Genomic DNA, 60,948 nt, shown 5'->3' on the forward strand with positions numbered 1-60,948 from the left:
AGGCTGAAGGGAAGCAAAATCAAAAGAGAGATGAAATCTATATACTCAGGCATTGTGTTTTGGGGAAGTGCCTGTTGGCAAGGGTCAGGAGGAGGATGCTGGGATGGCTGACTCTGAAATTCTGCTGTGATATCAAATGCTGGAACTCAGTACAATATTTACAGTGATAATTTTGTATTGCAGTTCAGAAATAACTGTGGAATACATAATAAGGGGATTTTGCAGAAGTAAAATTGAACCAGAAGGTAAGGGGGAAAAAAAGGTACTGCCTCTGAAATATCCTTCTTTTGTCCCCATTCATGCCTCAGCTTTCCCACAAAGTGCTCTTTCTTCCACCATCTCCCCCTTCCCAGGTAATGTCACCTGCTTTGGAGTATGATTTCTTCTTGCAGAAGAAAAACCCCATTGTTCCACATCTTCCTCTGCTGAATTATGCCGGTGGCACCTACTTTGACAGAGTCTTCAGAGTTTCCTCATATCTGACTAATAAGAGATGGTGAAAACCACTATTCACTAAAAACCCCACAGATATGACCAAATGCAATGTATATCTGTAAATGTGGCTGAATTTTCTTAAATAACAACTAAACCTCAAACAAATGGTTTAATCTCAAGGCTCCATCTTGTGGCCAAGTAAAGCAAAGTCACTGATTGAGAAATTAATATTTGGTCTTCCTTAATATTTGTTCTTCCTTAATATTTGGTCTTCCTTAATCTCCCCCGGTTCTTCTGTAATAACCTCATCGTTCTGCTCACTCCTGTACAGGATAAGTTTGATTTAACACCCTTGAAAGCTCAGAGGAGCATTCAGAGCTGTGGTAATTGTGAAATAACCTGAGTATCCTGATTTTCTAAGTGTTTGTGTCTGATATTATTGTCCTTTTGTGTGTTTGCAGGAAAATCTCTTGCAAAGATGTAGGATTTGGCATCATTAAGTTTCACTAAGTCCTTCATTTAGAAGTGTATCAATTGTGCAAAGCAGAGAAAAGGTGTTGTTATTGCTGTGAGTGATTTTTGATCTGCAAACAGAAACTGTGATTACAAAGATGGTTTACAAGGGGGAAGGGGTAACCTGATTTTTGATCAGTTAGTAGGAATTCTGATTAAAAATATCACAGAATCATTAAGGTTGAAAAAGCCCTCTGAGGCCATCGAGTCCCCCCTGTGCCCAACGCCCACTATGTCACCCAGCCCAGAGCACTGAGTGCCACGGCCAGGCCTTCCTGGGACACCTCCAGGGCTGGGGACTCCAAACCTCCCTGGGCAGCCCCTGCCAAGGCCCGACCACCCTTTCCAGCAAGAAATTCCTCCTGATGTCCCACCTGACCCTCCCCTGGCACAGCCTGAGGTCGTTCCCTCTCCTCCTGTCCCTTGTTCCCTGGGAGCAGAGCCCGACCCCCCCCGGCTCCCCCCTCCTGTCAGGGGGTTGCAGAGCCAGAAGGTCCCCCCTGAGCCTCCTTTTCTCCAGGCTGAGCCCCCCCAGCTCCCTCAGCCACTCCTGCTGCTCCAGACCCTTTCCCAGCTCCCCTCCCTGGACGTGCTCCAGCCCCTCAATGTCTTTCCCTAAAAGCACCATATCCAGCTCTGTGCCGGTCCCGCAGTGGGACAGGCGGTGCTGCCTCGGCCAGATAAAGCCCCGGCTTTCCCTTGGCTTTCCCTGGGGGCAGAAGGAGAACGGCTGCTCCTTATCTGCTTCCTCCAGCTCCCCCACCAGTGCGTCAGCAGTTTTTTTATTTTTTTTTTTCTAAATATAAAGTAAAGCTGGTTTTCAGCAAGCAGAGGCTGGCAAGCTTCCAGGAGGATGTTCTGGGCGTGAGAGACAGCACCCATGGGTGCTCCCTGCCTGTCACCCACCCCAGCCAGCCAGGGAGCCCTGGGAGCTCCAGGGTGTGTGCCCGGGACAGGAAGGAGCAGCTCTTGCTTTGGGCTGTTCCTGCTGATCCCCGAGTGTAGATTCCTGCTAATTCTCTGTGACTGAATCCCAGAATCATTAAGGTTGGAAAAGCCCTCCGAGATCATCAAATCCACCCTGTGCCCGATGCCCACCTCGTCCCCCAGCCCAGAGCACTGAGTGCCACAGCCAGGCCTTCCTTGGGCATCTCCAGGGGTAGGGACTCCAAACCTCCCTGGGCAGCCCCTTCCAATGCCCCACCACCCTTTCCAGGCTTTGAGCCTTTCAAGAGATCCCTCTGCTATTTGCAACAGAGTTTGCAGTTCAATTTTATTAGATTGTCAGTAAACCTGCAGAGCTTAATTACACCCCAAAATTCTCTAGGTTTGAAGGCCCAGTCACCACTTCATTGTTCTCCACGAGCTGTAACTTAATGCAAACCCCTCTGTCGCTCTTCATTTTCTGGTTGTTTCATTCTCTCCTGCTGAGTACTTAAAAATGGCTTATAAATAAACACGGGGGATGATTTCCGAAATGTTCTGTATTTCCTTGCAAGGCTGATACTTCTGTCATTGGTCCCCTTAAGTGGTTTTGAAAGCTTGTATACAGGTTCCTTTTACAATGTATTTGAAGTTTGTAATCCTGCTTAAATACACAAAAATAGAAAGGATTAACGAACTGCCACGCTGAGGCCAAAAGGAGACAGAACTAAAAGCAATCAAGGAGCAGCCTATCAGATACATGAAATAAATTGGGGGGAAAGTGGGAAACTGTCAACAAAAATAATATGTTACGGATCCTCAAGACTTTGTGTTTATGCTGGAGGGAGCCTAAAATCATCTGTGGTTTCTGATGCTTGATTTAGTTTTCCACAAGCCTAATTAACACCAGATTAAGTTTGCTGCCACTATAGGTTATTGCTGAGATCGACAAATCCTTGCTGTTCATTTGTTTCCTAAAAAAATGACTGGAGGCAATAACAGCATGACACAGTCAATAAGGTTGAAAACAATGCTGTAATATTCATCTTTATAAACTTCATCTTTAGGAGAAACCTCAATGACTTTCCATATTAAATTCTGGCCCCAGAGTCCTTACGAAGGGAAAAATCCCACTGATCGAGTGTCCCATTGATTTAAGGTACAGCCCTGTGAATTTAAGCTAAAAATTACGGGTTTGCTGGACTAGATGGGTTGTTCCAGATGTTTAAAGCAACTCACCTGCTCTGGGGCTTGGCCAGGTGTGGGCCAGCAGCTCAGGGAAAGGAGCTGAGCAGGGCAGTGACTTACAGAGGGAAAATCCATCACGATGGACATCGACCTGTAATATGGATTTTTATGTGGAAAATATCCCGGAGTGGCATCAGCCATTAAATGACTCTGTCAATACAAATGTGGCAACATCAGGAACCTGATTCCCAGAAATAGGGATAGGACAAGGGGGAATGGCTTCAAACTGTCAGAGGGCAGGGTTAGATGGGATATTGGGAAGGGATTCTTGGCTGTGAGGGTGGGGAGGCCCTGGCACAGGTTGCCCAGAGAAGCTGTGGCTGCCCCAGCCCTGGAAGTGTCCAAGGCCAGGTTGGACAGGGCTTGGAGCAACCTGGGATAGCAACCTGATGCTTTTTGTGGGCTCCTGGCAGACCATCACTCTCTGAAAAAATCATCCAGGCTGAGGGAACAGATTCTCTCTGTGTGACTAAAATGTGGGATGGACATGGATGAACAAATATGGATTTTCACTGCAAGGCAGAGCCAACCCAGTCCCCAGGTTTTCATCCTTGAATCTTCATTCCTGAAAGCAAAGGTCAAAGTACTCTTGTCTTCATGCTGACCTAAACTTGGGCTATTTTTGGAAGGGCTGAACAGCTGAAGTGCCTGTTCAGTAACACAGCTGGAGATAAACAGAAAGTCCTAAGCCAGTGCAAATATCGGATGATGAGGGTCCAATGTCAGGATTTAGTGGCTTTCTGCTCCTTTCTGCTCTGTTATAAATCACTGATGGCAGCAGTGTGACACTGGGGGACAGCTCACACCTCTCCCTGGCCATCTGAGGATGCTCAGGGACCACGGTCCTGCACGATACCTGCTCAGTGTATCTTATAGTGTGTCTGAAATTCACCTTTTAAGGGATTTTTTTTGCAGCAAACCCCTCCTCCAAATTTCTCTGCTGAGTTCTGATTCGTGCCAGTGGCAGGGGCAGCCCCAGGCTTGCTCTGAAACCACCATCCTGCCACAGCCACCCGAGCAGAAAAGGACAGGACTTACAGGAATTGCACCAAAATGGAAGACAAATGATGAAGATTTCTCTTTTCTTCTATCATGCAGAAAAATATCTCCCTGAAAAAGCTCCTGCTGTGTTTAAGGAGCACTTGGGGAGCAGCTTTTGCAGTGCTGCACTTTGTCATGCCCCGAAATATCGTGAAGTTTGCTGGTTAGCAAGTCAGACAGGTCTGGGCTGTGGAGCCATTTGGATTCAATAATCCACTTCCAGACCTCCTTAGCCCGGATTTCTCCACCAGCTGTGTGAGGATTTATCATTTTCTGGCTGTAGGTGAGTTGCTACAGGGTGACACAATCCCAGGAATGCCGAGGAGGAACGATGCCTTTCCTATGGCTGGGGACAGCCACGGCTGGGGTCGGGGTTGGGGCTGTGGCTGCAGGTACCTCCTGCTGCGGGGACACCATTTCCTTCAAGATGAGGCAAAAAAGACAAAAAGCCTTTTTTGAATGTTTAAATCATGCAAAATGCAACTGTAACTTGCGTGATTATTTTGGAATGGCTTTCAGAGGGAAAACTCCCAATGTGCTGAACGGATGCCTCGGTGATTTTTCCTTGAATATACCTTCTTAGAGGCCGAGTTCTCCTGCTCTTTGCTCTCCCTCTTGGCTCCTGAGCTGCTGTCTGTGGCTCTCATGTCAGGTCACAGTGATTCCCCTCCTGCCCAGCTGCTGCATCCCGACTGGAACAGGAAAACCACGGTGCCTCCTCCTGCTTCCCCGGGAGGATGTGAGGCTGGGGCAGCTCTGGCACTGCTTGGAGGACAGGAAGGATCCAGCCTCACCAAAGCCCACAGTTTTTTGGAAACCCGTGATCCTACAGCTGCCTCTGCTGAGCAGGAAGTGTTTTGGTTGTGTTTATTCACAGCCTCAGAAACGAGCAGCTGAGCCACAGACCCGAGGCAGAGGGGTTTCCCTGGATGCACACGTGGGTTTTAAATCCCATTCCCATCTGCCACAGGGCTGCTCAGGGCAGGGGTCAGTCCCTTTTTCCCCACTTCCCTTTTCCCACTTTCTTCCCTTTCCCCAGTTCCTTTCCTTTTTCACCACTTCCCTCTCCCCAGGTCCTTTTCCCTTTTCCTTTCTTCCCCCTCCCTCCTTTCCTTTCCCCACTTCCTTTCCTTTTTTTCCACTTCCCTTCCTTTTTCTTCATTTCCCTCTCCCCACTTTCTTTCCTCTCTCCAAACTCCTTTCCCTTTTCCCTGTTTCACTTTCCCCATTTTTCTTCTCCCACTTCCTTTCCCCCCTTTTCCCTTTCCCCATTCCCTTTCTGTTTCCCCCGCTTCCCTCTCTCCACTTTCTTTCCTCTATCTCTACTTTCTTTCCCCTTTCTTCACTTCCTTTCTTTTTCCCCATTTTCCTTTGCCCCCCTTCCCTTTCCAGGGACCCCTTCCTGTTCAAGCAGGGAGGTTGTCCCAGCTGACCCCTGGATGGTCCCTTCCATGATTCCAAGCCTGTCACGCTGTGCCCGAGGTTGGGATGTGCCCCCCAGCTCCTCCCCATCCCCTCAGAGCTCCCCTTGTGCCTGTAACTTGTCCCAGCACTTTGCCACGAGGTGGATTTAAGGTAAAGGAGATTTCAACTAAATCCTAAATCCACGTCAAAGTTCCTTCTTCTGCTAATCCAGATTTATCTCTGGATCACAGCTCCTGAGAGCAGGACTCAGGTGTTTGTGAGCACCACGAGCTCCGTGAGGCCTCAGGTGAAAACAACGTGTCCCAGAGTGACGTATTTTGTGGGACAACATTCCATAGGGACAATTCCTGCAGGCCTTCCAACCCAGTGTGACTTGTTCCCTGCTGCCCATCCCTGTGCTCCATCCCTTCATTAATTGACTTGGAAATTTGATTATTTCATCCAAAAGGAGAGTTGAGGAAAACTCAGGAAGAGCTCGGATTACTGAAAACTGGAAAAAGTTAATCTTGATTAAAGCACTTCCCCAGGAAAATAAGGATCTCCTGAATCCTGATTGCTCAGGAGCAGCTCTTTGGGAAGCACCAAGCTGGGATGAGGCCACTTGGTCCTAAACAGCCTTAGAAAAGGGAGGAAAAAATCCCTTTGGAGGTGTCATTTGGAGGGCTTTTGGCTCCATCCCATTCAGGAGAAGTGCCAGAATAGGGATATTTCCCTCCCATGGCCATGATGGTCCTGTCACTCCCACGGGGTTCCTGGGAGGGAAAATAGGGATGGGGCAGCAAAGGTGAGTTCATTCCTCTTTTTAATTAAATACTGTTCTTATTTCCATGGAGACCCCTTTTGCTGACACTTCACAGAGCACACACAATGTTGACTCTTCCCAGTGACTCCACCACACCCCAGGCAGCCTCTCCCAGGGCTTGACCTTTTGGGGGAGAAATTTTCCCTGATCTCCAATTAAACCTCCCCTGGCACAAAACAGCCTGTTTGCTTTTGTCCTATCACTTGTTACCTGGGAGAAGAGGCCACCACCCAGCTGGTGGTTGTAGAGATCCCAGAATCCCTGAGGTGGGAAAAGCCCTCCCAGACCATGGAGTCCAACCTGTGCCCGATCCCCACCTTGTCCCCCAGCCCAGAGCACTGAGTGCCACCTCCAGATAACAAAGGCCATCCCCTCCTCGTGTCCATGACGTTGCTGATGGTCCACACTTGGTCCTCCTGACGTCCCATCCCACCTTTGCACCCTCATCCCCCCCCACTCCCGTGCATCCCAAAAGGATGTCCCAGGGGGCTCTGCTTCCCCTGGTCCTCATTATCCCATTGACAGCAGCCAATATCTCCCTGCTCAGGACCGTATTTACTCATGGGCACATAAGTAACTCATTTCCTAAACTGAATTCTCTGCCTGTGGAGATTGTGTGTTTTGATTGTGTCTCAGCACTTCTGGAATCGACTCAGGGTTGATAAAAGCCAGATGGGAAGCGGAAACAGCCCATTTCATGACTCTTTAAAACGTTTAAGTTGGTTAACCCTTGTACTGCACCAGGTTTGAAGTTGGGCTGGAGTGTGGAAGCAATTTGTTGGTGAGTTCTCAGGTTGCAAAGTGGGCTGAGAGTGCTCTGCAGGTTCTGTGCCGAGGGGGAAAGGAGTCTCTGCAAGGGCTCCCAGGAGGGATAAGGACTTAGGAAAGAGATGTGTCATTGTGGGAGTTGTTAGAATTCTAAGAGAACGGGGTAAAATCCCAACTGAAGGGTGTTTGGGACCAGGGAAGGTTGCTGAGGGTGTGGGATGAGAAGTAAATCACCCAGTGAGCCCCAGCTGTGGGGACAGCAAAACCCAGCCAGCACATGGACAGGAACTGAGAAGCCCAAGGTCTGTCCCTGCTGTTTGTAACCACAAGGGGAGTCACAGGCTGTGGTTCCATCCGTGCCAGTGACAGCATCAGCACTGCTGAGAATCGTTTTATTTCAATTTAAAACGCACAGGTCTACTTATTAAACCATTTTGCGTATGGAATACTTTCTATATAGGAAAAACAAAACAGAGAGAAAATTATTTTCCTTCACCCTGCTCAAGTTTCAGAAGAAATTCTGCGCTACCACTCAAGAGCATCCACAAGAGAAAACAGGGAGACAAATCCTTTTTTTCGATCCTAAAATTAACCCCAGTGTGGTGTTGCCTCCCCTCGGCTGAGCAGGCTGGGATGCGCTGCACATGCTGCCTTTGGGGTTCACTGGAAAATTGTATTTGCTAGAAGCCAGAAAAGCAGAAGATTTTCTCTTTCCATCTGCCCGATCCCCCCCCCTCCCCGGATCACGTTGAGCTGCTTGAGCAGCAAACATGGAAAGGACGAGGGCAGGGCCGTGGGGTGCTGCAGGGAAATCAGCCGGCTCCTGGCAGGATTTGGAGGCTGAGGAAAAGCAGGATCTTGCCTCAAGATGGCAGGAGGGAGGCTTGGATCAGCGGCCGGGTGGGATGAGACCTCCAGAGGGCCGGCCTGGGAGCGTTGTGTTATTTGTTATTAATGACATCCCCCACGTGCACCCAAACTGTGCCTCATTTCATGTGTCCCACTGCGGGAGCATCATGTGCCACGGCCCCTCTGGGCCTTCTTTGGGAGCCCCCCCGAAGCACAGGGGTCCTTGTGAGACTGATAAAGACCAGTTTGGGGTGGCTGGGAATGGGGGGGCACTGCTCCCCAGGCAAACCCAAGAAGGACACCTTATATATATGTTTTCTAAGTGCTAAACCCAAGGGAAATTACTTCATCAAGCCCCGCTCCAGAGCCCAATAACGAGGCTGTGATGTATCCAGTGTTGGACCATGTTGGCTTTCCAGTGCTGGAATTAATCCCCGTGCATTGCAGCTCGGTGAAATCACTTCCAGCCCGTGGAGGCTCCAGGGCTGACTTCATCCTCCCAGCCCCAGATGCAGAGCCCCGGGAGTGGGGAAATCAGGGAGAGGACCGAGAGCCTGCTCCCTGTGCACCCGATGGCTCTCTGTCCTCACGGGGATGTTGGATGTGTCTCGGGGATGATCCGGACCCCACGGCTCCGCGAGGCTCATTCCACTCATCTGCTCCCGTGGCTGTGCTTCCCACAGGGCTGGAGACAGGGGGATTTGCTGCTTTGCTCTCTCCTGATGAGATTAGTCCCTTTTAACCCCTATAAAAATCCCCAGTAATCTCCCCGTGGCCACGGTATCTTGGGGGGCATGTCCAGGCCGATGCTCTCAGCCGTGTCTTGGGCTTCCTTGGAAAGGGGGGAGCCCGAGAACTTGGGGTCCTGCAGCCAGGCCAGGAGCGGGCACAGGGAGCCTGGGAGTGAGGGATCCTGCAGCAGGGCTTGGGAGCAGAGGGAGCCCAGGAGTGGAGAGTCCTGGGAGCAGAGGGAGCCCAGGAGTGGAGAGTCCTGGGAGCAGAGGGAACCTGGGAGCCAGGGGAGCCTGGGATCAGGGGGAGCCTGGAGCGAGGGGAGCCTGGGGTCAGGAGGAGCCCAGGATCGGGGGAAGCCCAGGATTGGGGGGAGCCCAGGATTGGGGGGAGCCCAGGAGCAGTGCGAGCCCAGGAATGGGGGGGAGCCTGGGTTTGGGGGGGAGCCCAGGAATGGGGGCTCCTGCAGCTGGGGTTTGCTGTCGTGTCCATGGCAGTGCATATCAGCAGTCGCTCCTCAGGTCCAAAGGTCACCTGTGCCAGGTGTGCCAGAGCATCCATCATCCCTGTCTTGAAAACTCCGAAGGAGCAGTGCCAGGCAGGGATTGGGATCCTCCTCGTTAGCAACAGGGGAAAAAAAATCAGCAGAGACTCTTCGATGGCAGAACAAAGAACCTGGAAGAACAGTTTTGTTCCCTTGCATCTTCTCAAGAGGATGATTTTCAAGGAGCAAAATGCGGTTAAAAGGCCGTGTTCAGCATCTAACAATAAACCATGAGCTCTTCGGTGGTGGGGCCCCAGTTCTGGGGCAAGCTGCCGAGGCTGTGCTGCTGGAAGTGTTCCTCGCCAAGGGCCGAGAATGACGCGCCCGTGGCTCCCACGAACTAAAGGACCTGAACACCCCCCCTTGTGGGCAAAATCCAGAGTGTCACCAAAGCCATCGGATCTTCGGCAATCGAGCAGTTCTGGCAGAGGGTAGAAAGCTTCCATCCCCTCGGATACAAATGTGTGCTCAAAGATGCCAAACGTTTCCTGACACGTATTCCTACAGCAACCCAGGCTTAGACCCCAAGAAATAAAAAGAGAGAAAAACCCCAAATATTTATTTGCAATTTCGTCGTTTGAATTGGCTACAATTGCAATTGTAATTTTGGGTCTGTTTCACTGGATAGTTTGCTATTATTTACTAAATAACTGCCATATGAGGGTCTTTATTTTTGCTACCTAAAAGAAACAGAAACTGCTGAAGAAAATACAATCATAGAATCATTAGGGTTGGAAAAGACCTGCAGGGTCACCAAGTCAGACCATCAACCCAACACCACCATCACGTTCACCACTAAACCATATCCTCAAGTGCCATATCCAACTATTTTTTGACCACTTCCAGGGATGGTGAACTTCCCTGGGCAGCCTGTTCCAATGCTTGGCAACCCTTTCCATGAAGAAGTGTGTCAGAGAGCCCTACCAAGTTCAAAAATAGAGAAAGGAAATAGTTTCAAAACTATTTTCAGTCTTGAAAGGAAGATTAGATTTCACAAATAGTTCTTCTAAATGCACCTTCCCCCTCCCAGCAATTGTAATTTGATTTTTCCTGTGACAGCCCCGCTGCAGCTGTGAGAGTACAAGGTGCCCAATGCAATCCTAATTTGCCATCTCGTGGCATGTTTGTGAATTACCACAGTTAAATTTCTTGGAGTCAGTTCAGGATCACATTTGTTTCTTTAGGAGAGGATTCCTGTTTGCCCATTCATCATTCCCACAAGGGGAAAGCTCCTGGGGCAGTGCTGGAGGCTGTTCTGCAGCAGGGAAGAACAACTCCAAGGAGTCACCTATAGCTCTCCTCGCTCCTGCTTGGCTTAGAAGTGCAAATTCAAAGATTTTTTGCAAATATGTGTAGCTCAACAGAATTCTGCTTTCTCCCTAATATTGTGGTTGATATTATTGAGTTGGAGGGGGCTTCTGCTTTGTTTATTTGTTTTAATAACAGTTCTAAAAATTGCTGGTTTCTTCTTTCTGTTCACTAACACATTTGGTTTTGTTTTCCCTGGTGAGAGAGCAGACAACATGCCAAGGGGAGTTCCTAAATGTCTGCTCATCACTGGGCTCTGCTAGACTATGACTTAAATTGTACTTAAAAGGTACAAATTATTTTCAAGCGAATATCCAGCTTTAAACTTTTTCATCAGCATTCAAATGACTTACTGAGCCTGATGAATCAGCTTATATTAATTTTTCACGTGTGCCTTTTCACTTGCTCCTAATAAATATGAAAATATATGGGAACAGAATGCAGAGATATATATTATGTATTATATAGGACATATTACAGATCTAAGAAAGAAATGTTTTACAGTGAGGGTGATGAGGCCCTGGCACAGGTTGATCAGAGAGGTGGTGGATGCCCCATCCCTGAAAGTGTTCAAGGCCAGGTTGGACAGGGCTCTGAGCAACCTGATCTAGTTGAAGAGGTTGCTTCTCATTGCAGGGTGGTTGGACTAGATGACCTTTAAATGTCCCTTCCACCCCAAAATATTCTATGATTCCACATGATTCTATGATTCTATGATTCCCTGAACCCTAACGAGGTAAATAATTAAATGAACATCTGTTTGCTCGGTAGCCCAAGAGCCCAGTAAGGCTTCCTACTTCTGAGAGGTAAGGGCAATGAGACTCTGCCAGTTCTTCCCATTTCCTTCCTTATCACACCTCCTCAGGTCTTAACCGATTCTAGCATTTAGTTTGGAAGCCCGAGAAGAAGAAATCTAAAAGAAAAAAAGAGATGAGAGGAAAACGTTCCAAAACCAAAATGAACAAAGAATGAAACCTGTCTGAACCAAAGAGGGACAACTGGGCAGGTGGCCATCCAAAAGTCGAGTGTTAGAGGCATCAATCAAGAGCTTTATCTGCTCTGAAGGTGTTCATGCGACATATCTTCCCAGTGTTTCAGTTCCCTTGCCTTCACTGTCCCTATCCCTGTGTATCCTGCATAATATCCCTGTGTATCTCCTGAGGCTGGAGACCTCAGTGTTGCAAAGATGAGCCTTAAAATTGCAATGTGAGCAGACTTGTAAAGGAAGTGACAATAAAAAAAGCTCCTAAACTATAAGTAGCCTTAGCTTCAAGACGAACATTAGATATGTGCAGTCACTGAGGCTGTGACAGGAATGATGAAATGCTCTTATTTATGGTACAGCTCTAGCAGAGACTCAGAATACCCTGATCTGAAATGATGGGAAAATGAGGTTTGTTGTATCAGCTAAACAGAAGAGCAGCCAAAATGTGTTCTTCTTCAAGGACACTGTGATCAAATCCTCAAGCAGCAAAATGATTTTGGCAGCAGCATTCCGAGTGATCATTAGCACAAAAAGTTACAGCAGAGCTTCCAGAGGGAATGATTATTTAGAACAGCTTCTTTCCTGTGGAGGAGCCTAAAAACTGGATTCACCAGTCCTGAAAGTAATCTGATTCTTCATTCTTTTATTTCTCGTCTTCCTCCTCTCCCCTTTCCCTTCCAAAACAAAGCACCGACCCTCCCGAGCTTTGTTTGGAGAAACTAACAAGTTCGAACACGGTGTTGATACAAACGGTAAGTAAATAATTAGCCGTGTTTGCCGGTCTGCTGGGGTGAAGTCTGCCCTGTAAATAAATTAACACAATGGAACTGCACTGAGACTGCTGGGATCAGGGGACAGATCCCTGCTGGATTCGCTGCTCTCCGGATGAGCCCCGGGGCACAGGAATCCCACCCCACAGCAGTGACTGCCCCTTCTCCTGCTGCTAATTGTTATTTCTTGCTTAGCTGAAGACTTAATAAGAAGATAAGAAGAGCAACATCATGTTGTGTTGTATCCCTTTTAATTTTTGTTTTGTTTTGTAATTTTTGTGATTTCTGTCTTTTTTCCTTTTTGGAAAAGAAAGACCTGGCTGCTGGCAGTGAGATTTTAATGTCACATTGCTCTGAAGGAGCAAGGCTTGCTGGATAGCTGGGACATTGCACAGTGTAAGAAATCATGTGCTTCTGATGATGGGACAGTTTTAGCAAGAATGAAAAACTGATGTAGTATCAATATATGCTGACAAATAATGCTTTGAAACACTGAACTAGACACTCCATTTATAATTCCTCCAAACCCCCAAAATTTTACTCTGAATGGATCTTTGGCTTGTGGGTTTTTTTGGGGTTTTTTGTTTGTTTTTTTTTTTTTGCTTGTTTGTTGGTTTTTGTATTGAACTGTTTAAGCTAATTTAAACACTCTTACTAAGAATTTATAATTTATGTTCCAGTGTTATGCTGCAGAAATGGTGTTGGGTTTGTCCCTTTGAAGGTTAAGGGGAGTGTTCCAGGGATTTCCTGGCTATCACAGAATATCCTGAGTTGGAAGGGACCCACAGGGAGCATCGAAATCCAGCTCCTGGATAGTCTCAAGAGTTTTCGGTGTAACCATGCAACGGGACCACAAGAGGTCAACAGTGATCCATAATGACTAATATCCTCTTATTTCTAGGCATGAAATACATTATAATAAAAATACCTAGTCAGACTAGATTTTCTGGTTATTTTAGAGAAGATTTTCCATTGCTTATAGAAATAGTGATAACAGGGTTGTTAACAATCTCTTTTTCTAAACGTATTTGAAGGATGATGATCTAATATTCTAGAACATTTATTCAGTGTTTGCTTTTAAACAAAAACCAAGTTGTCAAAAACTAAGTAAATCATCTAGAAATTTGTTTTCCACATGACGTGGATGTCTTCATTCATACAATAATAAAATAGGCCTACATTCATTGTGTGAAATTTGTCACCATATCCATAAATGTGCAAATTTATTTACAAAAAAATATTTCCCTGGCATGTTGAAGTGACAGGTTGGCTTCCTTCTTAAAAAATTGTGTCTGTTGTGTAGGGCTAAGACTTCCCAGCTGATCACCACATGACAGCTTTTATTGCAGCTATTTGTGTTGATACAAAGGCAGCATGAACACATGCCCATCATGCATTTTATTGGCCCCCAAACTTCAGTCCTTCACTCTCTGTGCAGTTGGAAAGTGCAATTTTTCCTCACAACCCCTTTTTTTTTTTTCTCATAATCAGTTTGTCCTTTAAAAACTAGATTAAGACCTCTGAAGTGGCTGTTTTGCAGAGTGTAAAGGCTCAGAGTGGTCATTTGGGATGGAACCTGCAGCTTCTCTGCCTGTCCACCCAAAATGGGCTCCCACAAGCCGGGTTTGCATCAGCAGCCCACCTTTCTCTGAATGAATCATCTCATCCACGGGATCACAGAATGGTTTGGGTTGGAAGGGACCTTAAAGCTCATCCAGTTCCTTCCACTCATCCAGGGACACCTTTCACTATCCCAGGTTGCTCCAACCCAGCCTTGGACACTTCCAGGGTTGAGGCAGCCACAGCTTCTCTGGGCAACATAGCACAACAGAAAATGGAAAATTAATTGCAATACTTTCCACCTCAATGACACAGGTATGATAATAACTAATGTAACGAGGAGATGCTGTTGCATTTTGCTGGTGATACAGAAAGCTCCTCTTAAGTTTTGAAAAGGAAAAAAAAAAAGAAAATCATGCACGTGCTTTCAGAAGCTTTAGAAACAGGGGACACCTCGAATAAAGAGAGTTCAATTAAAGGAAGTAATTTCAAAATACAATTGATAGTTTTTAAGTAAGTGTGGCCTTGCAACAGAATGCAGATGGCAAACCCACCACCCAGCTGACCCGGGGGTGTGATGGAGAAACAAGCAGGAGGTGCAATACATTCTATTAATTATTTTCACTGCTACAGTTGTTTGCTGTACAATACAGGTCAACAGGGGTTAGCCTGAAGCTTCTCCTAATATATTAGTAAATAAATTTGAACAGATATTAATTTGCTAATGGAAAGGTCTGAGCCAGTTGCAAATAAGAGCGGAGCTACTTTGTCTTGCTCATTACCATGCAACGTGGCTGCTCCCGGGCCATTCATACAAAATGTTACATTTCCATAAAGCACAATGTAATTTGTCACACGGAAGAGGGAGGGGGGGGAGGAAAAACAACAACAACAACAAAAAACCCAACCCTGTAAACTACATTAGATCAAAGATAAATGTGTATCACGGAGCAATTACTCTCATGGAGCCCACGGAGTAATGACATATTGAACACCTGCCCTCAAAGGCTTGCCAAAAAATCCAGGGTGGAATCTTTGTGATACTTACATGTTTCAGGGAGAAAAAAATTCAGATATGCTATTTCCAGAGGGTATAAACAAGAGTGAGCTTTTTTTTCACATTTCTCCCAGTGTTTGAAGCTTTGCTATGCCCCTGTTCCAACTCAGGCAGCTTCCAGTGCTCTGCATTCACACAAGTCTAACACAGCACGAGCTGCATGAGCTGCTGGTTTCTCACTCTTTTTCTGCTCATAATAACGATCCCTAGGGTGGGTTGTTATTTTTTCCTGTATGAACATTTGTAGGTGTTCTCATTTTACAGCTGCAGAGACAGAAGCATTACAGGTGTGCCTCGCCCAAGATCTACATCGGTTGGAGTGGAACTGGGAAGAGGCAGAGGCTGTTCCCAAGCCTGGCAGCATTTTCCTGCCTCCTTCTTTACACTGTTTAGAGCAGGACCGCCGCGAGCAGAGGGAATGAGCACTCTTTAAACACTGCAGCTGATCACCAGGTACAGCTGGGATGCTGCTGGCAGGGGTTTTAGCCTGGCAGTGCCACCTCATTGTTTCCTTTCACTGACTGTGCACCACAGCCATGGCACCTATCTCGAAGATCAACATTTCTTTAGCTCATGAAGCCTCACAGCTGCGCATCGTTATTTTAATCCCTTTAGCATCTCCCCCTCTGCTGCATTTTAAAACTTGGGTTGTCCAATTCACTCTTTCCAAGCTAACAAGATACAATAAATATAAATGCTGGAGTGGACAGAAAAACTGCCATCACTGATGTGTTCTTAAAACAGGCCTCTGATGGAGAGAAGGGTAATTTCTTGTCGGGGAGGGTTGATGCAGGCAGGCATTTGAGGATTCACAAACTGGCAGCTTAAAAGGTGTGTCCTTAAGTTGCATTTACCTTACCTGCACCCAGAATTTTTCTTTCCATCGAGACTTTTCTCCATGTATAAAACCTTTCTTGGTTTTTATCGGTGTCCTTTTTTTTTTTTTTTGGGGGGGGGGTGGAGTTCCATCTGTTCGGTTTGGTTTGTATTGCTCAGATGAATGAAGGGACAGGAAAAGCTGTTAATGTTTAAACCTTTGGCATTTTTCACCTCTTCTTCTCTCTTTTGTGATGAAAGAAGTGGTACTCGATTTTAAAACGGACACAAATTAAGAAGCATCTAAGGATTAGTCCCTTAATTACAATAATCCTTAAAGGATTATTCAGAGATAAGGATCTCCCAAACCTTCTAAATGGCAGTGGTAACTTCACTGACTGTCCCTGTCTGGACAACAGCAAAAAACATTTATTGAACTTTTATAAGCAACATACTTCATATATATTAATTATTCAAGATTTCAGAAGCTCAATTCACTCAATTCTTTTCATATTCTGGCCTGAAATTGTAAACAACTTTAATTTGACTGTCCCAGGCAGAGAGAGGGGCAGGGAAGGAAAGAAGGAAGGGCAAAAGATAGGTTATCTTCTACTTTTTTCATAAAGTGCTGTGTAACCCACAGTGTTTTCCTTGACTCCTTCCAGAAACAGATAGAGCTACTGTCAAAAGGCTGAGCAGATAAGTCAAATGAAGAACACATATATGATTCCACCCATTTAGGCTCAATGAATGAATAGTAAAATAATTCATAAAAATATTTAATTCCACTGTCTTTTTGTCCTAAACGTCTTTATTCTAATCTGCATCTTTTATTCTGTCCAGATCTCATTCTAGTTACTCCATGTTTACTATTTAATTTCTTTTTTCTTTTTTAGGTTTTCCTAGGAAACCATTTCCCACAGCAAGAAAGAAAAATCATTATGTCAAGGTTTAACAGTGGGGCTCAAGGGGATCAGAGGGGAACACCTCTCCTATAAACCAAGGCTGAGAGAGTTGGGGTTGTTCAGCCTGGAGAAGAGAAGGCTCCAGGGAGACCTCAGAGCAGCCTCCCAGGACTCCCAATAAGAAAGATGAGGACAGACTTTTCAGCAAGGCCTGTTGCAACAGAACAAGGTCTTAAACTAAAAAAGGGTAGATTTAGCCTAGATAAAGACATTTCTTACAATGAGGGTGGGGAGGCCCTGGCACAGGTTGCCCAGAGAAGCTGTGGCTGCTCCAGCCCTGGAAACCTTCAGGGTCAGGTTGGATGTTCTGAGCAGGCTGAGCCAGGGGAAGGGGTCCCTGCTCATCACAGGAGGGTTGGATGGGTGGACTTTAAAGGTCCCTTCCAACCCAAACTGTTCTGGGATTCCATGAAAACAACTCAGCCTGCATTGTCCTTTGCAAAACGCTGTTCCCAGACAAAACCGAGGGAACAGAAAATAATAGTAAATAGCACCAAGTATTGAAACTAATTTTCCTGTTCAGATTAATGTTCTGCTGGGATTCTCTTCACATGCTGCCCCCTGTCACACCAGAGAATTTTTCTGCGTTCATTTCCACCCAGGAATGTCTTTGCCTCCAAAAGAAATTATACTATTCCTTTGTAGTTGCTGAATACAGCTACTGTTATTATAGAGCAGCTTAACCCGAGGGCTGTGTATCTGCAATTTTAATAACTTCATTGTACAGGAGCAGTTCATATTTTAGAGGACTTTCTATTTCCTTTTCTCTGCAGCATTTATGGGTAAACCAGTGCAAAGAAAGGCAGGCACCTGAAAGTTTCTAAAGTGTCATTGTTACATCTCAGCTCAATAAAACAGTCGTATGAAAATTAAACACCAACAAGTATTGAGGGGAGAAAAATTAATTTCAAAACTATGGGAAATATTAAGCTTATAAATTATTGTGTTAAAAAACGATCCTGAGAGAGCTCTGTCTTCCACGGAAACAAATCATTGTGTGATCAGAACTTTTTAATCACTAAGCTTGTTAAGTTGTGAACACTGTGCCTATATGCTCGTTCTGCTGCAATCTTGATTAGTTCCCTTCTGCTCTGATTATCTCCTTTGAAAGCTCACACGAAGGGGTTGGAAGCCAAGGATAGCAATAAAAATTAAAAATCAAAATCTACGCAGCCAAAGCTCGAGAATCGAGCTTTGCAACTGTGACAAATGTTTTATTGCATTTTAGAGAGTGGCTGAATATTTTTTCTGTGAATAGAAACGATTAATTTGAGTGTGTCTAATTGTAGATACAGCACACTGAAAACTTTTTGGCACATTATTCCATGAGAAATCCTGACTAGAAATAAAGTGATAAAGCAATGAAGCAATGTTTTGTGACTGTTTTAGAAGTTACTTATATTTTTTGCTAGTACACAGTGTAATAAAGGACTTTATGCAGGGTGATAAAGGAATTACCTTTACGTTTATTATTCAAACCTTAAGAATAAAAGCAGTTGCTTTGGTAATAAGCTTAAAGAAAGTTCTTTTGAAAATTAGTTACACATGTCAGCTCCTTATTTAGGATAAGATTCCAGTCATTGATACTTGAGATTAAGGAAGAATAATCCACACATCCACAAGGAAATCTGCATTCTGGAGAGCATTTCCCTTACATGCTGCAGGAATTTGGAGGAAGTATGTGGCAAAGGGAATAAGCTCTCAAAAGCAAAACTTATTTTAAATGTCCTTCAAAACTAAACAATAACATTCTTAAGACTTTTAATGCATTGTTGTATGTTTGTAAAAATTTAGTTGCATTTCTCTTTTCTTTACATCATTAAAGAAAGATGCAATCTTAAGGCAACCTTACAGTGCCATGATTTGGTTTTAAAAGTAATTCCTCTTACTGTGGAAATGCTTTGCTTTCTCATGTCAGTGCACAGATATTCAAAACGAATTAAAATATATTTACTAATATTATTTTTTTGAAAAACAACAACAAATCAAAAACGAACAAACACACACACACACCCTGACTTGAAATTCACTCATTTTTGTCATTTTTTTATGTGTGTACCTAAAATGTGTTACTTCATTTCAAGGAAAAGATATTGCAGGGTCAGTTTCTAAAATAACTAAAACTGCCTGATTTCTTTTAATCAAGCACTTTCGTATCAGAGATCTTTCTTTTGTGTCAGAAATCTTTCTGCACTAAAATATATATTTCTGGGCATGGTTTTGAGAGCTTTGCTTCTCTGCCCTGTTCTCCTTGTCAGCAGCAATTGTTGGGTTTGTTTGCCCATCCGTTTTCTGCATTAATACAAGAGCAGAAAAGAGAAGTAAATAAACCCCCCTTGAAGTGGGTGGAAAGGGAGGGGTGCAGATCTAAGCCCTGGGGGGTGATCTGAGGGTTCTGGGCTCTCAGAGGGGAAGAAAGTGTGGCTTTTTTCATTGACTTCTCATCCATGAAAGTTTAGAAAGGCAGAACACCTGAGAATTCTGCCACTGCACGAGATCTGTCTGAGCTTCAAGAGCAGGGAGGGAATGGGCTGGTTGCTTTTCTCTGCCTTTTTCCCCTCGTGGACACCTCTACAAGCAGCACACTTGACCTCAGGATTTATTTCTTGAGGAATGCAGGCTAAAATCTAGACAGCAGGAAGGGGATAAGATCAAGCATTTCCATTTTCCAAACAACTTCAGGAGTTTCTGTATTTGGACAACAATTTGGAGGCATTGCAGAAAAAGGCAAAATTCAGTGGTTCTGTTAAGTTTGTCTGTGTTTCTTTGGGACATAGAGACAAACTTTGCTTTCTGCTTTGCCTCGTGACTCCTGAAAAACCTCCTCATTCCACTGCCCCTCTTTGCTTGTCTCCCACATCCCAGAGGTTCCTCACCACAGAAACTTTCTCCTACTCTCCAATTTTACAGCATCCATCGCAACGGGATTTTGATTTTGGAATGGAAATCTTTTTAAAAATGCAATGTAGTACTAATAATAATAAGAAATAATATGGAATACATCATTCCCTAGGAGTAGAATAAGAGGTTACTACAAACTCGTTGCATTCAGTTGTGCCTGCCCTTTCCAAATCCACAGAATACAAATAACATTTTCCTGCACTTCCTGACCTATTTTCTAATCTGCTTCTGCTTTCAGAAAAGACATAATAACTGTCTTATTTTTACTCACCTTTCTGACCTTGATTCATCTGTGCTATTCCTTTTGTCCTCAACAAATCAGCCTTAGCACTGAGAACGACTCTTTAAAGAGAGGACTTGTCCTGCATGTGTTGCTTTTTCATTCCAGGCTGTCTGTGGGTCTTTGTGTCTGTGTGTCTTCATCACCTTATCTGCCATAACAATTAATTACTTTTTTTTTTGTCAGCTGACAGCAGGAATGTCAATGTCAGTATTCATAGGATTGATATCCTGTAATGCCTCTCTTAATTTTCTCTATAGCTGTTAATTGTCACCAGACTGCTCAGCTTTTTGTAGGAAGATCATTTACTGTGATGAACACCTCGTTATCTCCCAGCACCATCCTAAAAATTCTGTGTCAGTTTATTTTAAAATTTAACCCATGATCTAGGAATGCTCATAAAATGCCTAGGACATGAGAGGGGGAAGATGCCCAGAGATGCTTCCTAAGATGAACACCAGTGGTAAGAGTTGGGCTCTTTGTGCAATGGGAGGATGAGAATTTTGTTTCAGTATTCCTATCTTGAGTTTTAGCTTCTGGAGAAAAACTGATGTTTTCCTGGCTTTCTGTTCCACAGTTTCCCCCTATTTTCTTTAAATTTAAATATTCTAAGGTTTAGTTTTTTAAATCTAGGAGGCTACTAAGGATATAGCAAATGGCTTCCTTCTTGGGTGCCAGAACAGAAGTGCATTAACAGGCCAGAAAAAATTACAGCTGAATTTTCATATTGAAGTTGGAGTCTTGAAGTACTCCAAGCATACTGGGCTGCAGATCACTTTCCATGGGGGTGTTTAGTGAAAATAAGCAATGATGCCCCAGTGTGACCTCAATGCAAAAGATGGAAGTGAAGCAGAGTTAATACTTATTCAGAGCAATTTTAATGTGGGTGTCACAGTCTTCAAGAAATTTTTTACTGCCTTGGTCTTATTTCTCTGAAATGCAAATATGGGTTTGTCCCTGGTCAGATGTAAGTATTTGACTCTTACTTCCAAACTGGTGGACTACAAATCTATTTCAAAGCACAAGTTCATATGTTGGCCCTTAATCTTATTTTAAGGTCCTACATGTGGCAGTTCCATTTGAGCTGTACCAGCTGAGAGAGCAAGTGAACCTCATACATGATTGTCTCTATTGGAATGTGCAGGTACAGGTGTCACCTGTTGCAGGCTGAAAACTGGGGGGGAATCGAGAGGGGATTTCTCAGCTTTCACAGGAAAGTTGAGTAAAATCAGAGAACTATCCCCAAAGTGGCTTAACAGCCTCCTCATCAGATGTGATGCCGTATCTGACACTGAGGTGAGGCCCTTTAATGCAGATGACACTTGAAATTATTGCTGTGAGCTCAGATTTGTGGGGTTTGGTGCTGGTTTGCCTCACTCTGTTCAGTCATTATCAGACCATGTGCGGTAGTTTGGTCTGGGCCTTCCTTGGTGACCAGTTTGTAACCAAGGAAGGGTCCAGATTTACCCAGTATTCCCTGCGATTTTTACGTAAGCCAGACTATAAGAAGAAAGGAGGAGAGGCCTTTGCTTTTTTTTCCTTCTGGCAGCTTGGAGGTGCAGGTTCCCTGCTGTTGATCTGCCGTGTTGGGGAGCGAGGCCTGGTAAGGCCTTGCCGACCTTGGGAGACGGAGGTTGCCGGCGATCGTTCCGGAGCGACTCTCGGCTGTCCCAAGGAGAGTGGTGAGATATTTCTTTGCTAACTCTTTTAGTTGCTAGATATTGGGCTACTAATTGGGATATATATATATATGTATTTTATTTTGGTTTTGTTCCTTTCCCCCTTCCTTTTCCCTTGTGAAATTGTATATATGTTTCAATTGTATATAACTGTAACATAAGTGTAAATATATTTATATATATATATCCTTTAGCTGTCTCTCTCTCGTTTCGGGTTTTCTTGGTTGTTTTTCTCCCTCTTCTCCCTGAGGTTTGGGGGGGGGATGGACACGACTTCTTGTGGTAAGGTTTGGAGATTTGGCAGGGAGCCAGCTTCGAACTATATCACCATGTCATCCTCACGTGGAAAGTTAGATGGGACTAATGCATAATCCAGGACACCTTTGCATATCCTTTCAGAAGGTAAGGGCAGCCCAAAATTCCTGCTGAGGAGATGCTCCATTGGGCAGGAAAGTCATGTGAAGCACCCGCTATTCACTCAACAGAAACACTTAAGACAGGGGGCAAAAGTGCTGCAGAAAAGCTTGTTTTGCCACAAGCAGCTACAGACACTTCTCATTCCAACTTTCACCCAAACCTTTCCCATCAGGGCACTGCTATTCAACTGTGATAGGAGATTAGCTCTCTCCTGAGAACGTGTTTTCAGCCTGTTTGCTGATGTCAAGAAGGTTGAGCTGGTGTATCTCTATTGCACCTTTACAGAGGTGGAGTCAGCCTTTTCTAATTAAAAAAAAAAAAAGAAACAAAACATACACATTTAAAGACTCAATTTTAAAATGAACTCTGCTGTATATGTCAATCTAGATGCCTCAACTTAGTTCTCAGTTTATTTACAGTGGGATTTTTATTTGACTTTCCTGTGCTACATCAAGTAAAAAGGAAAGAACTTAGAAAAGTTTCAGGATCTGGGGGAGTTTTTGCTTCTAGATTGGTAATGGTTATCATCACCAAGGAGTAAAAGCTGCATCAGAGTAGAATTACAAGAAATCATGTGAAATGTCATTATGTGCATAAAATCATCCAACTTAGGTACTGTGTGTGGTTCTGGGAAACCACAGTGTTCAAAACAAGTGTCCTCAAAGAAGCCATCAAACAAGCAGAAGTCAGCTTGGTCATTTGAAGTGTTTTATTCAACAACAATCCCTTCCCATTGCTCCATTTTTCAGATGGACATGGATCCCCTTTCTCCACAGGATCATGGCAGAGAGGAATGGAGGCTGTGCAAGCACTCTCATACTCCAGATTTATGGCAGCCCCAGACATCATTAATTGTTCTGCTGAATTAATTATTGTCTTTCTTTGGTTTTGCCCTTTTCTTTTGGTTTTTCTTTGGTCTTTCATGTTTTCCTAAAATAGTCTGTCAGGCTTGAAAGAAGACCCACCTCAGAGGCAGAAGTCAAGGAGAGCTGTGGAAAGGAGTCACCAAAGCAGTAGGATGGACATTATATTTTAAAAACCATTTTTCCCATTTACTCCCTTCAAAAAGAGTTGGGTGAGGTTCAGTGCAGTGCTCAAGCTGCCTTTGCTGTACGTGTTCCCTCAGCCCTGGCCCCGGGTCAGCAGTGCTCAGAAAACCCTCCCTTGTTAGAGGCTGTGCTGGGCCCCGTATGGAAAAAAAAAAGCTGGTGTTCCCAGTTCAGTTCTTAATGGACAGGTGTTCACAGCACAAAACCCTCCATCACAATTGGCCCTAATTAGCACCTTTATCAGCAGCCTCCCCAGAGAGGCCAGAGAATGAAGGGGCTTGGAAAGTGAGTCCCCAGCCCTGCTCATCGCTGGAGGTGAGCCCTGCAGGTCAAGGTTGAGGGGCAGGGTGACGAAACTTTCCCTGGGCTCTGGCTGCTCTATGAATAAAGTACTTCAGTCCCAGGATTGTCAATCTGGCACCTTTCAAAAGCACTAAATTCACTTAATTAAGAGACAGGGGAAAAAAAAAATAGCCTTCCCTAGCAACTCTTGCATCAAATGGCACTTATGTTACCTTATATCCTGAGCACCTAACCCTATTAGCATGGCTTTGTGTGTTGCTGTTGGAGTGCCTTTATGGACACACCAATCTTAACATGCACACTAATGTACACTGGGAGACTTAGCAGCATTTTAAATTAAACTGACATTATCAAGTCAAATTTATGGCTTTTTTTAAAAAAAATTATTTTTCGTTACCTGTTATAAACCTTCAATTCCGCAGAAGAGCTTTTTTTTTTCCATATGACCATTGGTTTTTTTCCCCTCACACAATTAAATCACTTTCTCCATTGAATTCCATGCTTTCCCTGATCATTTTGTCCTTTTTCTTCTTCTTTTTCCTTCTCTTTCTTTGTTGGCACAAGGCAACACTTGGCATTGCTGTGTTCTCATGAGAGATCAGTTTATTGTCTGCTGAATCTACAACACAGCAGAAAACCACACGCCTCATTTTCTTTTCAGAGAGATGCAGGATATACTAATTTGTACAATAGCATCATGTAGAGATAGTAATTACCTACTTTTGCCCTGTCCTGAGTGTGTGTAATTCTCAGGGCTGCAGGCTCAGCTTGATGGCATGAAGGAGGCTGCACTCCACAAATGTGAACATTTCACAGTAGATAAGTGGACTTTTCCTGGTACAAAGCTCTGATTTCTTGGAAATCTCTTAATCTGCTCTCTTAATACTGTTATAAGTTCCTATATTTATTCCACTGGATAATGTTTCCCAATGATAATGTATTTACTCTTCAGGTAGGACTAGGTGATTATGCTCTAAATTATCTATCAGTGAATAACCAATTTATACTCAGCAACTTCGATTTTTCATCTTAGAACATCCTTTAGCATCTCCATTTTAATTCCACTTTCTAGAACTCTCTCTATTCTCTGTCTTTCCGCAGATGAAAATCTGGAAAACTGAAAGTTCTGGGTGAAAACTATTCTAAATATAAGAAGTAATTTTGTGAGGCTGTGTGGTCTGTGTGGCATCCTATGAGGTAAAGTTTACTGTGCATAGGTGTATCTGTGGGTTTTTTCCTTCCTTGGTGTCTTTTTCTTGGAAGTTTTGTGGATCAGGAACCCTTTTGCTCTCAGTTTGTACAGAATCTGCCATAAAAGTCTCCAGGGTGAGCCAGACCTCGGTGTTACATGGTCCAAATGAGTGTTGGGGAACAACCCAGTATTCCAGAGGAGTTTTAAAAAATGAGCTCCTGACCTTTGTTTGTGTAAGGAATCCAAGCTGGCTGCTCACAGACCTGTGGTATCAAACACTCAGATGTCCTTTCCTGAGTGGTGGAGGAGGTTTTCCTCTAAGAAAGCAAGCTTGTCTTCCAGATAAATTATGAATTTATCTTAAAGATGGCAGAGCAGTACTTTCCTTAGTGGAGCTCTTTGCTGCTGTGGTCAAAAACAACCCAAGTTTTGCAATACTCCCTTGGGTTGTTCTTTCAGAAAATCACTCTCAGCTCTTTGGGAGGTGTGGCCAGAGTGTTCAGAACCTGAGCCAGGCTGGAATTGCTCATTCACAGCTCAGCGCTGTCTCCACTCAGAAACAGTGGAGAAATAAGGAGGAGCAACACAAAGAGGAGGGAGATGATGGCACATATAAGGTGCTAACAGGGCTGAGGGAAAGCCTTCTGCTCTTAAGATTGGATTTTAGCTAATATTTCCTGTACTTTGTTTCTGACATGATGTATCATGTTCCAATCCACTGCAAAGAAAGCAATTGGCACCTGGCTAAAATCAGTGAATTAGCACTGCTAATCTGCATGTATCCAATAGATTAGTACAGAATTTTTCATATGTCTGCAAACAAATGTGCTGATTATTAGTGAGGCTACAGCTGTTGTTCAGAGCGGGCACTACCTCACAGCAGCTAACACACATCAGGTATCTTAAGATAAAATCACAATCAATATAAAATACCTTGATTTTACTGCATAATAAACCTAGGTATAGCAGCATTGACCCTCAGTGAGTCAACTCTGGGGCTGACTAGACCTAATTAGCTCCTGATCTTTTTCTTTTTAATGAGCTATCTTCCTTTTCATTTTTTCCCCTCCCAGAAAATCCACTTTACATTAATTAATCTTGTGTAAAAGTTCAGTTAATTTTTAAGCAACGAAGAATGGCATCAAGCTACAGGAATATACTGTCACTGGCACAACTCACTTCCTTGTCTGGGATTTTAACACCAGACAATGCCAAGAGCAAAAGTCTTAGAATTATGTTGTAAAATACTTGTTAGCGAATTTTAATTAGAGAATCATTACTGGTCCAGGATTCCACATCAGCGTTGTTCAGCAAATGGTCATCAGGATTTCTTTCTAAAATGTGGTTTGGCTGCCCACTCAGGCTCAGTTTTGTGACCAATTCCACCAGCAATGTGTCTTTGGTCGCAGGGCTCTGTGTCCCATGACAGAGGGGCTTTCCTTGGATCCTTTGTGTTTGACAATCCATCAGTGCCCCGGGAAGGACGAGTTCCTTGTGCCTGAGCAGCCTGGCAGTGCCCCGTTTTAGGGACCCCCCTGAGCAGCCCCTGCTGTGGGGCGGCTCCACTGACCTGTCCAGGGTCCCACTCTCGATGCTCTCCCAGTTTTGTCGAGTCCCTCATCCTCTGTCTCACCGGGCAACGGCGACATTTACATTTGCAAGAGAATGATGGGTGAGCTCTGAGCAGGATGCAACAGGTTTCCAGCTCTGCCCATCAGAGGCAGCCCCAGGTATGCATGCCCTGAGGGACCAGAGATTTCCTGCTGTAATGGTTTGAGAGCCCCAAAATCCAATTCTCCACTCTACTATGTACCTTAGACAATGTGCTCTCTACATTAGAGATATTGTGCATCTCTTGCTTTAGGCTGCTCTCTAAATTGTGCTTCTATGAGACTAACAGAGAGCAATTTGAGCTCAACACCATCAATTATTTTAAGCACCTTAATTTTGGTTAATATTTTTTCTTGGTTAATTTTGAACTTTAAGCTGTGCTCACTGTAGACCTGGGATTGCAGAAGATAAATAATGTACTAATTAAATGGCAAGGCACAGATAACTTTTATTCCTGCACACGAAACTCATATGACTGACATGATTTTAGCAGATTGACCTCTAGGATAACACTGGGTATTGGGAGAAAACTCCTCCAGCAAGGAGCACAGGCCTGAGCACTGCAGACCTGTGTTATCTTCTCTTGCTGCCACGAGAGGCTTCCTTATGTCTGTTGGTCCAGTCATTTTACCACTGCAGCCTTGACTAAATTTGGAATGAATTTGCCTGTGCATGTGAAATCACACCTGTCTACTGCAACCTAAGGAAAAGGGGGTTCTGATTTGCCTCCAGGAGGAGGATGAGCAGAACTCAGGCACGTTGCCTTCAAATGCGATTTTTTCCTTTTGTTTGTGGCAGAGCACACAGTAACTGAATTTTACAACTCTGGCAACTATTAGAACTTTTCTTTAAAGCAGGAAAGCCTAAGAGGAACCAATAAAAGGTTTTGGAAAGGGTCTGATCAGCTGAAATTGCACACAACCTTGGTACTGTAGAAGCCCAAGAAATGAGATTTTTGTGCCTACTGTGGGCTTCTCTTGGGCTGAAATTGGATGCATTCTTTGATAAATGGGCCCCCAAAGAAGACATATGGACACAGTTGTGATAAACCTGCTTATTTTTAAGTCAGATTTATGAGTCTGAATCCACAGCTGAAAACAAGGCCACGCAGTGGGAATGAAGACGAATATTTAACACCAAGTCAGAAATAGGTTTCTGAAAATAAGAGATTGTTAAAGTTATGGTGACCATGTGCAAATTGCAAAATATCAGCAGGTCTTCTCTGCTGCAAACTGACCTAAAGCAGCTTTCCTGTTTCCCCAGCAACCTTGAGCAATGCTAGCTTGTTTCTTTGGAAGTAAATTAAATGTGACTTTCAAGTAGTTCATTATTTCAGTAGCCACAATGCCTTTCGGAAGCAAGGACATCCGATAAATCATATTGGGATTTGCTGCACTTCTGAAGGGAGGCAGATAAAGGATTTTTGCAGAAACAGTTTTCAAATCTAGAGCATTTTTTTTTTTTTTAGAAATTACAAAAACTACGTTCCTATCGATACAGGGGGAGAAAAAAAAAAAGGAATAAATTGTATTGGCCGTGTGTAAAGAAAGCTCAATGTTGTTTAGTGCTGTGTGGTGGTGCTGCTGGGTTGGCAGGTTGCACTTGATGGTCTTAAAGGTCTTTTCCAGCCTTCACAATTCTCTGATTCCCTGATGAAGGGCAGCCCCTCAGGTGTTCAGACAGTCTTGGCTTCTCCCAAAGAAAGCCACTCCAGCCCTGCTGTACCACCTGGGCATTCATTCATGTTCTGTCTCGGCTGTGTGGATTGGAGGCTGAGATTCCAGGTGCAGGTGAACACCACGGGCATGTGGCAGCTGAAAGAGTCCCAGAATGGCAGAATGGTCCTGGTGGGAAGGGACCTTAAAGATCATCCACTTCCAACCCCCCTGTCATGGGCAAGGACACCGTCCATGGGAAGATCACATTGCCAAGTGCCCTTAACTGGTAAAACTCAAGTCATGGGGAGCAAACTCTGCCTCCAAATTATGCTGCCAGTGGGACACCAATGGCTCTGCCCTGCTTTCACCCTCACCCACAAACCCCAAGTGTAACAGTGTCCCCCAGCAGGAGTATTTTTTCACAGTGTTCTTATAAGTGATTGCTGGTGGCATCTTCTGTTCTTATCTCGGCTTGTGCAGCCCCCTCATGAATATTCTGTACATATGGAAGAGTTTTCTATATCATTGCCCATTAACAAGGGGGATAATCACTCATCCAGTTATCAGGAAGTCCGTGAAGGCCTTTCCTTGAGCCCTTAGTGCAGAGAATCCTGGGAGATCAAAGGAGGTTAAATGTGGCTGACGTTGTGATCCTTACTTTTCTTTCCTGTGTAATTACTGTGTTATAATAAAGTTGATCTAAGATAAGGAAATGGGCTATTAAACTCTTTTAGGGGCTAAAAGACCATATTAGTGACTCTTTTTGCCTTTTTTAGCCACGGGGCAAAATGCACATTTCAGCTGGGGGACTAAAGTCATTCCTACCAGGAAAGCTTTCGGGAGGAACAGAGTAAAAAAAAAACTGGATGTGTTTCCTATTAAAAATTATATTCTTTCCTAACCAGGGATCAGTGGGACGTGGTAGCTCAGGTGCCATCACACCAGAACCAACACTAAATTTAAGTCTGAGGAAATGATGACATGAGGCAAACAAGAAAAGACAGAGACAGCCTGAAGCTGCCCAAGTTGACTTCAAGGTCCCTTCCAACCCTCACCATTCCATGATTCTGTGACTGCTTAACTGGTAATAACTTGGAACAGTATACATATTATTTCACTCCACCTCTTGATGGAAAAAAGCCTCATCTGAGAGAGAGATGATGTTCCTCGCATGTTGTCCCCTTTCCCTGGCAAGCTTAGCCTCAGTTTTCTATTTTTTTTTTCTGAGCTTTCTCTTCTGGTTCTCAATCTTCTTTCCCAGTTTCTAGTCTACCATTTATATTGTTAAATAACTCACCAGGTGAAACAGAGAAATTGCTGTTCATTATTCTGCTTATCAAAAATTGGGTTTCTATATACTGTTGTTTTGGTATGACTATACCTCCCCTGAATCTGTGCAGCCTTCTCTCTGACTAAATATTCATGGGCTTCATGTGAAAGGCAAAATATTAGGCCACTCGGCAGGCAGGTTGAGCACCCTTATACAAATAATTTATATTAATAAAACGTGCCACGATCAATTTTCAGAACTGTCTGCAGCTCTGAGGTTCCATGCTCGGCTGATGGAAAACATGACAGAAAATAAGGCTTCTTTAACAATGCTATCAAGTAAATTTTATTTGCAGAAATATCAATGAAGGTTGTCTTCTAAAAAAAGGGAAATATCAATTATGTACTCAGGAAGTGGTTGAGATTGTAGGCTGGAAAACAAATACACTCGAACACACAAATCCGTTTGATGTGATTGTGAATAATCACTTTCCCAACTAATATTGCTGTAATTAAAACAGTCAGATGTTCCCTTGGCTCTACAGGTTTTACAAGAGCCTTCACAGATTGCCTCTGTCCCGCATTTCTCCCTTCCTTAAAAATCAGCCTTCAGGATTGAACTACAGCTCCCATCAGGCAGTGCAGGCTCCTCCCTGGCTCTGGGAAGTGCAGGACTGCAGGCACAGCTGAGAGGTTTTTTCCAGTTTTTTCCATCTTTTATCAGAAATGGAAATTTGTCCCACAGACTCCTTTGTGTTTGGAAACATATTGTCTGAATTTCCCTCTCTTCTGTAGGTTTTTCTGTAGCAGGTCTGGGCAGCTACACGTGAACATCCATTAAATTGGGTGAGCTGGACAGGGAAACAAAATTATGTGTGTATTATTAACTCTGCCTTAAGTGCTAATACTGAGGAGAGTTGGTGTGTTTTGTAGGAAGAGATGGGCTGGAAAGCATCCTGTGAAAACGGATCAGAGGCCTTTTATGTGTCAGGAGCTGCTCAGGAGCTCTTCCCTGGGAATCACAGTCAAATATGTGTCTGCCACACATTCAACATTCAGCACAACTTCACGCAGACCAGCATGGTGGGACAGTCACTGATATTTGGCCTGCTTGAAAAGTTTAGTTACCCTTATTCCTGCGGATTTATACCTCAAAATAACCTCTGGACAACAAGAAAAAGAGATGTCAGTAAAGTTCATCCTAAGGGCTTCTTGAGAATGCATCCAATCATTTCCACATTTCTGTAGCAGCAATCACTGAATTATTGAGGCACATTTTAGTTTTGCTTGAAGCCTTTATGTAAATAGCCCCATTTAGGGACAGGCTTTTGGGTTGGTTTGGTTTTTGATCCTTTTGTGCCTCTGATGGGGACCTTTTGCACCTCTGATGGGGACCTTTTGCCTCTGACTTTTCAACCTGCAGGCTGAGGAATAAGTCCAGCATCCTGCTGCTCTTGGTGCCTCCCCACATGGATTCAGCATCTGCAGCAGCACCGACTTCCTGGGCAGTTCCCCTTCTTAAAGCCATAAGTCAGTGGGACTGTGCTCCATGGAAGTGTTCCATGGAAGCAAGACAATCTGATGGAGTGGCCTTCAAATTCTACTTTTGAAATGCTAAAAGTTAAGAAATATAATTAAACTGCGGCCGCATTAACATTTATATAAAATATAAACCAAATGCTTATCCTGATTCACCAAACAAATTACAGTTTGAACATTATGGAAAAAAAAAAAACCAGCTACTTATCAACGGCACCATTTGAAATTATTGCCAGTACTACAACTCTAAATGCATAAGATGCCTTAAATACAAACCCTGAACATTTACATACTGATTTCATGAGCAAAGCAAAAGGTATTTGCCAGTAACAGTACAGGACTCAGCATTTTTATTGTCTGAGTAATCCTGGTTCGCTCTGATATGAAAATTCAATTATTTTAGAACTGGTCGTCTCATTAAATTTTGACAAGGAGCACAAGCTCAGGACCAGCTCCAGCTCTAAGAGGCTGTGGGAGCCTGACAGCTCCACGGTGAATTTTAAAATGTAGTATTTTTGCGGGACAAGATTATCTGACAATTTTATATTAAAAAAAGAAAAAATTAATCAAATACATTGTAATATCCAACACTGCTAACTTGGCCTTTTTGTAGATATTTTTATGAAAATTCATTGTAAAAAAAGGGAGTCCACTGTTTATTGCATCTTTTCCCCCCGAGCCCACCTCCCATGTCTGAGGCTCCACAATTGTGCCAGGAAAAAAAAGTGTGTCTTTATGTGAGCAGCAAGTCTTTAGCCACTCATTGTTAGCAATTTCTCCCTTCCCATAATTGAAACGTATTTGCAATCATTTTTATAAATATGGCTTTTAGCAGTGGCAAATCTTTTATTTAACCTATATATATATACATACATACATATATATGTGTATATATATATATACACACACACACCATTAGTGCTATCAAGGAGTGTTTAGACAAAATGTTTTTTCATCAGAAAATGTCAGTTCATTGAAACTAAAGCTTTTTACAGGATCATAACACTTTGGCAAGACTTAGACTGGAAAAGGCTTCTCAAATTTAAGATGCCATTCCATAGAACACCAGTTAGTCCTCAGACTGTTGGAATATTTTGGCTAATGGCTCTTGTACACTGACCTCCCACCACCTGGAACTACAGCCTGACCATGAAGTTGTTTATTGTGTCATAGATTCCCCTTAGTCAACCCTTCTGAAACTGTTCCAACTTTGTTCTTATTGCTGTGAAAGAATTCAGTAAACCAGGGAGTCTGTGTACTTACCACTGCAATGTACTTATTACTGGGAATTTAAGATAGTGACATTAAGGAAAAAAATCATTAGACAGAAGTAACAGTTTCACTCAATTATCTTAAAGGTCTTTTCCAACCTAAACAATTCTAAGATTCTATTGATAAAATGTTCAAAGCCTAGACCAATGTCACATCTGGACCAGCAAAAGAGAATTTCTGTTAAACATGTAAAAATCAGAGTGTCAGAGGCATCCTCAATGTGCCAATCTCCAGAGGGAAGTTATTCAAGGGGACCTTGTATGGGAAATAGCAGATTTGTTGCACTACCCCATCTCTTGGTTAGGGCCAGGGACATTTGAAATACACACTTCCTAGAAAAAAAAAAAAAAGCAGTTTGATTTTTTTTTCCTCCATATTTTAATTAACTTCTGTGAAGGTCACACATATCTCTATCTCTGAAATGCACGGTGTGTCACTCATTTTAAAAATCTGGATATTTAGCATTATCTTGCCATTATAGTCCAACTTTAATCTGAAATTTTACTTTAGTGATCAAATTAAAGAGGTGACAAGTTCCCTATCCTTACAAGCTAAGCATTTTATGTTTTATACTCAGATATACTCTGTGTGATATAAGATGAGACTTCATAATGGGATTCAGTGCAGTTGAGTGCTAAATTATAGCAGGCTTATATCACAGAAAATTATAACAATGAGAGGGGAATCCGTATCATGGCTTTAGTAAGAGGGGAAAATTAAGACTTTGCAATTAAAGCAGTAACCTAAAACTTTTAAAATAATTTAAACAGTTTCTGAATACATGTAATGTCCTGTACTTATCTGGAAGTGGGATTGGCAGTGGTTTGAAAGGATCCCAATGAAATGTGGACAAGGTGGATGTTATGTCCTCAGAACGCAGATCTGTCATTTTCTGCATTGTTCAGGAGTACATTGGGATTGAATATCTCTTTCCCACCAATTCACAGGCTCCATGCAGGACCAGGGAGAAAACCAGTGTAATGTTATCGTTAAATTGATGTTGCATACAACTTTATGATAGCCCTGACAACTGCAGTTTGTGAATTTGAGCAACCTAATAAGTGATTTTCAGAGGTGAACACTGGACTGTGTGGTAAAATAATCCTTCCCTTCAGAAGGGTAAAACTGCAATTTTCTTGTAGACATAATTTACAGAATTATTACTGACAATTTTAGAATTCCACTGGGTGAAACACTGGGGGCTTGAGAACAGAATTTCTTATCCTTTTAAGAACAGGCAAATTTTAAACAGACAGTGTGTCTGTAGCGTCTGTGTAATAACACAGGAGGAACCTGACCTGGAAAACTAATGGTGGATTCCTTTCCTTATTTAAAGTCTTCTGCCTGTCTGAAAGCTCAGGTGCTCTGTGGTTCACAGCTTTGGATAAGGTGTAAAAAGAGCTCAGGTTCATATCCCAATTTCTTCTCACGTACCTTTGGAGTGCAGTCGAGTGCATTTAGAACTGGGTTTTTCACAGGAGTGCTGCTGCACAAAAAGACCTTGCCAGAGCTGCTTAGATTTCCTGCCCTGATGAAACCCAGACGTTCATGTAATTGCTTAGATTGCAAAGCACAGTGAAAATTGTTCAGTTGGAGTGTCAAGAAGGAAGAGAGGCATCTAAAAAGGTATCGCAAATTACTCTGATATGATGTTTAGATTTCCTGTGGAAAGTTGTTTAGTGATCTCACAGGAACAAGGAGAGAAGGAACAGTGTTCAACAGAGGTGTCATATCTCCTGTTGGTTTAAACCCAATCCTGCAGACTTATTGCAAGCACACGAAGATTTCCACCATCACCAATGAACTGATTGAAAATCAGGGCTGGTGATTTCAGTGAAATGGGGGTGGGTGGAGTTGTGGGACTCACACTTGAAGGCCATCATCATCATCATCATCATCATGGCTAGGCTTTGGGAACAAAGATTTGGGAAGGGCTCTACTCACACTTGAAGGCCATCATCATCATCATCATGGCTAGGCTTTGGGAACAAAGATTTGGGAAGGGCTCTACCCCTGTCTGTTGTAAGGGCATTGACTTGAAGGCCACTTGTACAGCAAAGCACCCTGTGCTTGATTTCTTTGTGATACAAATGAAGGCATCAAACTTGTTTCTTTTTTTTTTACTTGGAAAATGTCTTTCACCTTGGGCTGGACACCCTGCAGGATTCAGTACGAGTTAGCTTTAGGAAAACCTGTACAGTTGTATCTGTTCTTTGTAAATTCTGACATCCAAGGGTGCATCAAGTGGACTGCCAGGACAATTCCAGGTGCAAGGATGTCAGGCCTGGCAGTTTTCATTCCAGCTCTTGTGGCTTTCTGTGGTTGAGGGAGTGATTTGGCCACTCCTGTTCACAGCTCCTGCTCACAAGGTCAGGGCACACCTGGTTTGTAGCGATGCCCTGTAATGGACTCTGAACCAAAGGGGGGTAAAATCAACCTGTTCCCACTCTGCTGGTGACTTCTGCAGAAAGTCAGCATGGATAATTTGTCAAATACAACCAAAATGGGCACTTTCCTAGAGGCCCCTCTGACTCACAAAAGGGCTGCAGCCCCAGGGCTTTGCAGGAGTGCAAAGTATTCATCAGCTGGTTTCAGTCCCTGCCTTTAGGGGAAGCACTTTGAGGGGAACTCAGTAAGAGTCATTTAGAAGGAAGTACTCGAGCCTTCCCTTCCCTGCTCAGAATTCCTCCCCTGGCACTCTGCTCACAGTCATCTGCTGAGCAATTCTTGCATTAGTCATACTCACCTGAAAATATGTTTTTTAACAAAAATATATATTCTTGGTGCCAAGATTTTCAGATATTTGCTAGAATGAGCAGCCCAGATATAGCAAAGACACAAACCAAGTAAAGTCCTTTCTTCAAGGAAGTCTAAATAACGTAGGTGATGTCTAAAATCAAGCAGCACACCTAACAGGACTAGCTGAAAACAAGAGGAGAAAATGCACTTTAAAAGGCAGTTACCTTCCACATTCTAAACTCAGGAGCAGAATTAGTGGATAATACAACAGGGTTAACAAACAAAAAAACCCCAACATGTTAAACTGATCATCCAACGTTCATCATCATAACCTGCTTGGTCTGGCCTGAAATAACCTGACAGTTCTTCATTAAAAAAGAAATGGTTAAAACAATACTGAGTATAAATTGCTTGGGTGAAGCAGCACACAATGAAAATCAAAGCAGAGCTGGAGAAAAACATAGTCCTGAGCCAGAGTAAAGTAGAATGTTTTGCTGGAATATCTAGGTTATCAAAAATTAAAATTGTTTAAACTCATCCTTTGCTGGCTGCTAACCATACTGGTTTTAATATGATCCACACGAGGTGTTTCAGGTGTGCCAGTGGAAAAAAAATGAGGTTTGTTTATCATAATACAGTTTTACAGAGTTATACAAGGTAGAATTTTCCCCTTTTGGCACTGAAACCTGAACCAGTCCAAACTCAACACCACCAGTTGTTAGAATAAGGCTTTGTTTGCTGTGTGCAAGCTCTCTAACATGTTATGAATTTTCAGGATACTGTGATCTGACCTCTTTTAATTGAGGAAATAAATAGGGGCCTCAGAGACAGCAACAGGAAATGCTGATTTTTCACTATTTCAAAAAGCATTTCCCATGAATCCTTTTTCTGATATAAGGACTGAAATGTATGTTCTCCTCAGCTTAGATAGAGGGGTCTAACAATGAATGGGAGGATCTTCCAGTGATTTTACAAATTCCTTAATTTCCATTAGCTCGTGGTGGATGTGAACCATGGAAACATGTGTCTCACTCAGTGCCAACATTTAAAACTGCACCCAGACTTTATTAGATGGGGGGAAAAAATGGTTCATATTTTATTCTTCCTTTAAAACTGGTGGAATTTCAGCCTGGTAAAGATCAGCTAATTGACACACAGGTGGGCAAAAAACGGGCATCACATATTTATTGTCCATTTTTAGTGGTTTTTTTTCCTTTCTGAACCCAGACTCCAGGCCAGCCTCCTGTCCGAGTTTTCCTTCGTGCCTTATTGTCTATTCTGTTCAGCTATTTAAAAAATGTTGAATATCAACAATGGCTTTCAGTGGTGTATTGTCAACTTTTGTATGAAGCAATCTTGGTTGAATGAGAAGATCCCAGAGCTTATAGTTCTATCTACTGTGCTGCACTGGCTTTCTGCTTGAATGTGTGTGACTGATAACGGGACACATTTCTACCTTCGTTATTCCATTTCAGCTCCAGAATTCATTGGCCAAAAATCTTTTAGGAAATATCTTTATAACACGTTGCACGAGACATCAGGTAAGTGCTTGTAAGGTAAAAATAAGTACAGATCCAGCAGCTGCCTGGTCAAATTTGTTTGTTAATTGTGGGTCTGCTCCTGCTCGGTTGTTTTGCAGCCTTTTCCCAGTTTTGGGGGTAGCTGTGTGTGCTGTGAAACATCTCCAGCAGAACACCTTTGCTCACAGAAAGAAATTTGTACTGGATCTGCGTTGCTTTTGAAGTCTAAAAGCAGTATTTTGAATCTGGGGGGAAGTGTTGCAAATGGATTTTTCAAGGAACAGGTTTTGCCAAAGTTATTGTCAGTGTGCAAGCTCATTTCTCCCTAGAGTTTGTGGTACTAAAACTGTTTAAAGCATCTTTTTGGCTTTTTAACTGGTTGGTGGCCTTCACAGCAGTATGTATTTTTATTTTGCATAGGGGATAATTGTAATTTAACTCCTATGAACTCAGTCACCAATGTATCTTTGAAAGCTGGTTTTCTAGACCCTCTTTTCAGGAAATCCAAGGATTCCCCAGCAGGGTTCAGTTTATTCATTCATTGCAGTTAACAGGTGGCAAAACAGGTAAAACACAAGCAGCTATTTTCCTTTCATTCTCCATCTCTTTTGTTGACAGTTAATGTGATTTTGGAAGGAATTAATTTGAGAGATCACTTTCCTAAGTTATTTGATTGTTACAGTGACATAAAGGGATGCTGCTGTGTAGGATTTGCTCCAGCTGAAGTAAAAGAAGCAGAATTTCCATTGCAGCCTGTATTTTGCCCAGGTTAGGAGAGCAGGACCCAGCCCATCATCTTGTACATAAAAAAATTAATTAATGCCTTCACCATGCATCCCATTTAATAGGCTTTACTTGGACCTTTTGGGTTTTTATGCAGTAAGAAAAGGTAAAGACAAATTCCCAAGGTACTCCTTATTTAGAGGTATTCATTCAGTTATATTCTTGTCAAATAGATGAAAGATTTCTCTGGTTTAGAAAGCGTATAAAAAACGTCTCAAAAGGCAATTTATTTGAGTGGAAATTCAAGCTTTAAGAAGAAAAACTGCCATTTTTATACCTGTACTCTGATACTGAGCAGTGGCAACAGAATTTTTGGAAACAACACATTAATGGTGAAGGTCTGCTTGCTAAATTGCTCATTGGTACCTTGTGTGTTTAGAGTTTTTATAGTTTTGAAACATTATGCACATGCTAATTCATGCCATTGTTATACTGATTACTGTAACACTCAAAGTAAGAGGATTTAATGAAAAGCTTAATAATAAAAATTTATTTTTACCTGAAGGAGTTAAGGATTTTTTTACAGGCAGCATTACATGGATGGGACAAGCGCTCAGGTAGGGTAAAATGTAGGACTATTTCACATAATAAACCAGATATAATAATAATAATAACAATAATAACAATAATAATAATAATAGTAATAATAAAAGCCATAATGTCACCGCAGAGTTTGCAGAGGAAAAGAACAAAACTTTTTCTGGTTTTTGTTTCTTGAATTACTCAAACAAAGCTCTCTGTAAAGACAAACAAAATTCCATTTCACTCTAAAATTGGACTTTCTTTATGTTTCAGTCTTGGTGTTTAAAGAAAGGAGATTCCAAAGTAAGAAAGCCCAAGAGAAAAGTTTCCTGAGCACCTTGAGGAAGATGTGAAAGCAGCAGCAAACAGAAAGGTACAGCTGACGTGTTTTACCCACACAACACAGAAACCCTTCCACCTTCTCACGAGTGTCCAACTGATGAGCCAATTGCTAATTTTATTGCAAAATCCTCTTCTGGATTTAATTAAGAGATTTACTAGTTGCTAAGTCAACACCTCAGCATTTCCTTAGCACACTGTAGTAATTTATACTCTTTTAAAATACAGGCATTTGTTAAGTGTCATGGTGATGCCTGTGGTTAAAACAACCCAAATACCCTGGCAATGGGTAGTTGTGACAAAATTGTGTGGGTTTAAGAATGTATTATTTTTCTATTTTATTATTTTTAATAGGCTCTGCAATGATCTTTTTATTTCAGCCAAGGCTAAAACTCATAGAACTTTATTAAGAGGATGAGATAGGTTAAATCTTATTTATTATAGGTTTAATCTTATAGGTTATAATCTTATTATAACCTATTATAGGTCAAATCTTATTAAATCTTTGTTGAATCTGCTTTACTCTGTACAATATTACATATAGGAGGTTTCTAGTCTGGTATTTTCCATTTTTAAAAATCTTTTTATTTGTATGGCGACAAGTTAATTGCCTTTTAAAAATAAGAGACTCTCTGTGGAATGTGATGTTTAGGAAGCTTGCAAGTCTGAATTACAACTTGATTCTCCTGTTCTCTTTAGCTACATGTGACCAGTTGTAGTTGTTCAGATGATGGACACTGGAAGCTTTTCCTTAGTTTGGCACTGTCCATATGTGCAAAGGAGGATGTTTAAAGTGTCCTGTAACCCTTGGGGTCTGCTGATCTCCAAGGGTGGCTCTTCCCTGCAGGCACCAGGCTGCCTCTGGGCCTCAGAACTCTCAAAACAACATGTTGCATTTTGATAGAATTGCTCTGTAGGAGTAACACTCACAGGCATTAGAAATTACTCATAATTATGAAGTAAGAAAGATGCTCCTTTTCATTTTACAAGAGGAGAAATTGAAGTGTGAGCTTTACTTGTCTGGGTCTTAAGCTGTGCCAGGGGAGGTTTAGGTTGGATATCAGGAAGAAATTTTTACAGAGGGAGTGCTCAGCCATTGGAATGGGCTGCCCAGGGAGGGGGTGGATTCACCATCTCTGGAGGTGTTGAGGGTGAGACTGGATCAGTGCCATGGGCTGGGAACCACGGCGGGGTTGGATCCAGGGTTGGACTTGATGATCCCAGAGGTCTTTTCCAACCTGGTTTATTCTATGATTCTATGAGAAGATTTAGATCCTGCCAGTGGAGGTGAGAGATCAGAACCCAGTTATAGAGTCCATCTCTCTAATTCCGTGTGATCTGTGTTCTCACTCATGGTGTGGAAAATGCTCTTTATCCTCCAAATGCCTTCACTGCCTCACTCCACACACAAACTCACTGTACATATTTCTTGCCTTTCCAATACTCTTTTTTTTCTCCTATACAATCTGATGTATATTCTGTGGCAGTTTTCAGTAGGGGATGATGTCTCACTCATTCAGTGTTTCCCTTATCCTAAAAGATCAGGAGAGCCCTTTGCCAGCCCAGCTGCCCCAGCCATTCTTTCTTTGTCCATGTAAAACCCCAGAGGTGGCACAGCCTCCTGCATGCAAAGGAATCATTGTTCCCTCCATCATTGTTCCCTTGGAGAGGGGAATACAAGGAGGGTTTGGAACTTTTTGGAGGGTGTGGTAGACATGCAAATCCAGGCTTTTAGATGGGTATCTGCCTTAGGCTGTAGAATTCCTGTGACTTGAAAAGGCAAAGATCTTCCCCCAAATTAGCAAGGAATCTCAGCAGGGCTAAGACAGCTCACACAAGTTGGGAGGATGAGCTAAATCCTTTCTTCTTTCTTTTTTCTGGATCCTGCCCACTTTGAAATTGTGATGGTTTGAGACCCCCAGAAATCCAATTGCCAAGTCCAAGCCCCCCCCTTCCCACAACTCAACCCAGTGTGAGAGGGGTTTTGCAGACACAAGATTCAATATGGGGGGAAGGGAATTATATTACAAATATTACACAAATAAATATTATAATACATTATATACACAATCTTAACTATCTCTCCTATGATAAAGCAGTATTTACATTGGATCAAATCTCTTTTCCCTCCAATAAAAGTCCAGAAGGGAAGAAGGAAAGATCCTTTCCACGTTCAGGGCAGCAGTGTCTCCCTTCTTCAACACAGCAGTCGTAGCTGGAGTTGTAGCTGGATCTCTCTCTCCATTACAGAAATAAACCAAGTTCCCCCCATGTGTTCCTGCCCAGGGGGTGTGGGGAGCAGGACAAGCTGCTCAGCCAGGTGTCCTTCCAGGGGAGCTGCCCAAGGTCACTGTTGTGCTCTTCTCACAGATTATCCATTATCCTGCCAACACACTGATACTGGACCTGTAGTTTTCTTATAAAATAAAAAACTGAGTTTAATTAAATCATCAGTAACTTGGACCTAATTATTTCAGACAGTATTTAATTAATGTTTCGTGGATACCTAATGTAATTAGGGTTCCTTTAATAAGACCTTCTATGACATTAAAATATATGACCTTTATCTTTCTTATCATCCATAGTCTGACAAGTCAGATTTGTCATTTTCACTATAGGTATAGTTTGATTAAATAGAGCAGAACATAAAATTAATCTGCCAAATTGTACTTGTTTGTTTCTCTTTTTTTTTTTGCTACTTAAAGACTAATAAGTTAAGTCTCTTAATTAGCAGTGTCGGTACAAATGTTCGTGCTGGCATTTTACCTTTGTGTTTTTTCAGGCTGTTTCTTTTGTATATCATTTTTTATGACAGAAGGAGATAACAACCAGACTTTATTAATCACCATGAAGGGTTCAATCTTTTAGATATGAAAAATAAGGGGCTATTCTTTATAGCAACAATGACTGGTGATTTTTTTTTTTTTTTTTTTTAATTTAAGACAATCCTGCAAGGCACTTAACTTTTCTGGTCACAAACTTCCCAAACGTAAAACTGTAGTTTTAATGTGAATGAACATAAGTGAGATTACCAGGCTGGCCAATACTTGCTTTTCAGGAGCTACAGGTTCTCTCTTCTTCACTGTTGGTTTGGGGTAATCACCAAGATCCAGCAAAAGAGCATTTGTAATATGCAAAACTTAAAGAGAATGTGGTTGAAGGGATATTATAAGCTTTGTTGGAACAACACTAATCTGATCTTGTTTCCTTACTCCCTAAAGAAATTTCCTATCTGACTTTCAAAAGTAGAGCTGCCCCAGTGAGTTCACTCCTGTTGGATTAAGTCCCACTCACTGAGTTAGGGCTTGCTAATGCCTGTAAAATTTACCTTATGGGTAAGAGTTTTGCTAAGTCTGACATCCATAAATCCTGTTACTTTAATTGAGGACGAGGGCAGCTCCTCAAGGTATGGGAAAAAAAGAGGCATTAGAAGTTAAACAGGCAGAATGCAACCCAGCTGCTTAAGAATAATGCTCCATGCACAACAGAAATACAGGTAGAAGGTACAGAAGTCTATAAATGAAACAGTTTCAATCTATTTCTATTTGTGTTTTGGTTATTTTGAATGTTGGATCTTTGGAATATGGGTAATGTCCATGAACTCTGTGCCTAGTAAAAATAGAAAATCAGAACTGATTTTTTGTTCAGGTGTAAAATAAAAGGGTTTGGTAAATTGGTAATTAAAAAGACAACACAAAGATTAAGAAGTTAAAGTGAAGTATAGTGCACTCTTTAGTCATTACACTAAGAAGAAACTGAGGAGTGATTCTTTAAAGAAAGGAAACAATTTATATTGTTTTGCCTTCTCCCACTCAATAAAAACTAGAAGGACGAAGCAAACTCTTGGCTCAGAACCAGTGCAGATGCTGAGGTGCAATATCCTTGCTTTGTTTCCAGCAGAGAAAGCAGAGAAGGAGCAGTTCACTGACTCAGGCTTTTATTCTCTTCATAGGAGTTTTAACACCACAGATGCTGTCAGGGGAGAGAACATGTTAAACAAATTATTGAACACTACAGAGTAGATTTCAGGCAATAGTCTTTGAGGAAGAGGGGAGTTCCCTCTGCTCCACTTCAGAGAAGAGCAGAAACTCATGCTGAAATTTAAGCCTCTGAAGAATCCCATTTAAATCTGTGAAGATATTCCCACACTTAAAATTAAACATGAGCTGAAGGGTTTTGCTCCACAGGCAAGAAAGGGGCTTAGTGAAATGTCTGGTCTACAAAGGTTGTGTCATTGTTGAGGAGAAATGAGCAAAAAGCTGTAGTTGTGGTAATTAAGGGTGGGAAAACTGCAGCCTAAAGGAATAAAGTGCCAAGAAAACACTGAACACCTCATTTCCTTGGATTAATTCTAATATTCTGCCTGGAGCAGTCAGCAGTTTAATATGTGTGTGACCCAAAATTTAACAGGAGGTTTATGCAGCAGCATCACCTGAGTGAGACTGCTATTAGTACATCTTCATTTCCTTTTGCAGCTCTGAGGTTTCTCTTACTGACATAGCCAGGCACTGCTTCAGATCTGTTAACGTCTCTAAAGATGAGCTGTAACCTTCTAGTAAGTCCTGTTCACTGTGGATTTGTAGCAAGGCCATCAAACTGTGGAAATATCTGATGTCCAAGAAAGAAAAAAAAAAAAAGCCATCAGGCACCAGAGAGAAAGAAACAGTATCTGAAAAAATGACACCAGCATCTTCTTATAAAAAATGACAGAAATCCTTGTCTAGAGCCCATGATCTCCTTCCCATTCCCATTAAAGCAGCCACACTCTGCACACAGCAACCCCTGACTTCATACATTGAATAAAATTGTCACTTTAATTCAATAAGTCCCTATTAGTACCTATAGGTTGTTTGCTGATTGCAGACTGTGATTAGTGTTGAGAACACAGTCACTAACCAGTACAAGCAGTATTCAATTAAGATTTAAAAATGTAATAAAGCCAGTGACCAAGATTCCTCCCACTTGCCCCAATTCCCAGTAGGGGAAGAGGATGGGAAGGGGTTAAGCCCAGGGAATTTATCACTCCACAAACAGGCAGCTGCACAATTCCACTCCCATTGCTGCCCTGAGTCTGTGCTGAGCAAAGTCTCCTACTGAAGAGGGTTTTGGGGATGGGAGAAGAGGAAAAGGATCTTTCCCCTGGTCCTTCCCCATTCCCCTGTTCTACAATCTTTTGCATTCCATATTGATGAACTGATCATTCTCTCCTTGCAGTTAGTCCTTGGTATTTTACATAACACATCTTCATAGTCACCACAGTTAGATTCCATTAACACAATGAAAATTGAATTACAGTGAGCCTCTATCTGAATAGAAACCACCCAATCTATCCATGGATATTCAAGCAAATATGATTAATACGAAAAAATCTACAGGATAAAAAATCTCAATCAAAGCATGTAAAAACAAATTAATCTGATTACACAGATTACTGAAAACTGGTCACCTTGGCTACATTAGGACCTTTAAAAGCAAACACAAATCAGTGAATCATTTTAATCAAATTTAATTTAGATTATACACTTTCACATAAAATCTAATTTAGTTGGAATTACTCGGTCATGACTTGTCTGCTCCCCACAGGACAAGGTTAAAGAGATTACATTTGGGTTCATGTCAGCAGCATCTGCTAGTTAGCTCCCTGAATGCTGATTTAATGAGAGAGGTTGTGCTCAGTCTCTTGGAAAGACTTCTGGTTTAGGCAGGTGCTTGAGAGATGTTATTAATTTAGTATGATACAAGGAGTGATGTTATCATGCTTGGAAAACTCTTGTATCATTATTTTCGTGTGCATAATAACCCTGGTGGTTTTGTTTACAACTGTTTAGCAGGTTTGGAGGGTTTCCCTCTAATCTGTCTCTAATACACTTCCTTAGAGTGAGAGAGGAGATTCCTAGTAAAGAAATAACAGCTCTTTTAATATGAGTAATTATCTTGGAGCTTGTCTATAAAGGGCTTGTCTATAAAGTGAGCATTAAGCTACAATATGAATTTACAGAGAACCAGAAGGTGCCAAATCTACAAGCAGGCAATGTCTTATTGCCTCTCACTGATGGAGAATCTCCACCTCCAGCCAATGCACAGAGAACACCTCCTGCCCCCCTGCTCTGCAAACAGACCTTTTAGTTCTGTGCACTCAGCAATCCAGAGTCAAATTCTATCCCACTTGGACAGGTGGCACAGAGTTTTTCTGTTGAAGTTAATAGGCAGCATTACAGTTAGTTACTAACTGATGACAAAAGAGTTTAAGTGAGTTCAGCCTTTGCTGCTGAACGTGGAGAGGGCAAGCTCTGTACTGATGGAGCAGAACCAGAGGCAACGGTCTCGATTTCTGCTTCTCCAGCCCTGTGGCTGAAGAGGAGGAGTCAAAATAGTTCTGCAAACCTGTTGCTCAGCACCTGGCTCTGAACCTGAAGATTTCCAGTGGCATTGTGAGTCCCCAGGGTTGCTAAAGGCATGGCCGTGGTTCTGCAGGCAGAAATCAGGGCACAGCCACGAGAGGCATCAGCTGCTTGCTCAGGGACCTGCTGCCCCTCTGACCTAAGGCTGGATGTGCAGAAGCAGGACACAAAGAGGCAGAATTTCCCCAAAGGAGAGAAAGGGCAGACTGAGAAACTCTGGACATGTGTAAACTTACCTGATTCCCTAACCCAGCAGGTAAACTGTAGGCTTGAATTCCCTTAACTGTCCTAAAAGCATGGCCCTGCCTCTCCACCAGCCTCTCATCTTAAAGTCGTTTTCTTGTGGAAAAGATTAGCCAGGAATTCATTCGGGGTAAATCATCACCATTTCACTGAAATCAATAGGAGTTGCACCAATTTTAGATATGCTGCATGTTTTCTGCTATTTTTTTTTAAAAAAGTGCTTTTTATGGTTCTCCAGAAGGAAAATAAAGTACTGCAGCTAATTAATCCTAGAAGTTCTGATAAAGAATTTTGAGTAACAGTTGAAATTAATTACAAAATTTCACTATTTTGATGCAGAATTTCCCTGGTGGAGGAGTTTAAAACTCTCTCTGTAATTACCATAACAGCATAAGGGTCGAGCCATTAAAATAATCTCTGGCAATTCTGTGTGATTCCTGTTATTTATGAAGAATGCTGCAGACACAATGTTCTTTGCTACACCCTCTGTTTTCTGTAGGTCTTCTACCCTTTCTCTTCCCCTATGTAGAAATGGTCAATCCTTATATATGTACTGGAAGAATGTACATCTCCAGAATTAATAAATCCACCCTGAAGAAATACCATTTATGTATGACACCCATAATCATAGCAAAGAAAACTGGGCAAAATTGAGAAAAATGGGGACATACCTTATTACATTTACCTTCTATTCTGGCATACTTTTCTTATTAGCAGTGCAGACAAAAAGACAGCCCTCCTATTTTATTTTAAATGAGCCTGATAGAAGTATCTCATTCACTTCATTTTCATATGAAATTGCACTGTGGAGCCTGGTCCTCCTTGCCTTTACTCAAGAAAAATACCTGCTGCTATGCCTGGAAACAAAGTCTATGTAAAGATGCCAGGGTTAGGATGTGGGATATGCACTTGTGCCCTGGATAACCACTGGTATTTGTTCTCTGTTGCATGTTGCATTCCCAAATCATCTTTTAAAGGGGGAAATGTCCAAATACTGCCCTGAACTTGGTCAGCCTTTGATAAGAACTTGTCTAAGCCACACATAAGTGATTCCATGTGGAAGTGGCACAGTTCTGGACCAGCTGGGACAAGGTAAAGACATATTAAGCTTGTATGAATATATTTCCCAAGGTGGTTCTAGTGTTGAAATCCCAAATAATTCCAACATCCAAATGACCTGTTTGAGTTTAGGGAAGTTTCACTTTCACAAAATATGGAACAGGAGTTAGTGAAGTTCTCTGCCAGTGTTATGTTTGTATAATCCTTATACAAATGTACATAATTTACAGCATGTCCCTGCTGCCCTGAGATGTGTTTCCATCCCCAGGATTCACAGGAGTGAAATTCAAAGAAGCAAAACCAAAATAAAGTGAAACAGAGTCAATATTGCATTGTGCAATTTTGCATTCTAAATTTGAACTCTTAAGCATTGAAAAAGCAGATTTTGACACATCCTGTGCTTGATGCAGAAATTTTGATCTGAGAGCAGGAAAGGAACACAATAAAAAATAAAAACCAAATGCTGGCCCTGACAGTGCCAAAAAATCGACAGAGTTCATACTGAGTTCTGAACTGCCCAATTTGAATCTCCTTCTATGGAAATTATCACAATAAACATGCAGTCCAATCCAAGATACAGTACAGACACCAAAAACCTCCTGCTTAGTTCAATCTCATGAAGGAAAGATAAACAGCATTGTCACTCATCAAAATTAAGGTTTTTAGAAGACTGGGAAGAGGAGTGCTCAGTTTGCTTACCCCTTTCAATCACCTCACTTGATAGCTATTTAATTCCTGAGATTACAGAAGAACGAGCAGAGCCTTTCACATACTGTTTCTGTCAGAAGTCTTCAGAAAAACAGTTTTTTCTGCTATTGCAGTAATTTTTATTTATAGACCATTTCTAATGCAAATATTGGCCTAAAATCAAGTGCCAAGGAAGCTGACTGACTTGGCAATAGAGATGGAGTAGGAATGTAAAGGATTAGAGTGCTTAATGTACTGGAAAGAAGTTTATCAATACTGACAATTCTCACAGTGCTTAATCAAACATTTAAGACAAGTGGAGAAGCAGACAGCAAAGGCTTTGGGGCTCTTGAACAATAAAAGCAAACAAACTGTCTTGTTAGAACATGTCAATTCATGCTGGAATAAAGAAACACCTACAATTTAGTTACTCTTTTCATATAGATAACCAGTGGCTTTAGGTAGTGAACTGACTTTAAAATGACTGTAAGGAACTCCTGAGGAAAATGAAGTACAATTTTGTCCTTTTGTAATCAAATTTTACTGTTAGGCTTCATTTAAAGCTTGATGATTATTAAGGAGGATTGTGATTTAATTTTTTTTCTTAAAGACTGTTTTGTTTTAATCAGCACATAGTAAAAGATATAAGGTCTGATCCTTCCCATTTCTGGTTTGATTTCAGTGGTATAGAGATAAATGTAAATTAACTCAGCATCAGTTACATGTCGTTGGATTTACACTCATATGAGGATGCTCTTAATCTGCCACTTGGCCTCCTGACAGCAGAACTAAAGGTGTGTAAATATTTTTAAGAAAATAGGTGCTGTAAGACCAGGAGTGCTAAATCCACACATGACAAAGCAGCAGGAATATCCTACAGATCATGTGAGCAGAGAGAAAGGGAATTTCCTTCCTTCAGATAATCTGAGAAGCCAACTAAAAAATAAAAAGAGAGATGACTGCTTATCAAAGTACAACAAAAACATATTTGTCATGCAGTAACTCAGTTAAATTTAACTCTCAGAATACCTGAGCTGTGTTAGCTAAAAAAACAGAATATGTTAAAAAAAAAAAAAGAAAAATGTTCAGTGCAAGAGTGAAATGAATTAGGAAGCAGTAAGTTATTGAAAACAGTAAGAATTCAAGATGGCATTTTTATTCATTTTTTCAGAAAGGAGTGAGTATAATTCCAATTTTCTTGAGTTCCTTTATGTAGTCTGCTTCCACAATAAATATCGTGAGCTTGCCACCTCCCCACATTGCCCAAAATTCATGGAAGCTGTGTGGCAAATTCCAACAAAGCACTTCTGGCATTTTAACTTCATTTACATCTCTTAGTCTTTATCTGCATAACACATGCAAGCTTTGCTAGATTTCAGAGGAATTACTCTTGGCTTTTTAATCTCACTCGGTACTCAGACATCTTGTTTGCTGAGGGGATGTACTCCTGTTCAGTTCCTGTTTTTTCCGAGGCTCCTCCAGACATAATTGTTCTTATGCAACTTATTTTGACCTCATGAGAAACATTCTAAAAAAGAATTCTTTATCTTCAAGAACGATGCCAACAAAGATAGTAATTTACTTAACAAACGGGATTAAATCCTCCATCTAGCAGAATATTTCAACTTTCGTGGTATCAAACTATGCAGGTATCCATCATTACTCATTTGTTCCTCAATAGTACCCAAGGTGTGAGTGAGCTATAGCTCGGTTTCAATAATAAAAAGATCTAGTTTTCACGTTGGCAACCTAGTGATAGTTGTGTTTACACCAGCTCTTCCAGTTTAGAATTTAATTTGACTTTCATGGCTGGGCTTCGCGAACGAAGATTTGGGAATTTGACTTTAGGCGTGTTACAATTGGACTTTATGGGTGTGGTACCCATATTCATATGGGTACCATATGCAGGTATGAATATGCAGGAGGGAGCTTAATTTATTTGTGTGTCTGTTTGCCGATATCACCGCTGCAAACCTGGCTGGCCATTCACACCTCCTAACAGCCCGTATGCACATAAATCCTGCTCTTGCCTCAGGCAGATTATAAATTCTCTTGCAGTCTTTTCGGTATTGGTGCTAAAATGGTTTTACCTTATTGTGTACAATCCTGTTCTCGTTCAGCCATTTACATTTTTAAGGTCATTTCCCCGGTCTCCACTCACATGGACACATCTGGGTTTTTGGAAAGAAGCTACTGCACAAAATATTGCACGTTGCTGTTAATAACATCACTGGGCATATCCCTGTTACATAGAAACCATATCAAACGAGTGGAAATATGCTGTATGCTACCTTTTTTCTTTAATTTTTTTATCTTTTTTTTTTTTTTAAATTTTCTTTTTTTTAATTTTCATGTTGTAATTTTCATTTATGGACTCCTATTGCTCATAGGGAATATGCAGGTGGAGACACCTATTAATTTAACTCGTTTGAAACAGTCAGTTGAAGCCACTTGTAAAACCATCCCATCAATGGTAACCTCATTGAACTGAATTTTCATTCTTCTATTAATTTTATAAAGATTGAGTAAAGGTACTACTTATATGTTCCCCCTCCCAAAAAAAAAAAGTAGTAGGATGTATTTTCTTACACTGTGTGTTGCAGGTGCAGTAAAGTCAATGGTGTAATGGCTTGCTAATATTTGCATCAATAGATAATTTATCCTGAAGACTATATGTCTTATCATCTATAATTTTGATCATGTTTGTCTTCAACTACCGTTTCAAAATAGAGAGTCTTGTCCTTTCTTGAGCAGAAAGTGAGCACGTGGCAGCAAACTGTGGAACTTGGCTTTGCTCCTCATCTTCCAGCAGTTTTTTAAGTAAACTATGACAGCATAAATCTCAATCCTGTGTCAGTCCAGCAGGATTTATATCAGACTTCAATGTGGAACTGTGCAGCTTTCCCAAGTTAAGGGTAGCAAACCTTAAAAATGTGCAGTTGGTTCAAGCTCAGGTCTTTACTTGATTACTCTCCAGTCATGGGGTAACAGCTGCCAATGGAAAATGATTAGTTTGGGAAGTTTGAGTGTTGCTTAATTGTGATTGTGCATTTTCATGCTATACAACAGCACAGACAGCTTTTCTCTGTAGGTCTCAGTTTCCTCAGACACTTAAAATGAAGGAAATCCAAAGGAATAATAACACTTGAAATTTAAATGTGTTCTATGGCACGTGATTAGTTTTGGGTGGGGGAAAACATAAGCACTTTTCCCCTCCATGCCAATGTTCTACCTGGTGGTTGGGCTTCCTGTGGCAGCACTTGAGGAGCACCCCAGGGCTTGAAATAAAGGATTTGGGAGTTTTTTCAGACTAACTGCTCTTGTTTCATCTTTTTAAACTTTCTTTAGAAAGTTTCATTGTCTTTTTTTTTTTTTTTTGGTACTATAAATACTGCAGTATTTTCTACATCACTCTAGTCATTCCCCAGCTCATATTCTTTACATATTACTGAACCAGGTTACAAAGGTGTAGAGCTTTAGAGGGAATTGATAACAGTTTCTCCTGTTTCTGGATTCTTTTGTGCTGGTGTCTTATTTGGAATGTTCCCATGGAGTTACAAAATGTACATCTGACTGTAATTTCTATTAGTTCACCTTTGCTCTGAGTACTTTTCAGCTTGTGATATTTGTGGTCACTTACAGATATGCAAAATTATCAAGCCCTGGGCTAATCTGGTTTCTGATTTAGTCCAAGAAATCTAGTTCCACAATTTTCTAAGTATTTCAGAGAGATTTCACACATTATTATTATTATGCTGATTTTCTGAATCTCTCATCTGTAAACAGAGCTAGTGCTTCCTCACCTCCCATGGAATTCTGTTGAGTAAAAATTGTAAGGATTATTATATTATATTCAAATACCGTGGCAGGAAGAGCTATAAAATCATCAAAATGGAACCTGCAGTTCACTTTATTTTATGGAATCTGGATAATAGAAGAATAAGGTCCTCATTTTTATGTAAGGGCTGTATATGACTGTTGCAGTGCTTTGTGTGAGAGCGCTGCCACTCTTCTGCAGTTGAGCTCAACTGAACCTGCAATGAGGAGCAGAGACACTGTTGGTAAGAACAGTGTGTTTTTTCAGGGCAACACTAGGGCAAAACTACCTCCCAGTAATTTTCCATCAGCTTTACTGGGAGCCATTGTTGTGCAAACAGTGCAGGCTTGAGTCTTCGTGGACTTTTTGTACAGGAATTGGAAACCAGATGCAGGAATCATCTGCATTAGAACTGATTAAAATTAGATAAACTATACAATATTATACACTACCTATTTTCTTAACAACCTACAACTATTTTTCAGCTCCAATCCAAATATCCTCTAAGAAATAAATAGGACCAGACAATCTATGGATTGAACAACCTCTGTAGAATACAGTTCTGAATGCTAAACCTTGTTTGTGAGGTCTTCAAGTTCAATCAAAGCAGAGTATGACAGTTTTGTGAGGTTACACTATTTCCCATGGGTTTGTGGAATCCTTTTCAAAGAGAAACTGAGCCTTATAATGGTGGGTTGTTTTGCAAAAGTGGGAATGGGGTGTGCCAGGAGGACAGTGGCAGGAAAAGATAGCAAGAGGGAAACAAACCACAAACAGCATGGTGTCCCTTCTCTGGCTTCCCTTCTCAACCACTAAACGGTTCCTTCTGAAGCCTTTTTCCCCTGTGGCTCCTCCTGCATCACACAGCATTCTCCTTCTCACTTCCTAACGGGATTCTTCCAGCAGCAACCTCAGGACTGCAAACCAAAGCCCCTTTTCCTCTCCATGCTACACTCACTGAGTAGCCTTTTGTTTTCTTTCAGCAAGACTGGCATTTGAGCAGTTCTTGGGAGACACCTGGACCATCAGGTAATTTGTTTGAGGTATTATAGAAATAGAGGATGAGTGGTGAATATGAATTTAAACTATGCAGTTTTTTGTGACTCATGTTCAGGTCAGAAATATGTTTGTACCGTGGAAACACTCCATATAAAAACTGCTTCTTCAGGGAGTTCCATTTCTGTTAATTGCCTCTATTGTCCATCTAGGTGCATATTTGCTTTACAGAAGGCTGGGGAGCACAAATTGCCCTCATTTATCAATATGTGTTAGGGAGAAAAAGAGCAAAAAGGATCTTCAGGACTAGTGAAGTTCTCTCATGATTGACCACATGGACTGGGATGGTTAAAGGAATTGAAACCTCTCCCTGCTAACAATGAGCATGTACTGATGTCTTGTAGTGACAATCATGTCCAACCCCTCCAGCACAGTCCCACTCAAATTTTCAATTTTTGTAATTTTCAAAGCTCTTTAGGTTCCCTACTTCTCTATACTTAGCAGAGCTTTGCTCCAAAATCTTGTTGCTCTGCAAGTAATTGTTAATTACTTACAACAATTTGAGGTGAGATTTTCAGATTCTGAGAGTCAAGGTCAGCTCAGGTTCCCTTGTTCTCCTTCGGATAATTCTTCACCCTCGGCTTGTTTCCAGGGACTGAGGGCAGTAGCAGAAGTAAAACATCCCTGTGAGGTCTGAGCTGAGAACTGGAACACCAGTACTGGGTTGTCCTAAGTTCTTGATCCCCTCAGTGATGCAGATCTTCGTGTGGGTTTTGTGTTGAAAATCACAAAGTCTCCAGGACCCTCGAGCTGCCTATTTGCAGGGAGGAAGTTTTTCCCACCAGCTCGTAGGGGTAACTTCACTCAGCCAAAATAATTTCAAATAAAAAGATATTGTGATTAAAATCTTACAAAACAAATACAAGTTTTGTTCCACTAAAAAGTGAGGCAGAGACTTGCATTCATCATAATCCTCTACCTGCTCTCAAGCAGGGAGATTATTTCAAATACAGACATTAGTGACTTCAGTTTTGGGAGGTCATTCTTAACAGATTAAATGATATCTTACTGTTTATTCTTACATATCACAGGGAAAAGCAGGAGTGAAGGGGGTCACAGACACTGAATAAAAAGCTGTCATTTGTCTTTCATATTAAAATCACTTCTAGGTAGAAGACAAACAAGATTTAGTTTTCTGAACAGGGAAAGTAATTTTTATTGAACACTCACTTGTTTAAGAGTGAAAAGGATAATTATAAGACACCTTATCACAGGAAAACCAATTCATATATATTTGATACCCCCTTGAATTAACCATGTAGCCTGATTTCCAAACAAATAGTACAACAGAGAAAGAAAGAGAAAAGTAAAGAGAATGGAAGTGTAAGAGAAAAAGAAGAAAATATGAAAGAAAGATAGATAGATAGATAGATAGATAGATAGATAGATAGATAGATAGATAGATAGATAGATAGATAGATAGAGATAGATAGAATGAAAAAATAAAAGAGGTATATGGAATCTTTGTGATTTTATGTTATTTCTTAAAGAAATCCCTATAGTCCAGCTGAGTCAACATGAGAACGGGACTTGTTTACCATAAGCTTTGTGGTTATTATGTGTTTAAATTAGCACTGAAAGATTATTTCAATTACAGTATATTGATTGGCTAATAGCAAATTATCATCCTCTTGTTACACCTAATCATAAAAATATGGCTAGGGAGAACTGGTGGAGGAAGAAAGGAGTGTTTTTATGATTGTGTCTCAGATTTAGAAGAAAGCTTGTGTTATTTTGATATCAGGAGAAATAACAACGTTCAAAAATAACGTTCAAACGAAATAACTTGAAAGAGAACCCATATTTTGAAGTTATCACACAATAAGTTAATTTCCCACTTTTAAGAGCAGGAGTATGATTTCTAAAATATCTGAGATGTATGGTTTAAAAGTGATGTGGGGAGAACATGTCTGAAATAATCTGTCAGTCCTGAGAGTAACAAAAGAACAGTAAGTTCAATTCAGAAGAACTGGAGTTAGTTCTTAACTATAACCAAAAGATAAAAGTGTGTTATTCAGCATTCTTTTTCCCTCAAGTTCTTCAGTCTTGCCTTTTTTCCCCTGAAGAATGCACACAAGTATGAGATGCACGTGCCAAATATATTATTTGATGTGCAGTGGAAACATCCAACTACCTAACTTGAAGTTTATATTTTACTAGTTCCTTTACTGAATACTGACCTATGCTGGATATTCTGAGCATTATAAAATATGTGATATTGGTTAACTGATTATAACAAAAACAAAGGGGAAATGGGAAGACTGGCTGCCTGTCCCAACTCGGGCTTTTTTTTGGTGCAACAGAGTTTCTATTCCCCCCTGTGTTTTTCCACTTTCCTTATATGAAATGAACAGCTGTAATTGAAAAGCAAGAAGCTCCGTGGTTTATAGAAATAGGTGTTGTTAAGAGCCTTAGCCATCTAATTTTCTTTCTATTGCAGGGCAGGCTTCCTATTGTCTGTCCTTTAGAGCTAATTTCTTTTCTGATCAAAAGGCCCACATCATTGAAAAGGTAGTAATGACTATTCATTTGGTTGAAACCTCCATTCTGCAGCCTGCAAAGCTTTATTTAGAAACTGCTATTTCTTTCTAAAAGGAAAATCTCATTTGTATCCTCTATAATGTCAATTAAAGTAGAATATATTTTAATTATTTATCCTGGAGAGAAACCTTTCAGGATCTCAATTTGCTGTGCCAGTGATACAGGCTGTAGTTTGAAACAATATGTGCCTTCAAAATTGTGTGTCAGAGAGTAGCAATAAGGTGTGTTTTGATTTTAATTTGCCCTTAATGAACAGTTTATTTGCAGCTAATTAGCAAGTTAGAGTTTTACAATTCATGTCTGATTTCCAATCTAACACCTAAACAGGAGCGTGACCATCATAACCAGTAAATAAGGTGGGCTACTGGATCTGTATGGAAAACACTGGGGGAAAGAGTCGCCAAGTTTGAAACGGGCAGAAGAGAGATGCTCTCAGTTGGTGGGTTTTGGTTGGGGGTTTTTTTTGTTTGTTGTTTGGAGGTTTTATTTATTTATTTATTTAAGAAAGAGAGCGGCGACGTCTCAACTAAAGCAGAGCAACAAGTCCGGGGAGGGGGCGGATCCCCGGCCCGGGGGAAGGGGCTGCAGCGCCCGGAGCCCCCCGGGACGCGCGGGAGGTGAACAGGCGGTGCCCGCAGCACCCGGGGCTCGCCCGCACCGTCCCCGCGGCACAGGGCGCTCGTTCCACCCCGGTGCCACCCCGCACCGAGCGCGGGGCTGCCCTTCCCGGGGGCTCTCCCCTCCCCGGGGGGCTCGAGGGAATGCCCGGTGCGGTGTCCGTGCGGGAGCTGAGGCGGTAGGATGACAGAATCGTTTGGGTTGGAAAAGACTCTTAAGACCATCGAGTAAAGCTGGCAGTGCCAAGCCCGCCACTAAACCATGTCCCCAAGTGCCACATCTACACGGCTTTTAAGCCCCGCCGCGGGTGGGGACTCCACCCCTGCCCCGGGCAGGCTGTGCCAGGGCCGGGTGACTCTTTCGGGGGTTCTGTACGGTTGGTATTGGAACAGCAGAGGGAAGTTGCAGAAAGTTCCTGTTACTGTCTCGTGCATCGGGAAAGAGATTCCTGCCAGGCTTGGCACGGACTGCCCTCCAGCAGCCGCCGCCGGCGCAGGGAGCAGCGGTGGTGGTCTCTTTAGCATCACTTTTCGTGCTCGTTTTTTACTCGGTGTTTTTGCGTGAAAACACATGAACTAAATCCTTGGGGCTCCGCAGCGAGCCCTGGTGAGTCGTCATGTGCTGGTGGTCCCCTCTGCAACTCTTAATTGGTAACTTGGAGATGGAGAGAGTCCTTATTAGCAAATCGCATTTCCCCCCACCTCCCCCCCGCATCCCTCCGCTCCCGCTGAAGCCAACTCCATGAGGCGATTGCCAGGAGGAGCCGTTTGTCAAAGGCTAATAAACAAATTCCTCGCGAGCACCTGAATGAACGAGGGCCAGGAACAACCCAATTAAGAAACGGAGCTACTGGTTGTTTTTTTGTGGCGGTGGAAACAATCCGGGCTCGAAAAGGGTCTATTCAGGGGGCGCTCCGAGAGGTCTGTTTGCAGCCCGCTATTGTTGTCAGAAGCCAAATAAAAGTTCAGCTGGGGAAGGGGAAGAGAACTGATTAAAAACAACATTCGCCGCTGCCTCCTAAACGCACTGGGAGGCTCAGTTCAAAGGGATCGATCTGTGCCCAAACGACACTGGCCGGGTTTACCCACGCACTTAAGATTTTTGTTCTTAAATGTTGCGATTTTTAATGATGTCATCACAAGTAACTCCTGCTTTCCCGGATCCGTGAGCAGCAGGGACAGCTGCAGACGCTGGTGCAGCTGCGATATCCATGAGGCGAGGTGCTGGAGAAGTTAGAGAAAGGAGTTGGAGCTCGTTTGTCGGAACTAATGATTTGTTCTCCCTCTCACCGGGCTGAGAGGTCGGTCCGGCCATGTCAGCCCCTCGGAGAGGGAGGCAGGAGCCTCGCAGGCAATCTCGAGCTGGTTTGTTTTGGGTTTTTTTGTTGTTTGTTTGGGGTTTGTTGTTGTTGTTGTTGTTAGTTTTTGACGTGACACTTAGGTGGGGAATAATTAAAAAAAATATGTATCCTAACGACCTTGGGCTGTGGAACCAGCCTGAAATGGCCCATTTAGCAGCCACTTTACCACGCTGGAGAATTCTGCCGGAGGGTACGGATTTGAGCTGAAACAAACATCAAGCGAACTTTCATCTTTAAGCATCGCTAAAAGGGCTGGGCATTTCTGGAGGATCGTCCTAGCGAGGGTCAGCAGGGTCCAAACGAAAGGGGCGCCCAGCTCCGTTGTCTGGGCAAGTTTCGAGGACAAGTCCTCGCTAATCTTGGTCGGGAATTAGGCTGGGGACCAAGGGGATATTTTAATAACAGGATTAAACGGGGCCGATTTCGTGCATAGCGTTAGTCTTTAAAAGCCAGCGATCATCCTTGACGTTGTACCAAGACTCCCTCAAGCTCTTCTGGAGCTGCAATTAATATCTGTTAATGGCTGTTGTTTATTAGGCGCTGATTGAGTAAAAAGCAGACGGTCCCTTCCTTTCTCTCGCGTTCATTTTGGATTGTACTGTAAACTTCTTATCTCGCCTCACCCTCCTTGGTAACCCACATAAATAAATAATAACAAGAAAAGGGCTTCTCAGCCTTTGACAACTGTATTTACACAACCCCAAGCGTTCTCCAGCCCCCACCAGGCACAGGGGGCTCTCCGAGTCCCGGCCTCTGCCGACCAGGGAATTTAGGGAAATGGCTCCAAGCATCGGGTTTCCCCTCGCCCCGTTTATTGCGCTGGCTGGGTCCTCTCCTGCTTCCTGCCCCTTCCCTACGTCCCAACAGCCCCGCAGGCTCCGTCCCCTGTCCCGGGGAGCGGGCGGAGGCTGAAGTTCGCTGCCAAGGGGGTGGCGGGATCTTTTAAAGCGCTCTGCAGGTAACTCCGGAGAGCAGCGGTTGGCACAGCAGGGCTCGCCTCACGGGCGAGCTGGGGTTTTAAGGGCAAGGAGAAGGAGTCCCTCGTCCCCCCCCAGGGCGACAGCGGCCGCAGCTGCCGCCGTGCAGCGCGGGGAAGGAGCCACCCCGTCTGTGCCGCTGGTGGGGACCTGCGAGCGGCGACAGCCCCGGCCAGCGCCGTGCCCGGGCGGGGAAAGACGGCTCCGATGTAAAGCCCGGAGAGAAGCTGGCTTGTGACCCTCCTCTCGGGTCCCAAATCGCTCAAGAAATCCCACCGAGAGCTTCCTCCGCGCACGCAATCACTAACGCCGAGGCCGAGGGGTTCGAGCAGCGAGTCCCTGCTCATCCCTTCTTCTGGAACTAAAAATCAGCCAGCTTTTGGAATATTCCTCAGAACACGTGCAGTAGGGGAAGCCAAGTGCAGGGGGAGCATTACAGGAACCCGTGAAATGTGGAAATCCACCAATTATATACTTTCATCTGCAAGGAGATTGGCAATGTTTCAAGAGAATGCTTTGAAATAATCTGGATGTCGAAAGCCTTAAATAGCTTGGTTTTTGGGGGAAAAAATCTATAGTCTGAGATTCAGGCAGCACAAACACGAAAGACAAAACAGGAGTCTGAAACTTAAGGTTTAATATTTATTTAAACATCGAAGGAAACGCCACTCAGGAGGCTTTCAGCAGGTCCTCTAATTCCCTGTTACAGCTACACTTTTTGTTGCATACCAGCGTGTTCAGTCCTTCCAACAAACGTTCATATAAAGTAATATCAAATAACTGTCAGGATATATATCAGTCCTCTTTCCTGCCCAGCCTGGCAGGTCTTAAGTCTCGAATGAAGCGGTCAAAATATTTGGAGGGGTTTGAGGTTAATTACAATTGCCTGAAGCTTTTCCAAAATGTTGCAGAAGTTACAAGCGAACTACTCCCGCCTGGAGCAACCCTTCTGCTGTCACCCTGTCCCCTTGGGTTGCCAAATTTTTACTTACTTCACTCAAGAATACACCAGCAGCAAACCTAACAACCAAGACGAAACGCTGACTACACCATAGCCGGTCGCAAGCGGGATTTATTTCCCTTTCGACGCTGTCCAACAGATGATTTTGTCAAAAAAGAAATCCGCACAAAACGAGTGATTTTAACCGCTAAGTCCCAGCAGCGCTTAGTTCCGCTCAAGGAAACCCCCCTCCACGACACGGTGGTGTTTCCAGAGTACCTCTGATGCTCGTCCGGTTTTCCGGCCCGGGGGGGCAGCGCCCCAAGATGCACAGCTCGGAGATCGGTTCCCCCGCCGAACCCCCCCAAGCCCGGAGCGCCCTCCCCGGTGCCCCCAGCGCAGCGGGCTCGGGGCTGGCGGCACCAGTTTGGGCTGTGCCTCCGGGTCCAGCCCTGCCCTGGAGGTGTCCTTCCCCCCGGTCCCGATCTCCGAGTCCCCCCGCTCTCGCGGTCTTCTCTTTGGGGCGACACCAATGCCTGCCAAGCCCGGGAAACTGGGCCGGCGGCATCCCCCCAGTCCGGGCCCAGGACTGGACGTGTTGCCCAGACACGTCCCGACCTCAAGGCCACTGACCCTTCCCTGCGCCCCACACGCCCCTGGGGCAGTTTGCTCAGAGCTACCCCGGCGGTGCTGCCCCACTTCCTCCGGCACCGGGGCGCTCCCAGCGCGGCTCCCAGCAGATTGCGGCTCGCTTTGCCTCTCCTCCCCTAGCGCGGCCCGGAGAACCGCCCGGCTTCCCCAGACGGAGCTGGAGCGGAGGCTGTGGGAGGACGAGGAATCGCAGGGACGGGGCAGCGCGCCCCGACCTCCCTCGGCCCCCAGCGGCAGGGAGAGGCGGCCGCATCCTCTGTGCTTTCAAGGGGCTGCCGGCCCCGTCCGTGCAGGTGCGGGTGTCCGTGCCTCTGGGCGAGGAAAGGAGGGAGGGGTAAAGGGAGGGGAGGGACGGACAGGGAAGCCAGTGATTGACAGCTCTAGTGGGCGCCGCTCCACTCGCATATCCGCCGCCAAAGTTTTCTTTCACACGGAGGGAACTTTCTGTTGCCATGAAACTTGGGGGATTTGCAAGCGCCGTCCCCTCCACCCACTTCCCCCCCCCCTTCTTTAAGGCAGTCGAGTGGAAAAGCTCAAGTGGCAAAGGGGTGGGTGTAGGTGGGGATGGCCGGGAGAGCCCGACCCCGCTCGCACCGCACCGCCGCCTCCCCTGCGTGCTGCCGCGGGGCTGCCCCGCTCCCACCGGCACGGAGTACCCGGCGGCAGTGGCCAGTCTCGGCAGGGCAACGTGGGTTCTCCCCAAGGCGAGGGCTCAGAAGTAGAAGAGTTTAGCTCGTCAGTCCTCCCGCCCCTTCACCCGCTCCGGGAGGGGCGTCCGTGCAGCGCGGGCTCGCTCCGTCTCCAGGCAGCTTCTCCGGGCTTGGCACAGGGCTGTGCATCCTCCTGGAGCCCCAAACCCCTTTGTGCCCGGCAAACGCAAGGCTCCCGCTCGCAGCGCAGCGCTCCGCCCCGCTCCTCCTCCCGCGGCCCCGCAGGGCAGCCCCGGTCCCGCTCCTTCCCCCGCGGCACTGCCGCAGCTGCGGGAGCCCCAGCGGCCCCTCTGCCCCGTCCCATCAGAGCTCAGAGCCGGGGGCAGGGGCAGGGCCCGGGGGCTGCGGGAGGGGCCCGGCACCCTCACCCCCGGCATCACCTAGCTCGGGATCCCCCCACTCCCTCCCTGGCCGGTCAGTTACCGGCGTGGGGCTGTCGGGAATCGCTCGCTGATTGGCCGCCCCCCCTCATTTATAGCGCATCGCCCGGCGCTGCCCGCGGGAGTCGTTCTGCTCTGCCGCCGCAGCACCACCGACACCTCGGGGAGCGGCGCCTCTGCCAGGCAGAAAAACTTCCTCCTCCTCCCGCAGCAGCCGCCCAGGCAGGTTTTTTCTTTCTGTTTTGTTTGTTTGGTTTGGTTGGTTTTTGGGTTTTTTTTCCTAACTTCCTCTCCCCGCTAGGTGCCCGCCCGCCCGCCGCCCTGGCGCACCTTTTGCCGGCCCCTGCCATGTACAGCATGCTGGAGACGGAGATCAAGGCTCCGCAGCCCACGCCGGGCAACACCGGGGGCAACCCCGCTCCGGGGAGCAACGGCAAAGGCGGCGGCGGCGGCGGGGGCGGCAACGGAGCGGGAGCGGGCTCGGACCAGGACCGGGTGAAGCGCCCCATGAACGCCTTCATGGTGTGGTCGCGCGGGCAGCGGCGGAAGATGGCCCAGGAGAACCCCAAGATGCACAACTCGGAGATCAGCAAGCGGCTCGGGGCCGACTGGAAGCTGCTGAGCGACGCCGAGAAGCGGCCCTTCATCGACGAGGCCAAGCGGCTGCGGGCCGTGCACATGAAGGAGTATCCGGATTACAAATACCGGCCCCGGAGGAAGACCAAGACCTTGCTGAAGAAGGACAAATATTCGCTGCCCGGCAACCTGCTGGCCCCGGGGGGGGGCAACGCGGTGAGCAGCCCCGTCGGGGTGGGGCAGAGGATTGACACTTATGCCCACATGAACGGCTGGACCAACGGAGCTTACTCCCTGATGCAAGACCAGCTGGGCTACAGCCAGCACCCGGGCATGAACAGCCCGCAGCTGCAGCAGATGCACCGCTACGACATGACGGGCCTGCAGTACAGCCCCATGATGTCCACGGCCCAGACCTACATGAACGCCGCCTCCACCTACAGCATGTCCCCCGCCGCCTACGGCCAGCAGCCCTCCACGGCCATGAGCCTGGGCTCCATGGGCTCCGTGGTGAAATCCGAGCCCAGCTCGCCGCCTCCGGCCATCACTTCCCACTCGCAGAGGGCCTGCCTGGGAGACCTGCGGGATATGATCAGCATGTACCTGCCCCCCGGGGGGGATGCCACAGACCCTTCCGCCCTGCAGGGCAGCAGGTTACACAGCGTCCACCAGCACTACCAGAGTGCCGGGACTGGCGTGAATGGCACCGTACCACTGACTCACATATAAACCTGACTGCTCCGGACGGCTCCCCGTCTAAATCCCTAACCCCACCACTGCTCCCTGACTACACCGGGATGTACGGCAGTGTTACTCGGCTTAGCGGACTTAATACTAACTTTGGAGAAATTTTAAAAGGAAATCCGTTAGTTGTGGTTTTTTTTGTTTTGGTTTTTTTTTGTTGTTGGTGTTTTTTGGTTTTTTTTGACAGAAAATAATATTTTCTGTCAGCAAAATAACAGCAAGCTGTTATTTTAATAGACTACAACTCCTGCCTCCTAAAAGCCGCTGTGAAGTTTTCAAACCACGGCAACTCCTTTCCTGGCTTCGGCTAGGTTGGGCACTGTTTTATTCGCTTAAAAGTTTTTATAAGTTCTTGCATCTTCCAGTTTGATTT

The 60,948-nt window shown here is 43.6% G+C and overlaps 1 protein-coding gene and 1 long non-coding RNA gene across 4 annotated transcripts; both read left to right on the forward strand.

Moving 5' to 3' along the window:
- The first annotated feature begins 24,465 nt into the window (after positions 1–24,465).
- On the forward strand, positions 24,466–56,398 carry LOC135421274 (uncharacterized). 3 transcript variants are annotated; one of them, XR_010433942.1, is made up of 4 exons: positions 24,466–24,568; positions 37,750–37,849; positions 51,006–51,051; positions 53,947–56,398. It is a non-coding gene; the product is annotated as an uncharacterized LOC135421274 (long non-coding RNA). The 3 variants fall into 3 exon arrangements; XR_010433944.1 differs by having other exon boundaries at positions 51,010–51,051; XR_010433943.1 differs by lacking the exons at positions 51,006–51,051; positions 53,947–56,398 and adding an exon at positions 41,768–42,143.
- Positions 56,399–59,224: 2,826 nt separating this feature from the next.
- LOC135421275 (transcription factor SOX-3-like) lies at positions 59,225–60,693 on the forward strand. Its single transcript, XM_064669567.1, has one exon. The coding sequence runs from the start codon at positions 59,604–59,606 to the stop codon at positions 60,558–60,560; it is 957 nt and encodes a 318-aa protein (XP_064525637.1). The 5' UTR covers positions 59,225–59,603; the 3' UTR covers positions 60,561–60,693.
- Positions 60,694–60,948: the final 255 nt, after the last annotated feature.

The sequence above is a fragment of the Pseudopipra pipra genome, chromosome 13 (assembly GCF_036250125.1).
Source record: "Pseudopipra pipra isolate bDixPip1 chromosome 13, bDixPip1.hap1, whole genome shotgun sequence".
Classification (NCBI taxonomy): domain Eukaryota; kingdom Metazoa; phylum Chordata; class Aves; order Passeriformes; family Pipridae; genus Pseudopipra; species Pseudopipra pipra.

Coding starts and splice junctions, on each gene's coding strand:
- LOC135421275 (XM_064669567.1), top strand. CDS start 59,604: ATGTACAGCATGCTGGAGACGGAGATCAAGGCTCCGCAGCCCACGCCG.